General features: G+C 37.3%; 2 protein-coding genes across 2 annotated transcripts in view; both read right to left on the bottom strand.

The window, feature by feature from the left end:
• Positions 1 to 417: 417 nt before the first annotated feature.
• On the bottom strand, positions 418 to 32,967 carry LOC135470133 (TBC1 domain family member 30-like). Its single transcript, XM_064748896.1, has 11 exons — positions 32,517 to 32,967; positions 23,115 to 23,279; positions 7,196 to 7,323; positions 5,104 to 5,229; positions 3,977 to 4,162; positions 3,446 to 3,614; positions 2,580 to 2,751; positions 2,254 to 2,359; positions 1,568 to 1,796; positions 919 to 1,126; positions 418 to 556 (listed from the first exon to the last, which is right to left on the bottom strand). The coding sequence occupies exons 1-10, from the start codon at positions 32,956 to 32,958 to the stop codon at positions 963 to 965; spliced, it is 1,887 nt and encodes a 628-aa protein (XP_064604966.1). The 5' UTR covers positions 32,959 to 32,967; the 3' UTR covers positions 418 to 556; positions 919 to 962.
• Positions 32,968 to 48,364: 15,397 nt separating this feature from the next.
• The window catches only part of LOC135470561 (fibroblast growth factor receptor 3-like), an 18,524-nt gene continuing 5,940 nt past the window's right edge, over positions 48,365 to 60,948 (bottom strand). Inside the window, exons 5-18 of the mRNA XM_064749580.1 lie at positions 60,890 to 60,948; positions 60,323 to 60,464; positions 59,247 to 59,362; positions 58,769 to 58,939; positions 58,408 to 58,574; positions 58,010 to 58,211; positions 56,976 to 57,098; positions 53,698 to 53,861; positions 53,233 to 53,364; positions 52,927 to 52,994; positions 52,711 to 52,751; positions 52,407 to 52,498; positions 51,755 to 51,859; positions 48,365 to 51,200 (exon numbers count right to left, since the gene is read on the bottom strand). The exon at positions 60,890 to 60,948 is cut by the window's right edge and continues 70 nt beyond it. Of these exons, the coding sequence (XP_064605650.1) occupies positions 51,084 to 51,200; positions 51,755 to 51,859; positions 52,407 to 52,498; positions 52,711 to 52,751; positions 52,927 to 52,994; positions 53,233 to 53,364; positions 53,698 to 53,861; positions 56,976 to 57,098; positions 58,010 to 58,211; positions 58,408 to 58,574; positions 58,769 to 58,939; positions 59,247 to 59,362; positions 60,323 to 60,464; positions 60,890 to 60,948 (1,699 nt within the window). The 3' untranslated portion in view covers positions 48,365 to 51,083. The remainder of the gene's footprint in view (positions 51,201 to 51,754; positions 51,860 to 52,406; positions 52,499 to 52,710; positions 52,752 to 52,926; positions 52,995 to 53,232; positions 53,365 to 53,697; positions 53,862 to 56,975; positions 57,099 to 58,009; positions 58,212 to 58,407; positions 58,575 to 58,768; positions 58,940 to 59,246; positions 59,363 to 60,322; positions 60,465 to 60,889) is intronic.

The following is a 60,948-nucleotide window of genomic DNA, read 5'->3' as shown; positions in this document are numbered from 1 at the left end:
TACCTCTGATACCTCAGATCCATCCGTTTCATCAGAATCATCTTCGCCAACAGGTGGTTCATCACCAGCTTCCTTTTCTGAGTCTTCAAACAGTTTTTTCTCAACAACATCAAAGCATTCTGTCATTATTGCACTTTCACAGCTATCTGTGGAGCTAGGTTTATCACTGGACGGAGACATCGGTGATGCAATCCCATCATGCCCTTCTTCACTGGCCACAACGCTCGTGGCGCTGTATTCACTCCCAACAGAGACAACACTTCCAGCACGTTCCCTTAACAGGTGAGGGAAACTTTGGTAATCTAAACTATCTGCATTTGACAAGTCTGATGACTTTCGTGACAATTTTTCATGAGAGCGTCCTCCAGCTTTAAATCCTGGAAATTTGACTTTAGGGTACACCGGGCAATCCTTGGACCATTAGTAATGCAACGATTTCTCGACTGAGCCGACTGCTGGACGATGAACAAATGGTTCATGGCCAAGGGTGACTCTATCTTCGGAACCATTGGAGCAGGTTTTGGCTTCACAGCAGTGTTTTGTCGTTTGGATACAGCTGAAGACGAGGAAGAGAAGGTTAGCTATAAAGCACAGTTCCAGACTTATGGTTCTTACTCTGTGACTCACTTTACCATGGTATGCAACTGGCCACAGTGTAAAAATATATTCAATGTATACACTGGATTCATGTGATTAAATGTAATCATACATGGCTATGATTGCACCTTAAGATGAGGCAAACCTCACTATGGAAAGCCTTTCTAAATTATATCCAAGATGACAATAAAAATCGATCACCCAATGGAAAAAAAAACAAGACACTGAAATATTTCCCCACTCTATAATCCCATATACCGAAAAAACGAATGTTTCCTGTAAAGGTGATGCATCCACTATTTTTACCTGTATAGAACTTACCCGAGAGTATGATATGCGCTTGTTTTTGACGTTGTCTGAGTTTTTTATATTGCTTTTTTGAGAGCACCCATATCTGTTGTCATTCTCTCTATGTAGGCTGGGATTTTAGGAACCAAATCCCCATCAGCACCGTATGCCCCAGGCCCCAGGGAGCTGATGTCTCCACTCATCGCTGCTGCTGCTGTTTGTCCACTTTCTGCATCTCCACCTGATGGACAGACAGAAGGGACAAAAAAATACACAGAAAAACACAAAGGGTGATCTTTTCAATACCTTGGGCTATTACCTTTGGCTAGGCATAGAAAATGTTATAAAACAGATACATACTGTGTCCTCTAAAAATCTGAGAAGTCACCAATTATGCCCAAACTGTCTGGTAGGAGAATAATAATAGGCCCACTGGAGAATACAGGCACATGATGTACATGCATATCATAACCTGAATACCAGATACATGACTCCAATGGCACCAGGTGTTTCAGATCAGAAAAAAAGTCTATTTCAAAATACATTAATCCAAATTACATTTTTTTATCCTTCCTTAGTTCTTATTCCAAATAAAACAGCATAGAACAAGAAACAGGAAGTTTAAGTAATACAGAATTGTAGTTTTACCCTGCACAACCTTACAAAGCTCTAATTTCCTGACCTTTTATTTTCCCTTGTAAAGTTTGCAACTGGAAGATTCCTGTAAAGCAAGTGATTGCTTCTATATCTTCATCATCCCAGTCATCGTCATCACTGAACATCCCCACTGTCATGTGTCGTGGAGGCTTCTTAGCATTGACAGCAGCAGAAAAGGGCGTAATATTGTAGGTATACTTTTCCCTTAACTCCTCCAACTGCGGGAAGGGAAACTGGGCCATAGCATACACAGTCTGAAATTTAAGGCATTTGGCATATATAAAGAGAGAAAACACAAATAAGGGTTTTCTTTTGGTTAGTGTTTGTTTCAAAAATGCTAATCTGTTCAATACATAAGATCAACTTTTCCTTAATAACATGTACTGGTATTGTATATGGAAAACCATATTTGCAAGTGAGCGAGTGCTTGAAGTTTAACGTCGTGCTCAACACCACATTTGTATCTCACATTTCCAATGTATGAATTCATGTAATAGTGTTTTTGGCTTTCTAGGAACTTTCATAACATTACAGACTGTAACACTGATGCTAAATGGATTTATTGGTTTTACAGAAGAGGTAAGCGATTTCTTTGTGACGTTTTTGGGTGTTAGAAATCCCTTGTGAAAAGTGTTAAAACAATCCAACACCCTAGACATAATTATTAACACTACTGGTGTGTAGTGGAGTGTATTATTTGAGATGGCTCACCTTTATCAAGTCATCAGCATCCACCATTTTGCCGTCCATCAGATCTTGACACAAGTAACCCATCACAGTATAGAACTCATCAGCACTACTAACACCCAGGATGTGACTGCAAATGTCAAGGTTTCAATGAATGAACTTAATATTACATGACACAAATCTTCATTAAAAGACAACCTGTAACAGTACTGGAAATCGAACTCACACATCACTGACCAAAAATCTTCCCTGGAAAATGAACAATATCTCACATTTTTTTTAGAACGAATTCATACATCTATAAAATAAACAAGTGAATGTATATAAAAAAGGCTACTACAACGCCTTACCCAGATAATTTTCCCCAGATCACCAGAGCTGTTCTCAACAGGATCTCTGAGCCCTCAAGCAATATGGAGTCCCAGACACGTAGCACAATATGTTTAGGAAGACAGGTTGCAAATAAGGTGAGAAACCACTGCATAGTAAAGACGTTTGTGAGCGGCGGCTCATAGTTCGGGCCTGTAAGTCAACAGAACATGACCAATTGAGCACAAGATATACAGTACATGTACAATTCCCACCTGTTCCAAAATTTACAACGTACAAAGTAAAAATGAGAGGATCAATTCATAATTCGAAAAAAAAGATGGCTACCAAAAAGCTTGATTGTAGAGACACTGATTCTATTATACACAAGACACTAAGCAGGAAAGTTTGTACTTGGGAAGGTTTGCCATCAGCCTGTGGATGGTCATGGGTTCCCCCCAGGCTCCGCTCAGTTTCATCCCACCTTAATGTTGACCACCGTCGTATAAGTGAAATATTCTTGAGTACAGCATAAAACATCAATCAAATAAATAAATGAACTAATCAACTCGGTCCATCAGTGAAAAATCGCACTCGTGTTATTGTGCTGTACATGTACGCAAAACCTGAGCTTAATACATCCAGTACTTTTTCAGATACAACTGTCACATTATTAACATTTTAATACTTTACCATTGATTCCACTACACTAGAGTCCTAAATTTTGTAATTTAGAGTAATTAATTCAACACAGATCACCATGTGATGGAACACCCCACTTGTGCTATAGCTATGAGATACAGTATTCAAAATATTTGCAAACTGGTCATGTAATGGCTCTGATAAACCTTTGCGTTCACTTCAAGTCAGGTAAGTAGATCATGAAAGCAGTTTACACATGTCTTACCTGCACATTTCTCCCCTGAGGCCTGCTGTAGGTGGTTAAGGTGTTTTGAGAGTTTGGGGTACTTCCATCTCAGAAGATCTCGGAATACTGCCATATCTACAGATAATGCCCTTAGATTGTTGTCAAAGTAACTGTCAGGTAGGACATGGTCAATGAGGTAAATCATCACCTGGAATGAAATTAATTAATCATTTTAACAAATGACAGAAGTAAATGATTTCCAAACCAAAATGATGTTACCATTGGCCTTTTGTTTTGATTATTTAACTTGGATGAAATTAAAGCAAAGTCATATCATATGAAACACAATTGAACTGGTTAAGTTCTTTAAACAGGCAAACATATTTATATGAGGCTTGTTATCTACAGTAGCTGACTTCTGACTGTAAGAAAGAGCCCATTTAAACATGACCGTGAAGCTTTGGCAGAGCAGTTAGAGCCAGTGTATGCACTAGAGTCTAACTTGACGGATTTATTTGATAGTATTAACATGTACCCTTAATCTTACACAATTTCATTAGCCATTCTTACCTTTAGAGCATCATCTTCTTTGCGTCCCATGACATCCAAGAGTAAAGCTGCAATAACATTAAACCCCTGGCAGTAGCCTACTTGCTTATTCCATCGGGCGTATGCCAATAGAACCCGTTTTAATACAGCTCTATCCTGCTCATTATCCTGGCCACTAAATCCTGTGCATCCTGTCCGATGGAGATCCTGAAAGATGATGCTTAAACTGATAAATTGCCCAGAAACCTGTCTCCAAGATATCAAGGGATAATCTAATATCAAGGTGGGATACGGATTCATGCTTTCCTCTTGGGGGACTGACTATCATCCCTTAAGATCGTTCTCTGCCTTCTACATGCAGTTTGCCCTCTCCAACTTTATAAAATATGCATGCAACACAGGCCTGCTTACACTCCTGTCACAGATGACAGGCCTTCTATGGCATCTATCTCAGGGCCTAAACTTAGACTTTTGTGCAAGATACATACATAAATGTACATGTACAATGTTTATCTTAAATTCTGCTTTGCCAGTCATGGAAAGGTATGGTGCTTGTCTACTATACACATGTATAGTCACTCAACTACTTCACCTGTCTTATCTGGTATGAAATATATACACAACCTGCTTCTACTGAGCTTAATCACTGAGGCTATTTTATTGCTGAAATCTATTACGACCACTTATTTAAATAACATGTCAACCCCAGAACAGATAAGGTATTTTAACTTAATCTAATTCTGTCTGCTTTGTCTTAGCCTGGCTCATTCTGAAAAAAGTAGTAACTGTTGGAAAGTGGAATTGGTATCTGTGGACATACAGGACTACTGCCATTAAAGGCTCTAAAAGATACCATAAATGATCTAAAAATTTGACCACAGAAGAGCACTTTTTGAGGCAAACAAATGTAATAAGATATTACTTCCTCTCTTTAGTTACATATGACACTGTACTGGCTACAAATTAAAGCAAAGTAAAGATACAACAGCCACCAGAAAACACAACTTACTGCATTGAGAAGTAAATAAAAAGTATTACATAAAACATGCAAACTTATGTTTCAATTAATGTGTTATAATGATTAATTAAGGTCTTCTAGGGCTTGCAATTAGGAAAATTTCCAATCCATACATGAATATTTCTCTTACCTTAACAATCTGCAGTCCTAGTTTGTTATCATCTGGGTTGCTTTTCTCATTGAAGGCAAAGCGCACAGTCTTTTCCCAGTCAACCTTGAGTTCTCGAATGTGCTCATCGGCCAAATTTAACCATGCCTAAGGGATGGAAATGGATAACTCAACTCATCCCACAGCAATACCAAAAACATACATGTGTATGTAAGAAGAACTGAAGCACTCATCAGTCATTCATATTCCATGCAGGTATTAGTTGATGACCATTTCAGCAAAATTTCATGAAGTTCATTCAATACAGGTATGATACAGCTGTTAGACATACAGAACTTTATGCCTAAATTAAGCCAGTTAATATGAAACTTATCGTAAGTTTAGATTTGAAAAGGTAAAAAAGCGCAGTTACTGACAAATTGTGTCATGAGGACTACATGTATCTCTGCAAATCTTTAAGTGTATTCTGAAATAAATACTGTAGACTTTAAATCTTCAAACTTTTTCAATCTCTAAAACACTATATTCAGTGCGATTTATGCACATAATTATTATGAGAATGATATTGTTTTGTGTCACTAAAGATGCAAACAGTAAAAATTATTTACACCCCATAGTTCTTTCAGAATGTTTAAAAATACTGGTCGCACAGGCAGCTGAAAAAGGTTGAAGAATTAGAGTATGTCACAAAGATGCAGCTAGACAGACAGACAGGGCCATTGCCATGCTCCTTAGCCCTATTAAAAGGGGCTGAAGCATAAATATGACAACAGCACAAATCCCTAAAACATGCATGGCACATGTATTATTCTTGTGCAGAGCTTAGACCCAAGGCATATACACGTACATGGATATTGATTATGGGAACAATTGAGCACTAGCTCTTGTGAGAGCCATAGAAAATATGAATGCCAGCCACTATCATCAGACTACTGCTGTACACATACCCAAGGATCATGTTTTCATTATCATGATTATCTGCACTTTATTGAAATTATAAGGTAGAAGACAGAAGAAGCACATGAATTTGGTGCAGAAAAATGAGACAAAATCCTGTCCTGCTAGCAAAAACCCCTATGGCTAGCTCTATGTTATAGACATGTACAATGCCTGGGCATGTAGTTGTGCCGCAAACCCTGTGTAGTAGACTATTACATAACAGCACAACCTTTAATCCTTTCTCTATTAACCATGTTTAATAACATCTCGTAGATATGCATGTCCTTGGAGGATGTACCATGCACTGTGTGTAGTGTAACTTAGCTGCCTTAGAGCTTATAGTATGTATTTCAGCTGCAGGAACATTTCCTAAAACTGAACTAGTGCTAAGTAGAAAAGATTACTAGTGTAAAAAATTTTACACTATCAATATTATCAATAGATAATTAAATAAATAGGACATGGCACACTTAGGTGCCACTAACAATTCATCATATTTCACACCACTGAACCCCAGTAACTGTAATAAATACTGTATAATAGAAGATGGAAGTCATTTAATTGTTAACAATGTTTAGTGGCAGTGATTGGTATGAATATTAAATACAAAGTTGCACCAAATCCACTGTATTTTAGATTAAGCCTACCAAGTTCCTTTCACATATTCAAATAGTTATGATCAATCACATCTTCAGTGGCAGGAAAGCTCACCTTAAAAAAATGAATGAATGTGAATTTGCAAATATCACTACACATAAAATGACACATTTCAACTGAAAAATAATTTGTCACAAAAATACAATATACATGTATTCAATGAATCAGTGGATGTATTCAAAACATTTAACACAAATTCAATCTACATATACTAAGGAATATGAATGTTCAATCAATTTAAGAGTATCTATTTGAAAATGTGCATGGACTGATAGGCAGCCTTTCTGGTGGAGTATTTATCAACAAATTTTACTAGCAATATCCTGGCAATAGCTTGGTGGGGCACACAGATTATAAATATAAGAATATATTTAATGATTAGGTTAAGTTCTCAACTCCTTGGAATGTTTTCTTATTCTGACTGTCATGTAACTTGTAGGTTTTACAAACATAGGTTACAACCAGTATCACCCCCATGATACTATGTACATGCAAACAGGTTTCCAACTACACTCACTTTTTTCCTAAATTCATCCGGAATACCGAGAGGTAACCTGGCAACGGCTTTCATGGCATCCTTCCATTGCTCAAATGCGCTGGCACTAAGTGGTGGATCCAGGCTAAACTTCATGCGAGTGTCAATTCCTGTCAAATACACACAAAATTACACAAGTTAGCCCATTGATTTCCAATAATGGCGTCAAGTGTAGCTTAATCCATAATCATAGTCAATCTATGAAAGGCTTTGAATTCACAAGCATATATATAAAATAAAAATGAACATGTATTTACCAACTGTGAATAACTGTAAGCTTCACACACACCTCAAATGGAGATAGACAGCAAGCAATTTTAAACATTCCCATCAAATTAAACAGCTTCACATACATGTTAGAAACTTGTGTGTACATTGCTATCTTTTCCAAGCTGGTCCCTCAAGAATTCAGAAATTTGCCTGAATCAGCCACGGTTCAAATTGGATAGTACTTCATCCCCATTTGAACCTATATGTACCAAAATATGGAATTCCTGTGCCTATGGACAGATAATATTAAACATCGACCAGATCGATTCAATAGCACAAGAAATAGATCAGTCTTGGGTATTTTGGAAACTAGCTGGCACAAACCTCTCACACACATAATCATACTCTAATACCTCGAAGGTGCGTGTATAATTACAAAAAAAAAAATAAATCCTAAAGAAAATGTTATTGAACACAACTACTTGTACATGTGTACATGTTCAGGTCGAATTTACCACACTCAAGTAGATGTATGAATGTAGAGAAGTACAAGCACTGGCACAAAAGGAAAAATGCACACTGGCACCTTCATTTATATATCCTAATGCCTCAACCTTTCGCATACACAAAAGACCAACTTTCAGCCAGGTTTACACACCTTTTTAAATTGTTTTCAGAGACAAAACTACACTGGTTGGGTTGACCAATTTCAGAACTTTACGAACATTTTAATTTTATTAATCTATGCAGAATTATGTTCTCAGAATATGCTTGAATAAACATCTTGCAAACATGCAAAAAGGTTAGAGAATTACAGAATACATACATTTATACTAGTAATACATAAATATAGATGTAGTATGGCTTGCAAACATGTCTGCCTTAACAATGTTACTTCACAAGAAACACAATGTCTTCCTTTACCTAGACTGAATGTACCTGTCCATTTTAAGAGTTTTACTGAGACATGAAGGCACATCAATATCCAACCACTGCAAACAGTTACTTCTTCATGAGAAGCAATATCACACCATTGATTTTTGCTGAAAGGCTTGGTCTTCTAGGGCCATTATGCATACAGCATCTAATGGGTTGTAACTGTGATGCTGTGCTTAATTCAATAAGTCACTCTCGAGTTCGCTCACACTTAGTCTTTGCAACTGTTTAGATTTATGAGAGGATTTATGATGTTTCTGTTTATTTCATGGATTTACATCAGGTACAAGTGGGCATGCCTGTCAAGCTATTCAGCTGTCTTCACTGTGAAGACTTTGGTGTTTTTTATGAATTTCTGTAGGCTCCATGCCACGTGGACCACGACTGTAAAATGCTAAGTGCACAGCAGATGTAGTGTATTAACATAAACTAGAAACCAACACGATTTGCTGAAAAGTAATAAATATAAGAAATATATTTATGAATGTTAACCTATATTTGGATTTACATCAAACTTCTATTTAATAAATATTTATCTAAATTTATAGTACACGCTGTTCAACCTAAATGTACTTTTACCCTCAAAATACTATATAAGCCGTCCTACAACATGTGTAGGGAGGATGAGTCGTCGCACACTTAACATGGTGCTCTCTTTTATGGTATATACTTGTACACAATGTAGTACATCTGAGAAGTATAACAGATTGATTAAATCAAGTTCTGCTGAACTCACTTATTGGTTTCTTTCATTTAACTTTGTATCACAGCTTTGAAGGCTACATGGTTGATCTTCAAACTCAAGAGACATGTAAGGTCATGTTCATGTTTACAATTTGCCGCCTTTTTTCTCATCAGTCATCAGTGTGTCCCTGAGCTAAGAATTTTTCACTGTCCTTTGATAAGTTCTTTTAGTGCCTTCAGTCATCCTCTCTACTATATGAGTATACACAACTATAAAGCCTGTGCTCCCCCCCCACCACCCTCCACCCCGCCCCAAGTAAACTAACACAAAACTTGTTCAAAAAGCTAAGGCAAGTTATGTTAGTTGTTAGTTAACATTGTTGTCTTTAAAACCACCAGAGTAGGTAACAGCTCAATTGCAACTGGTGACACATGGGGTATATATCACCCATTAACATGCAAATTTTTCTTGACACTAATAAGTCGCATGTTCAATACCAGTATATCACTCATTAATACGCACATATTTTATCAATCCAGAATGGGTCAATTGGTCCTGAAGTCAAGTCTATATCCAGATTGAACAGTGAACAAGAGTAGACAAGTTTCAAAACTCACCTTTCTACCCTCAATTTTATGACATTAAACTTGTACCTGGTTTCTGGCACCTCTAAATGGTATCCAATGTGACACTACTTGTGATCACTGCCCTCAAAATACAGCTATTCTGAAGATGTTACACAGCTCAATTATTCAAAAATCTTGAAGCATGTTTTATGACAAAGCTCTTTTGTGCAAATAGAAATTGCTGAGACCGTCACAAGGTATCTGTGAATTGCTCAAGAATACCACACTTATTTTCTCTGTTATTCAAAGAAGTGAAGTATGAACTATGTTTATACTTCTCATCCAGACATATTTGAATGAGTTAAATAAAATACATGTACAAGTATGACATGATATATGACAAACATGACCCATCAGCAATATGTACAGACCATTGTGGCAATGTTCTGCAGTCTGTTATAAATTGTGCCCACGCAATAACAATGACCAGCAGAAGATTCTGAGCCTGTCAGCATGAGAGGATACCGTATTGTTTCTGTACAGACAGCCACTCAGCCACCTTAGTGTACACATATCCATCACTGGCCAACACTAAGCAGTATTTCTAATCAATACCCATCCTTGGAAACCTTATTCCATATAGTCACTCCCAAGCATGGTTTCAGGTTAAAGGTTAAAGCTTCAAGGCAGTTGTACCGTGCTCTAAATAAAACCCATCAAATAATGTCAGTACACTCCTCTATTTAATTACCTCTGAATATCACTGGAATAAATATACACTAATCAGACACAAAATATGGCATACCTTGATGGAATTTAAATTTAACTGCCCAGTATAGATGGTACAATTCTGTGAATTATTTTATACAATAAAAATAATATATATCACATATACAGACTGTGATATATATATATATATATATATATATATATATATATATATATATATATCACATAATATCACATAATTCAAAATTTTCACCTGAGATGATGAGGTGCATGCATTTTCACTCATAGCACTTCATTTACCACATCCAAAAGAATTACTGTGTAATCTGAAATCAATATGTAGTCCTTCTTGTGTATACAGTTGTTCTCAGAAATAAACCTTTTAAATATGAGCTTTTGTCAGAATCAAAAACATTTATCATGGTCTCTGCCATCAATTCAATGAAAGTATGCAAAGTTTTCTTCCACATTCTAACGTTAAATACTCTGTCCCTAAAGTAATTTCTGTCAACCCCAAGTGCATGTATGAAATGACCAGCACCTGATTTTGTGATATTTCCAGTGTATAATTTCTGTTCATTACAAACAAAATAACTACACTAAAGTAATCTAATCTATGCAAATTATTATTTGGAATTACCTATCTTGTAGGTGCAGATTTTATAATACAAATGTAAATACATGACATTATGTATGAAAGACAAAAGCATGTGTTTTTGGAGATTATGAAATTCACACTTAAAGGCACACAAAATTAACATAAAATAAGATTGTCAAGGCCGAAAGGCCGTTTTACTGTTTTCTTTGTCTTTGACTTAAATTTGATTTATTTGATTGGGTTGGTGTTTTACGCCGTACTCAAGTATATTTCACTTATACGACAGCAGCAAGCATTTTCGCGGGAGGAAACCGGGCGAAAAACAGCAGAAACCCACTACTATCCGCAGGTTGCTGACAGACCTTCCCACACATGGCCAGAGAGGAAGCCAGTATGAGCTGAACTTGACCTCATTGGTGAGAGGCTCCTTGGGCTATAGTGCGATAACCAACTGAGTCATGGAGGCCACCTCTTTGACTTAAACAGCAATATGATAATATATGTATATAAATGTGCATGTACATGTACTAATGTATCATAGTATGTTTTCTGGTGTGCATATGTATATTTACTGTTGTCTTACAATTACACGTCGGTGTGCCACAAAAACTAGTTACATTACACACATTCATGAATAATTCAGTACTTCAGATGATTTAGTCTTAAGATGGAAACTGGCATGAATGTTACGTTGTCAAACATTCTCGTTTATAATGGTATCTTGTACAGTATCAACTTCTTATTACAAATATGTACCCATGGTCAAGGAAGTAGTTCTGTAGATACAGTCTTAATGACATAAAAAAAAAAAACAATGCAGTCATATATCACAAAGAGGAGCATTAATGTTGTCGCTCTCAAGATCCATTTTTAAAGCATTCTATTTCAAGTGTTCCTATAGCATGCATGTCAGGATAAATTTTCAGTGTGCATGAAGGCCCAATGGTATTAAATTTAAAATCTCTAAATGATCAGTTTTTGTAGATATAGTGTTTATGACGATAAAACTTAATGGACAAACGGCCAGTCAGATGGTCAATAGAAGTGTATAAAAAAAGAAAGATCTTTATAATCAAGACAGCTTTCTGTACGTCCACCAAAATAGTGTTTTGTGTCTATGTACAGCGTTAATCTCGCACCCATACACATACTTTACACACTGCAATCTGGAATTTTATTTTGCTTTGATACCCTGTGAATCTATCCACTACATATACACTACACTGATAATAAACTCATTTGGCCTAGCTTGGTCAATTGTAACTGCAAGTGGCGGGGATATCTAGTCTAACTTTGTTTTGTTGGTTTATGGTAATACGGTTTTAGCCATTGCTCTGTGAAGGGTGGGTCACACCTAAAAATAGCAAGAATACACTTCAGCCCACCCACATGTGTACTTGGCTTTAAGGAAAATCCTATCCAATCCTCATGCTGGAACTCAAAATGATGTGGCTGAAATATTGCCAATGTGGTGTTAAGCCATTCATGCTGCAATAAATACACTAGGAATGTTGGACACCAGTCTCTTGGAAGCAATTTTTTAATAATTAGGAGAACGTGGAAATTCATTTATACTTGCCTCAGTCCAATTACTTGCTACAATCTGGCAGCCAATACCTACCCTTATTATTAACCTACAGACTAAAATTGTCAACATAAGTTTTACGATGACAAACAAATCTTCTCTGGTAATCAGAAAATACTGCTGAAGAGAAGCCAATCAGCAGATGTTACTGTCAGATTGGTAGTGTAATTCTAGTCCAGTAAAATGAGGTAGACCATCAATTTCATGGAACATATCTACTGGTTAGCATTTACTAGCCACACTCGTACGTCATCGTATCCATGGCCAGATGTTCTACACGCGAAACAATAAAGACTCAACCCTGTTGACCAAACTGGAGCAACTCAACACAATCAAATGTCCATGGTTTCCACGGAGACGCCCGTCTTCTTAGGACTTCATCGATTTCACTGGCTAACGAAACTAAAGGGCCACGACACGGTTCCAATGATCAATAATAGGTTCCGCAAGGGCCAAGGCTGTTCCAAACCCAAGCCAGACAAGGCTTCATCATAACACTCGCAAATTCGTCAAAAAGTACTGATTTAGCTAATCTGTAAGAGAATGTCTAAAAGTGTCTGTTAGAGATATGTTAAACCCAAATGCTGTCATAAGGGATATCTGCCAAAAGTAGTCCTTTATACCTAGAATTCAGAACTCTTATTTTCATTACGTAGTGAAATGATATGGGCTATGAACTACATTTATCAAGTCATAGGTGTTGATACAATCGAACAGTATGAAAATCATAAATAACTAATATTAGCCTACCTTTGGTCGAAGAACCGGAAACTTTCTTGCCATTTTTAGAATTAGATGACCTGCGTAACCCAAACATCGAAGTGGCTCCATTCGAGGATGGGAACATCATTGACCACTCCACCTCTTCAACAGATCATCCAAGCAGACTCACGTAAACCAAGACATGTAGCATGATAAGACCTTCAAATATTTTGATCGAATCGGGTCTGCTGGATAGTTAGAAATTTCCCACCATCGACTCGGTTGTATATCCTCTATAAAGGAGACTGCACAGTTGTTGTATGGTATATGGAAACCTCAATATGGCTCACTGTGGAATCGGTAAATTCGATCGTTAACGGTCGTCGGTAGTGTAGAATAGCACGACTCGGACAGCCAGGCAGATAAATAAATTAATACAACCGTCAATGCCCTAGCATACAAGAGGCTTTTTAAACGTCCCTAAGCAATCCACTGCGCGCCAACAACAGACCTCACAGCACGTGCGTTCGGTTATGCACTGATCGTATATATACTGCGCGTCTGAACCTAATCGTATTCAGGTTTGCCCTTGGTAAATACTTCACGGCGATGTGCTTGAAGCCCTACATTCATTCACCGGGTCCAGTCCACCCAATAACCCAGCATGAAATCATCGACGGGCCGTTCGGGTTTCCTTCATCCACAATAAATTGAAACACACGGAAAATGGTCAATGAATCATTGGAACCTCAAAGTAAAATGGATCGAAGCCGACGACTGCCATTGGCCGGTGCGGGAAACCTCTGTATAAATAATGGACCAGTACGTCAGTGCTCAGCGTACATCACGACGGATGGGGGAATCCTCAAGCTTGAATGACGTAGGCTTCGCTTGTCAACTGTCACCTGGTGTTAGAGGCCACTGAAATTAGCTTCTATAAATATAATCAGCTAGCTGGATATGGACGTCGCTGTTTTTCCATAATTCAATATTTCGCCAAGCGATAATTATCCTGCTAGGCAAATGGTTTTACTCTCTAATGCATGAGCAGGTGCCCGTCGTGTAGTATTAATTACCACTAACTGGGAGGTGATATACCTCATAGCTCTCACCAAACAAGAATGTTTAATATGATATTAAAAGCCAGTACAATGTCAGTAGAATGTAACAATGTGTTTAATTCACTGTTAATGCTGACATGTGCACGAAGGTACTTTGGTACTAAGTTCTTTGCGTCATCTTTATATCTGAACATCATTCGAGCGGAATCCAATTTCTGCGTCGTTTAAAGGTTACCTTTTTATACACTCAAGGGTACATGTACATCTCAAAATACCAAATGTTTTCAAATGAGCAACGTTAAATTCTTCGTATGACAACGTAGTTTCATTTTCACGTCTGTGTCACATAACACCGAGAATCTCACGCAATTGGGTTCGCCTCGTGACAAACACATCAGGGAAATACAAAATAATTTGATGTATGTCCCTGAAACCGGTAATCCCCACGAATCGGTTGTATCCTTTCATGGCTTTTATCCTTGCACGCCCTTATAAAGGTAACGGCGGCTAGTTACACAAGACAAGACCGATATATATTCATATACGATGGATATGTACTGAAAGTACAAGTCTCCAGAACGAATGCATATCTGCCAAAAGTAAAAAACCAAAGTTAAAAGAATCCATCCATACATAAAGTCCAGCGATTATGGTCTTGCGTAGCTTTGAGCCAAACCGTCAGTCACAACAATCCTGAAAGAAATTGCATTTTCTCCTGGACAAACGGCAGTTTAATTCTACCATTTCATTTACAGGTCAAACTGGCTTCAATGGTCTCTGAACCCTCCTTTTAGTCTTAGCTCAGATTAGTAGTGTGTAATGGCATTATATTCAAATTGGACTCAGTTTCCTCCAGGGAATTTCACAGAACAGTCCAAACGTAGAGCTCACCGGAACATTGAAGAAAAGCCGTCGTGGAAGTTGCGCTCAAACGTTCAACCAACTTATGCACGGAGATATAGAAGCCATTATATGCTACTCTGTCGAGCTGAGCGATACAACAGATTGTGCAGTCTTCCAGCACTTAACCTGAATTTACGGCTTTAAAGAGGTTGTATATTGATTAAGGTCCAGATTAATGGTAGACATATCAGTTCAACATCTCGGGCGGCCCATCTGTTCGCACACCGGGCCCTAGATGGTACAATTATATACGTGAAAAGATAGCGCGTGTTGTAGTACTACATTCACTACTATGGAGGCCGGCCATCGATTTTTCAAACAAACGACGTACATGTATAATAAATAAGTATAAAAGAAAAAACACGTTTTATACCACACTGGAACTGCTATTTCTGTACTTTTAAGACTGCTGTTCAACTTCACTGTCAACAAATTCTAAGCCATTTTTGGGGAGAAATCAGAAATCATATCTGAATGCTTCCAAAGCCCTCAAGCCATACGACATGTATAAAGATCGATATATATTCCATTATATATTTTCCATAAAGGCAAAATTAGACTGCATGTAAAATGTATTTATCTAGCTGAGCGTTTCTCTTATAAATTTTTGGGCAATTTATTGAAACGGATGGAAGATCAGGAGGTGTGTGTGTGTGTGTGTGTGTGGGGGGGGGGGGGGGGGGGGGGGGGGAGAGATACCCTACAGTGACTCCTCCAGTTCCATGACTCATCCCACTGTTCATGGCTTGATATATCGGTTAATGTTTTTTAATTAAGCAGAATAAATTGTTGGCCTCCATAGTGTGCTGTATGAAAAATGTATGTGGCATATACTTGTAGGTTGAATCTGTGTATAAAACAATACCATAACAAGAATATATATGTATATTGTACATGAAATATGACTCTTTTTTTTTCGGTTCAAAGCTTGCAGCGATATTCACGGCATCTGGCTCAAAGAAAATCGGGTCAAAGTACAGTTTTCTAATTTAGTTTGGCCTAAGCCAAGGTATCAAATGTTGGTATCATTTTGCCCGATGCATGTACCACCTGTCTTTGATATACATGGAATACCAGGCGTGTTCTAAGAAAACTACCTCAGTTTAATCTCTGTACATGTAGCTTTTGTACAGGGCTTCTAGCTTCCAAAGGTAAATTTCAAACCAATGCTCTAAAAATATCTACTTGGGTCAAATGTTGGGTCCAAAAGACAATTACAAGACAAAACAAGGTATACAAGGGGAAAGGGTTCACTGAACTAAAATATGTCCGTCCACCAGAGACTTCATCATTTATAAACACTGTCGAAGGCTTTTGTCAGTCCAAATTCATTGATCCAAAATATGAAGAGAAACCTGACCGTTGGTGTTAGACCATCTGCTGGGAAAACGTGCATCAGTCACCATCGGGATAAGTCGTCGCCTAGGAAACCTGCCCACAGCCAAAGATGAGGACAAATGCATCTGTGAATGGTTTCTAACTCGATCGCCGAGTGTTGCTAAATCTTCCCCACCCCGATCTTGGCTTGTATATATAGGGGACTAAAGAAATATGTTTCAAAACCATAAATGTTGTACCCAGGGCAATGTCTGGCAAAAAGAGATGTTTTCCTACTGGTCGATTGCTAACGCACGTTTTCCTGTACCTTCATGAAATAGATATAAATGACCAAAAACCCAAGTGGAATGAATATTCATATCTTATGTCAGCAATTAAAAAACAGCACAGGCCTTATATTTGACAGTATTTCTACGGATATCCGCCCAAGGTTAAGCACGCCATTTTCCTTAAGCTAAGCCGAAGTGGAGATCAATAAATCTTCATCCGAAGACGTCCACTGCTTTAACACCGTGATTCTCGGGCTAAAGTACGACGCACCTTAATGGCCCACACCCATGGTTAAGCAGAAAGGGATAAAACCATTCCAATATAAATATTATTCCTATTCCACATGTGCTTAACAAAATGTGTTTGAGTCGTTCTTTAATATTGAACACTTTATGGTGACGATTCTTATTCAAATCATTGGTGAATTAGCACCCATTATTCGCGGTTTATCAGAAGTTCTATCACACACATGAAACAGACAGCCAGAGATCCCACAGCTCGGCTCTGTCCACGTCAAAATGGGTGGCAATCACTGTAAAATGTCACTACAGAAAATACTGGCGAAATGCAATTATCGCTTTTGTCACGTTAATCCAAATGAGTAAGTATTTGCCCTGTAGGCCTACGGTTATTTATACGTCAAAGAAAACATATTCCAATTAGACTTTCATTCTGTGTAAGATTTCTTTTTAAAACCCAACCTTAATGGATTAATTACTTAATGACTTAAATGTGTTTTCTTGGTGTGGGTTACTCACTATTTACAGTGAATGACCAATTGAAGCATGATCTGGTAATGCTAAGGATGAATTGAGTACTAAAAGATTATTTGGAATGGTATACTAGTATCCATCCATTTGTATTTAACTTTCTTGAAATTCAAAAAATAAGAGACTTAATACGTGAATAATTCATAAAACTTTTTTCACCATTACGATGTTAAATGAAAGAAAACAAAACATGAAGTAATGGCCTGTGGAAACACCACTGTCAACTACATTCAAAACGGCCTTTATTCATTTTTTAGATTGTTTTGACTGAATAAAATGTTGTCAATTGCTTGAATTTAATGGTAGGCATTTTAAATCTTTCAGGTGTCAAATCATTTTTTTTTTTACTCCAAATTCCACATTTAATGTAGAAATAGCTGTTTGTGTATGAGCAGACATTAGACAACCAAATAACACAAGAATTTAATACAATTATGGTGAAAATAGTATACAAACTTCATTTGACATCAGCGACACTAAACAATATAAATAACTTTGGATGTAATTTAATGAAGCTTACATTTTCCTTCATCTGAAAGTAGGATCTGTGAATTTCTGAGAAACTGTTGGACTGGTGTGTAAATTTTCAACCTGCATGTCGAAAAAGTGTCTAAAAGTTCACACCAAACCTTTCCTGCCGTCCGCATAGTACTGAACATGCTGGAATTAAACAGATGGCAAACAACATTGAATCTTTCCAAAACTTTCATGTGTTCAAGAGATTGTGGTGCTTATTCCGTTTGTTTTCAACATTGGGCATTTTTTTCTCCCATATGAGAGCTGAAACTTCACTCTCTGAACACTGGCATCTGTCTACATGTGCATTTTATACAATACTTTGCCTTTGGATTGGTGATTCAACAGTTAACATCAGTCCTATAACAATTTGGGTTACTTTAATAAGAGATGGGGGGAGGAGGGGCACATATCACACTGCAACATTAATTTCACTGATCCTCATTCAGGACCGAACTAGAAAGCAAGTTTGTCAAATGGCCAGACAATGTGTCTGTGATGTCCTCAAGCTACCAACAACAGGGCAAAGAAAGGAAAAGACAGCAAGTTCAAATCATATTTACCCGCTGAATACGACTCCTTTGACTCATATCACATGCTACCCTGGGCTATATAGATGGACACATTATATAGGCACGGCCAAGTATCTTTCACAATCTTTTCTCTTAATTAACCATTAATTTTACCAAAGCAGCAATTCTTCCCCAAGACTTGTCTAAAAAAATATTGCTCACATTTCTGCCCCAATGACATCATAAACAAATTTGAAAAAATATCTTACCCCATTTATTGCCAAAGCAAAACATACCCCTTTAATACAGGTCTTGAACAGTCCTTGAGCAATGATGTTTCAATTTTGAATCCCTTTGTTGCCTTCACTGTTTCCTACACAGTTTCCTTCTGCAGGTTTATCAATTTCATGTGCCAGATGCCAGGTGCACTGGTTCCCATCTTTCTCTTGAGCACTACTGTCAACTTTCCTGTACTCGTAAATCTTGAGTAAACTCTGACATGATACTCGCATGATTTCATATAACAGGGCTGTTACTTGGGAATATATTTTGAGTTTTGCTTTTTTTTTTCCTTTCAAAAATAACAGTACTAGTCATTGAATTGTGTTGTCAACAGTTTATCTTTCAAATAGCTGTACCTTGTCTGAGGTTCAAGCATGAAAGACATGCCAGACAGTTTGATTTCTCAATTCAAAATTTTCAACAGCAAGATTATTGTTTCTGGTGTGCGTTTTGACATTCTTCAAAGTTGGATAACTTGTGAGCTCATTGTACTCCAAACATTGGCATGGATTTTAGTCATACTAGTTGTAAATTTTTCTTGCTGCGGTGATATGCGACCAAGAGGCGGGCAATACATACATGCACTTTGTAAGTAGAGAACGGCTCTACAGGTTATGTCTGTTTCAAACTTTTTCACCAAACTACATGTACATTGCACAGTATATGTATGCACATGTATACATATTCCCAGGGGAATACATAATGTATAACAATGTAGCTAGGCTTTACATAGGCCTGTAGGCTTTTGCTTGTGACACATAACTGTGAGACATAATGACATTGTTTGCTATTGATTTTTCTGTTTGCCACTGTTATTGCTAGTAGAGTTATCCCCCCTGATCCCAGTTAACAGAAAACTCACACCACAATAAAAATTGTATAAAAAAATGAAATAAAACAAACTCTGTTAAAACTTCAAACTGTGTTCATGCACAGTTCTACCAACAATAACATTTAGAGGCCTACAATGTATGTGACAATGGCCAAGATTATGAGTGGAAGAAACCCAACAGGATCTTGAGAAAATCACCTCCTTGTGCCAGACACCTGACAGATCTCGTAACATAAAGCTGCTTCTTCATCTTTACCAACAATTTAAATTGTTGTTTTACAGGCAGAATAAATCTTTTTCCAATGCAGATGGAGGGTATAAAAATTCCTCTCATTTCTGGGAAATATGGACTGTTTGGGCAATTTTTCCTGTTGAAAACATGTTTACATGATTGGAAGACTTGATTGAAAAGAATATCAAGATCACACAAAATAAAAAGGTGGATTTTCAGTTTACTGTTATGCCATGTTTGCACTTTTTTCCAGTGTAGGCTCAATCGCAAAACAGAAAATAAAACTGGTGTTGCCTAAGCTGGATTTGAAAAATCAAGCTCATTGCTAAACAATATTCACAAGCCTTCAATCAGTTAGGGCCACAAATACAATCAAATTTACACAATCTAAATTGCCTGTTTCGATTTCTGTCTTTCTGTTCATTCAGACTTTCAGACTTCATCACCAAGGCCAGGCTGTATGTTGTATAAAAAAGTTATTTATTACACAAATTAGTTCAAATTAATCATGATCCTATTACTTTTTCTTCAAAATATAAAATAATCTGTGGCTCCATAAGCATGTACATTTCACTCCTTGCTGTTGATTTTAAATGTCGACTTTGATGCATTGCTGTTCTCGCACGAAGATATACGGTTTGAAATATTAAGATTTCAGGCCATACAGTAACATTACAAATAAATACCTGTACAAAGATTGATATGATCAGGGTGTTATAAATGTGAAAGAGTGGTAAAAACTTTTTGAGACTATTTTATTTTAGCAGGGTGTGTAGACATCATTTTTTTCCTTTCTGTCCCATGTTAAAAGTGCTGCAACAGGTAGTCCAAATAGAAACAATGCAGAAACAATGCAGGCCAAGGGTAGTGGGCCAACATATGGAAATGACCATTGATGTATTACACTAGACTACTGCAGTGCATCTATTCCATTTACACTGAACCTACATGTCACTGCGGCTTACTTGTGCGTGTAAGTCTCAGCTGTTTAGTAATACACAACAAGTACATGTACATGTATACCTACAAGAGAAGGGAGATTACTCAAGTTACAGGTGAGCAGACAACCTGACCCTCTGACACAGGTATACGGAAAGTACACACCTGCCACTGTGTCCAAGGCCGCAGACAGAGTGCAATAGTTTATCGAGTCAGCCGTGAGCCACATATACATGTACTGTACCCCATGGACAGCTGGTTGGTTCAGATCTTTACAATCAATATGTCCCAAAATGGGAAAATTCTGTGAATATATTAACAAGTATGTACAACAACCATACTTGTTGTCAATCCATTTCTATATGCATGAACACTATCAGAAGACCACAAGAACATTTACATGTAATTCAATAGACATATTTGCATATGGTTAAAAATCACCAGTTTTATGTGTAAATTTTCAAATGAAAGTCTGTTGTATTAACATTTTCGTCTGTCATCTCAAACTGTATCTAAAAACAATGCTTGTTTTCAATGATAATTACATTTACATGTATGTATTAATTCTAATTTAATTGCACAAAGCAATTAACTCCCTTTTTAATTAATTTCATGAATAAAGTAAAAGCTGAGGCATGTAAGAAAATTAACAAAATATAACAGTAAGAAAAAAATCCTGAAAAGAAACATCATACACATTGAGTCAACAATATGCTTATGATGGGCTCTGTCTGCCCTAGCTTGTGCAATGCATGCTTGTGCGAAATTAGGTCACCAGTTCAAGAGAACAGCATAGCGAATGAGAAAACATGCTGCAGCCATCATTTACGGTACATTGGTTTGCAGATGTGACACCAATTGTCTCCCTTTTTCCCCAATTTTTAACACACTAGCATTTGTGCACAGACATGGCATAATGATTAATGACTGATAACTGATACCTGGTGAAATACACAGCTGAACATGTACACAGAGTTAGGCAAATCCCTGGCATGGATTAACAGGAAGTCTGCATGGATGTATAGATGGTTTACAGTGGAGGCCATCTTTGGGGTAAATTTGTGTACTGTCCACTGGGTGTTTATTGTTTGAGGTGAGATAAGCTGGGCAAAGGCCCTTGGCTGTTATGGGCACACAATGGGCAAAGTTACCTCAAAGATGGCTACCACTGCAAACCATCCCTACATGTACGTGCACAGTGGTATTAATATACCAGGGATGCTGCTTGGACAAACAGGTCTGTCATGTCTGTGGCCTTTCACAAGTAACATAACAATACTGACATGAACACCATTGTACCATCATTCAGTAAACCTACAGCTCTTGGGCATCTTCACAAAGGTAACTGTGCTGTACAACTGTCAGGGCATATGAAAGTCAAATAAGGTCAATTATTTAGAATATCAGATCTGTTGGAGACAGGTGGTAAGATGTCTTCAAACAAAGGGGAGCATGTGCTTCATTTTCCCACAACCATCAATCACTCAATGGGCACACTCATTGTCAAACTTTTCACAGACACAATAAATTGTTGGCAAAGCTTTCTACTGATAATGAAATAATGTTACCTTGGGTAGCCTGAAAGTTTAACAAGTGGAGCTTTTCCTCCTTTCTAGGCCATATCCATGCATTACCCTATGTACTATTTTCCATTAACATATGTTTATTATATCCAGAAAGAAAGCTATATACAAACAATCACAGTATATGTAATATTGTAGGCCATAGATAAAATATGTTTTAATACTCCTAATGCACATTTATAGTACTACATATACAACAATATACCCAGCCTCAATACCACACAGATATTTCTGAATGTTATCTCGACATTTCCATCTCCACTGATTTTTACGTCCTTGACTCCAATACCAATTAAATGACATCATGTACATCAGAACATATATAAACTTCTAACCTCCCACAAATTTATGTAATTATGTATGGACACCCTTATCTTGTAACTTCGCTTACATGTATATGTCTCTCTCTGAACATTTTGACAGCTACATGAAAAAGTTTACTCACTAGTGATAAACTACACATTAATGCATACAATTGTATTTAATACCTGCATTTCACACACAAAATCTCAAGAGTGGTACTTAAATACTCAAGAAAAGACTTGAAAAAATTAAATAAAAAAATAAAAAAGAAGTATGAAATTTACATAAAATTTGGGCTTTGTAAAGTTCTTTGAATTTTATGTAGCCTTATGTAGAAAGGATCTCTTACGTCTTTTTAATGAAGCAGCTTGGATAATTGCGGTGACAATATCACAATTCCTCTGAAGTTTGGCAATTCTTCGATCTTTGCGCTTGAGCTGGCGGATCAAACGCGCCGATACCTGAGCTGTGGTGTGTTTCAGTTCCTTAACCATGCTTTGTAGTTCATCCACATCTGCAACATATATAAGAGTAAGAACATATTATACACATATATGTATGTGTATATATATATATATAGGCTAATTACTAAAACAGAACAGACTTTGTGATTCTTCTCTAAATCTGATATAGTTTTTATTTTTTAGTTCTATAAACTGCAACCCAAAAGATTCTTTTTGATCGTGTCACGACAACATGCAATATTGTTAAAAACATGTTTCCATGATAATCATAATCAACTTAGCCTGTGATCGCCTTGTGGAAAGTGAATTTTTACTAGTTTTACACCTCTCTTCGCATTTTCTCAAAAAAAGAACATGACATTGTCTTATGGGCAAGAAAATCAGCTAATTTAAGCTCTAAATGAACAGGTTTGTCGAAGAAGCTGTTTTTGTATTTTTATGCAGACAAGTTAAGTTTAATATAATACATGTATATCTTCATATCTTGATCAAAAGTAACAGAATTAATTTTTATGTACGGCCGACGGCCAGCATTATGGTGGGAGGAAACTGGGCACAGCCCCGGGGAAACCCATGACCATCCGCAGGTTGTTGGCAGAACTTCCCACTTACGGCCAGAGAGGAAGCCAGGATGAGCTGGACTTGAACTCACAGCGACCACATTGGTGAAAGGCTCCTGGGTCATTGCGCTGCACTTAAGCCAATTAAATATTAAGGATTTATCCTTAATTGTATCTACACTGAACTACCCATTAAATGATGAAAGTTAAAAATCTCATTCATATAAAGTTCAATCTTATACATGTACTATTTTTAGTTACTTAAAATTGCCTGAAAATAAGCTTTTGTCTGAACATAAAAGATATTAACATATACATGTATATGGGTAAGAAACATAACATTCATGTCAACAAGGCCTATTAACACAGACATCTAGACAATATTGAAACTGACAATCTCATGCATGGTGCTTATCAGATATTTTCATTCTACATGTATTATAGGTAGTTTTATTTCCACCGATTCCTGGAACAGATATCAGAAAGGCTGTCTCACAAAGCAGGTTATGCACTTAAACCCAGTAGCAAGTACTAAGTGGATGTTCATGGGGATGTAAGCAAGTCAACACCCTGAAAATTGATTGAAATTCGTATGATGAAAAGTGGATCCGCATGTATTAAGAGCCAATTATTGAACTATAATGAAAGAAAAATGCATGGGATGACCTTCAAAAATGGGCAAAGGTAACTGATAATAGACTTCTTACATGCTAATTTAGTGTGCTGTATAAAGTTGGTTTATCTGTCCTTAATAGTTTACAAAAATCAGAGATAAAGAAATGTAATGTACTGATTTTCATGACTACAAAAAAAAAGGTCAAGGGCATTGAAATTTAAAACACCTTTCTCATGGCTATAGGTACAGATGTGGTTAATGTTTAGTAAATATGACTGGTAGAATTCAAGAGATGGTACATTTACAAGTTTATAACAAAAAAACTTTAACCACCTAATAATCTTGAAAAAATATCATGAAACAAGCTGTGGTTATTAAATAACTAGGGTTCTTCCTCATAAATTGGCTGTACATGTATGATGTGTATCCTGGGAAACTTGATTTTAAGGGAAACCATGTTTACAATTAAGGAACTGGGCACATTTTGCTTGATTCTGACTGATTCATCTACCACTATATTCCCACTTAATGAGTTAATTTTGTGAAATTTGATTAATTTCTACACACAAACAACTTAAGAGTTGGCATCAAAAGTATAATTTTAAGGCCTGTATGAGCATCTGTAAGTCCATCTTTCTATGTATGAGCCATACTTTAGGTGAAATATAATATTATCTGATAACAAATTGTGCTTCTCTACACAACCCCTATACCTCCATGTACAAAACTACACTGTTCAGACAACTGACTCAGACATGATATATTGGAGATCAATACACTTACACATGTACATACCTTTCTGTTGATAGTCAAACCAGATTTGACATACCTTACATGTACATGACACACACACATCTACATTTCCACCAGGTGAACTGATAGGACAACATGTCAGTTTTGACTACAATGCTACTCGATCACACAAAATAAAACATTTTTTTTTCACATCTCTAAAAAGTATTTTCCTTGTTATATACAACACTGACATACATGTAAGCTCTGTTATATTTATACAAACCAAAAATCAATTATTATTACATAAACCCATCCACCTTTAAAGCAAACAAGGCAAACAGCTGAAAAACTGAACCATATGTGGACACAAGAAGCTACACAAATTATTGCTTACTTGGTCATGAATATGTCACCTATATGAATAACACGTATTGAGCTAGGGTTTTCTGTATGTAAACAGTTCTACAACATGGATTGAACAGCTATACTCCTGTTCTAAAGCCTTCACATTCTGCAATTTAAAAGATGGTTAAACTGAGTCGACTCACAGTGAAATTGAATGATCTATCAGTAGTTGCTTGGAGCTTTATAACATCTTGGTATTTTTTTTTAAAAGGATATGTAAAATTATGGGGAGTTGTATCCTTTCTTTTACAATAGTATAAGTAATGAACCTGTGGCAACTTCCCTAGTGTTGCATAAAAGTAGAACTCTGAGTAACCAGTCACTGTCAGATGCAAGCATTAAGGTTAAAGTAAATGATACCCTGCATCATGCATTATGTTGATGTTTGAGACAAAGACGCACAAACATGAGAGAACTTCAGATGATAAAATTCAAGGCAATTTGGAGTGCGTTCAGATCCTAAAGCTTTTCCAGTTCAATGCTTTGGAGTCGTCATTTTTTCTGTCATTTCAGTTCTGCTTGATTGTGTGTTTTGGAAGAGGATTGCCGGCCCCGAATGAGATATTTTCACAAAAGGCCTACACATACTTCTAATGTTATTCCAGCTAAATGGCATAAGCTTCTGCACAGTTGTCAATTCTGTTCTACAAGGCATATCTTTCAAAACAGCTGTCTAGTTCCCTCTGATGTGATTTTAGCAGAACTATAATATATATCAACAAAACCTATTTTAAAATGATCAGTTTATCTATTCACATGCTCCACTGGAATTTATACGCATCATATTTTCTATGCAGGTTCGGTGGTTGGGTAAAAAATAAATCAACATATATCATTGATTAAATCTACTACTGATCATTTTAAAACAGTTTTGTTTAGAACACAGTACTAGTGACAAAGGGTAAGTTATGAACAGATGAATATGCGTATGAATAGGCCATCTGGCCTAACAACTGCTCATGGAACATCAAAATGAAGTAGGTTCAACTACATGCCAATGTTTACATATTTAGTACATTTTGGTTACAATTTTCAAGAGATATCATGTTAACAAGCTTTCTTGCTTTTGACAAAGTGTATGTGTAGTGTAAGTTAGATCAACATGGGGTTAACGGTTCAAGAAATATTGTGTTAACAAGCCTTTCAGAAAATTTAACTTTAATGACCCCAGTGACCTTGAAAAAGACGTCAAGGTCCCTGAAAATCAATAGTGTTCTTCCCCAGGACAAAGTGTAAGTGAGGTTTAAGTTTGGTGAACTTAGGATGAGCTGCTGAAGAGATATCATGCTAACAGGAAAATGGACAAATGAGTGACTGGAGAGATGCCAATCAAGAAACACCTGCCAGAAACTGGTTCTGACAACCTTTGGTGCTCAGGAATACTGTTTTCAGGATTACTTAAACACACAAATCCAGAGCATATATTTTCCAAACAAGCTGACAATTGCGTGTACTTATATATCATTTGTTTAACTCGTATATGTATCTCGAGATTTATTTTACATCTTCAGAATTAAGACATTAACATTTCACATTCTGAACAATACTTTGTTGAAATATTAAAGTGTCAAAGATTCTACTACACTTCTCATCCTTTTGGAGGATTTATTCTGAGATAAGTGCAACCTTGTGGGCCAACCAGATCCAAGCAAGAATTCAAACAGCTATTAAATAGTGGTAACCAGTGCCATAAAATAGTGCTTGCAGTGAACCAGTGTGCATCTAACATGCATTACACTGTGAAACATTAGCAATTTCCACTGCGGAATTGTTCATTCAGATGTATTACAGAAAGAACCGATATGGAAATATGATATAGGAAATACAGAACGGCCGATATGGAAATATGATATAAATTCACAAAATCTAAAAAATGTGAACTTCCTAGGAAATTTGTCTATATAAAACTACATGTGCATCTAACCGTCAACATGTGCATCCACTCAAATACTTGTGAAGTACATCAGATCTACATATACATGTACAATGTACCGTATCAACTTTGCTTGTGCTTGTGCCCATCCAGTGATCTCCTTCCTTTGTACACATACACATAGCTACAGCTGCAAGTACCTGTTCATGTACATGTACAATGCAACCCATATTAAACTACGTACATGTAGCTCGTGGTGATGAACATACACTGTGTATGCCTGCCTGCAGCATGACATGTAGTTGTATACCAGGAAACCTGTTACAACATAGATCAATAATGTCACTTGGCAGATAAATACATGTGTGCCTTGCTCACATTCTCCATTTTGAAACTCTTGTAAAATCAGATTAAATTTCAACACATCATATACTGAAAACCATGTTACTCTTTGCATTTCAGTATGTTCACTGCTGTTACAACATGAATCAATAATGCAACTTGGCAGCAACTTGCAACTTGGCAGATAAATACATGTGTGCCTTGCTCACATTCTCCATTTTGAAACCTTTGTAAAATCAGATCAAATTTCAACACATCAAATACTGAAAACCATTTTACTCTTTGCATTTCAGTATGTTCACTGCTGAATTTAACTCTCAACGATTTCCTGTGTTTCCAGCCACATAATGAAAAAAACAGGCATTTTTTCCATTAAAAAAAAGTGGTACAGCCATTGGTCAGCTATGCAAAGGGCTGAAAGCTGAGGGACCAGGGAAAGCTTTGGGATGCTTAACAGCTGGAGATGCCCTGAATTTGTTTTACAGGGCTTTTTTATGAAAAACTAAAAGAGGTAGGATTTTGGTCAAATTGATGTGAGGAAACAGATACATGCAACTTTAACTGTAACTCATCATGCTAAAGACTTATTGGCACAGCAAGCTATAGTAAATTTTGCTTGTTATAAAGCAGTGTGAAAAATGGTACATCCATGGAAAATAACATCTGGACCAAACATGATATTAAAAACTTATTTCATGAAGCTCCACCAGTAGGAGACTATAACAATAGCAATAACATGATTTTCTCCAGGGGTAATTCTTCTTTTACTTGCTTTTCAGTAGCCCTCTATAGTTATTAATGGCCCTTTGGGCTCTTCTGGTGCTCAGGCCACTAATGGCTATGAAGAGCTGCTGATCACTGATAAAAGGCAAATAAAAAATACAATATCCTTTACAAAACCATTTTATTGTCATATTAACATGGCACTTTACATGTAGGAATGAACGTACATAAAGTAAGCTATTGGTATTATTTTCATAGGATTATCTGCTATTACATTAGGCTTCATAATGTTATTTACTTTACTATTTAGTTAATAACAGGGCTTAAAATACCAACAGTTTGAGATAAGCCGTCTTTCAGCTTTCAGTAGGCAATATAATAACATGAATAAATAAAGTAATTACCCACTTGAAAATGTCAAACCAATATACTCATGCCTTTATGCTAGGCAGGAGTTTGAGATACATATAAAACTGTATCAACCATACATTTGTGTATTGAACAATATATGTATGTACTGTAGTACATTAGTATTACAAATGGCAAGCAGTCTGTTTGCCATGCATAATAACTTGACGAAACCATTACAGGTCTACTCCTAAATGTATATGTATTCAAAAACACAAAAATAGGTAAATCAAACACTGGTCAATAAATGAATTCCTCCTTTATTTTCATATCTGTGCAATCAAGGGAATCTACATTAACATCCTGAGCATGACTCTGGCGATAAATCAGCAGTGGTTTGCATAAATTTTAGTTCACGCACACTTCACTTTTAAGGGTCAGTTTGTCATGACTCTAAGATCCTCTGGTACTTCATAATTCCACTTCTCTATAGATTAAGCTTTCAAAATAATTCTCCTTCTTTGTGTGTTGACATGGTTGAGCTGTTCTCTAGCTTTGTAATCATTACTCTAACAGTTTATGGGTCACAGGAACCAGATTGCCCAGAGTAGACCACCAACTCTCGTCTGGTACCTCACAAACCTCATGATGTAAAGGTGCAGGAGTGGAAGCTGCATTTGAATACATGGCCTTGTTGGTCAAGGTCCTGATAGTCGCAATATGTAAGAATTATTTAAGGTCAAATATTCAATAAATACTAGCATTTTTCACTGAAATCCATACGTACAGAGTACATGTACAAACAACTGATGCCGTAAACTACTTGTGAGTCTTCGGGGACATACTAATTACAGACTCAAAACTGAACAAGGCTGAACTATGAAGCATGAGGCCGTTTGCGCAGTCACCCTTTGGTCCAAGATGGCTTGTCTGCTATATCTATCTCAGTAACTTGCCAAAGGTCAGGGGATTACCCTGGTCTCTTGTTTCCTTCAAAAATAAAGGTGACCTCCATGCATGGCATAAATGAAATATTCTTGACCACCAAACACTCTTGTCAACAAACTGAAGGATTAAGCACCTGTAAACTGTGATTATTTGTGCATCGATACATAAATCTAAAAGGTTTTATGATTGTAAATTGTTTTATCTTTCATGTCATCCTGATTTGTACCAGCTCAGCACGGTACATGGTACATAATATTTATCTAGGGCTGGCTTCAGATCATGGAGCTATCTGAATATTTAACCACGCCACAGGCATACTTCAAGTGCAGGACAGTAAAAAACTGCATTGAAAAAAAAAACACAGTAAAATTGCAGCTTGAAATGGTAACTAAGTCCATTTGTGAAATAAAACACACTAGGACATAGGCTCCTGCCACAGAGAACGATTAGCAGTCGAGTGTACTACTAATGTCGATGGTATACTCAGGGTCAGCCATACAGCAGCTGACAGTAATGCATTAGCAAGTATACAGACAGCCAACGTTAATTTTTCAGGCATTTTTTTTTTCATCATTCCCATTTGTTTGTGGTTCGCATGAAATTCAGTTTCCAAAACAAAATTTCGCATCCAAAAATAAAGCTTGTGAACTGAGACACAATCTATTTTTATAATCTGATTACTGAGTGTAGCACACATAATAAAATGCCTTCATTTACAGATGAACACAAGAAAATATATGACTTCTGCCAAAAACCTGCAAAACTTACGTAAAACATGCAGGCCTATAAACGCCAACACCTTGTCTGACATTGGGCTATATTGTATACTGCTGTGCAGTCAAACATTTACCCCACTGTGGGACTCAAACATATATGCTGATATACACATAATACAGTGGGCATTTACCGTAACATGTTCAGTGTGAACCTAGAAAAGCTTTACCTCACCAATTCATAGTGTGGTTGGATTAATACAAAGAGAAATCAAACATGATTGGTCAGGCTATGCTGGAGGGGTTATTAGTTTTTCCACCTTCAGACTTGTGACAACAAACAAGCCAACAGGAATTGTGTTGACTGCTCTAACCATTACATAACTAAACTTTTTAACTGTTCCCCTATGGGAATGCACTGTAGGTGCCTTACAAAGTGAGAGTTAGACAGAATGATATATACAAACAGCATCCAAAAAAACCAAAACAATGAACAAGCCTAAATGTATACAAGACTATAAAAGGGGCACGAGAAACAAAACTGGCTCATCCAGAGATTTACTCGAGTAGTGTAACTCCGATAAACCAAAGACTCATTTTGACTCTGGAGAACTGATGATGGCAAAATTAAGTGCCGAAATATTGAGTCAAAAATAGTCTTTCGTTTTTTGCAGTTACACTACTTGCATATTACTTTAAACTAATCAGTGGAACACAAGGTTTCAGAGAATTTATGTCTCTTGTAAAACTCATGTATGGATCACACTGCCTTTCAAATCAGATCTGAGGTATCACAAAATGAATCTGCACAATTTTGTCAAAATTTGACAAAACTTGGAGCAGTTATTGCATGAACACCAATGTCTTAATATAATCCTTGACTTTTTGTGAAAGCATGAGTTAAACATTATTTTCTTTGGACCACACAATATATCATTCAGATGAACATAATATCTTATTAAGAGCCATAATATCTCATTCAACCAACATTTATTTATTTATCTGATTGGCATATTACACCGTACTCAAGAATATTTCACTTATACAAAGGCAGTCTGCATTATGGTAGAGGGAAACGGGGCAGAGCCTAGGGGAAACTTGGCAGATGTTCCCACCGGAGAGGAAGCCAGCATGAGCTGGACTTGAACTCACAAAAATGCATTTGTGGGAGGCTCCTTGGTTATTGCACTGGGCTGGCGTGCTATAAACCTTCTCAGCCAATTAATATTACCGGTACATTAGGATGAAATATATCGTTTGGATGATGGAAATATGGTCACATAAGCCGTAAGTACATCCTGCTTGCTATCTTAACATAAAACATGGCCCAAAAGTAGCAGTTTTTACAACTAGAGCATATTTTACTTTCCTTTAACAGACAGAAACATAACACATATTCCTCTGCAAAGACAACATCAAAATCGAGTTGTAATGTACATTTTTTTTTATTTTTACTAAGCTTTCACTGGTTATTTATCTCAATGAAACAAGATTTTTTTATCCAAACAAGATGTTATTGTCAACCATACCTAATATTCTATTTGAACCAGACGGTATGTACTTCAAGCCAAATATTATGTCATACAAATAAGCCACGTCATCCAAACGAGATATTATGTTGCCTAAATTAGTTATTTTTCCTTTCCCATTTCATGCACATTGTTGTATAAATGTGTAAGACTTCCCTGAAATGTATCAAACATGTATCCAGTGGTTTATAGTTTGTATTGTGTATTAAGAGTCTTATAGAGATGCTCTTCAGTACGGCCTACTGACACTGCTACCGTTGAAGCCCAGCCAACGTTCTGTCGTCTTGTGACCCCCCCTCTGCAACCTCGCCAGACCTGTTGATACCACCAACTTTGCCAACTATCAGGAAATGGATTACCGTACGAATACGAAGTAACTGGAGCGAATCATGTTCATTCCTGAGACACAGGCAGCCAAGCACAACAAACACCTTACATCCGACTAAGTGCAAATATTAATCAGCTGTTTCATAAAGCCTATGACTAAAGTCATACCTTTCGTTTCGAGGAAAGCGCGATGAAGTTGCCTCGCATGTCTCCTCTCCCAGTCTCCCCGAGTGTTCCCAAAAATCTCAGAGGTACTAGAGCATTCCGTGAACGTGTCGCTATCAAAACTATCCCTCTGGTTCCCTTGCCAGCGGTCATAAATTTCACATAAAAGTCCATCGACAATAGAGTGCTGTCGTTCGTGTTTAGCCCTGGCCAAGCGTTCTCCATATTGAAAGTCGGTGACATAAGCTCCGTCGAACTGAAACACACCGAACTGATTTGACTCGCCCTCATCAGACGATACACTGTCTCTCACAACATTTGACTGTCGTTGAAGGATCAAACTTCCAGGCCTCTTCTCCTTCACTGTTGGATAAAATATCTCGTCGTCTGTGTCCACTTGCACGTTAGTTTTATCTGTTATACTATCAGCGGTGGAGTCAGCCATCTTGCCATGCTGGCTTGTTTTGAGTGTCTGGGGGAAATGTCCCGTTTCAGTCGGGTGACCAAACGTTGTCGCTCAGTTGCCGAACTCTGGTACACACGTGTGACATACACCTCCGCGCGACCGAGACCATATGTTACACTGTTTAACTTGAAGGCCCATTCACGAATATCGTCAATGTTTCATTTGATTATGCTAATCCTTAATGCAAGGAAATACAAAACAGTCTTACTGTCAATAAATTGAAAACAACACATACGCCCTCATAAACTTTTATCATCCATTAAATCATTCCATTTTTACGTTTATCACGCTAATATACACAGTTCTGTTGTTTCTAATAAAACTACAGCCCACTTCAGATAATTATGTATGTCAGGCAATGTCTACTATCATGCAACAACATATGCCCGTGTCCATAACAAAAAGATAAATAACTATGGATCTGTAATTTAAACCTATGTAATTGCCTTTTGCTGAAGGTACTTTGCTGAAGTTTGATATCGACTTCATATGAAGTTTGTTGTAGGTCTTTATTAGTATACGTACATATATGTATGACGTTTCTACGAGTTATATCTTTACTTCTTCTACATGAGATCTCAACTCAAACTCAAACTAATCGAATCGATCCACGGAAGTATATATCGTTGTGATGTTTTGATATATGTCTTGAAAATTTATTTAAGTTCTGGGAAGCACACTTACCTTATACAGAGTGGTTTATAGATATGAATATACATGCTGGTAATGCCATAATTTGATAATGTTTTATTTAAGAAGAGGAAAGAACGCAGTGAAGTAGTATCTTTTTGTCAAATTACGTGAGTTCAGTACACATTCTATCCATACTTGCGGTTCTTTGTATTCTGTACAGTAATTACAAGGTTATACTTCACACTAACCAATGTTAGTATAGTGTTAGTGTAGTGTCGCAGGTAGCTTGAGCTTATGAGGTGATTGCACATAACCGTGCATATACATATTTTTTCGCGAATATATAGCACATTTGATGTCAGTATGGTATTTCATGATCAATACACATATTTCAGATCAGCTGACCCAAGATTCCACACACACAGAAGCTGTTGGCAGCACGTGGTTTTCGCGTCATGTGACTGTAGCTTGCTAAGTGCATGTGTACTCTGAGATTGAATATAAGCGTCAAGTCCGACATTCATATACCATTCGCAGTCCGTAAAAGGCGTTCCAAGTCGATAATCGCAAGATCCATTTCCAAAACAACTTTTAACACTAACTCCCAAAGACAAAGGTATGTAAGAAATTATACAAATAAGAAATAAAGCCGGTAACACACAAGAGAGAAGCGGTCATCAGTTTTCAATGATGCCGGACAGACAATGAATATTCTAGGCATGAATTCCACATCAAAGTTCAAATTCGTAGTCCGTGAATGAGTTCCATGTCAAATAACAATTAATTAACAAGTATCTCAGTCACGCTTTAATTGCAACTGTTCATAAAGGCATCATGCTGATGTAATGAGCATGGCTACCTTTACGGCCCCTAGCCCCTGGTTAAGCGGTATTAGATACAGTTTGAAAATGACCAGCGTTACAGACCCTAACCGATCAGATTGTGATTCAAAAGTAACAGACGATTACGTCTTTCCCGTTAATATGTCAAGATCTCATGATGCAAGAGGCGCCATCTATGATGTTACACATGACAAAACAAGATAGACGGTTACACTGGGCAACCAGCGCCATCTATGTTGTTAAATACCATGTACGTGATAGATATGTACATAGGGATAACAGCGCCGTCTATGTGGTTGATCACGATGCAGATCGCCAGAGATTCTGAACGCTCTGCATGTCCATACCTGCCAACGAGACTGTTATACTCATTGTAAAATTTGAGAAACTTAGAATGAAGGCGTTTGATGGAGTATCCTTGACAAACTAGTTTTTGAACTAGCAACTTGAAGCAGATTAAAGTCATCACAGTTAACGCAAGATCTGACAAATGCTACAAGGCAAGATATGTATACGCCATATATGCAGAACCCTTTGGTATATTGCTATCTAAATAAGGATAATTTACAATATCAAAATTGAAATTATCCCTTTTGTCGTAAAGGCGGCGTGAATTAAGGAGACCTTGTTCGCCTTTGTACAGATATAGGTCCAAATAAGATGTACCATCAGGACTATCTGTTATCTCTTTTAAATCTAATGAAGGCGGATAGATTTCTTTCACCACTTCAGCAATATGGGGATTATTTAACGCCAGTAGATCATCAATATACCGCTTGGTAAATGAAGACCCGAGGCAAGTTGTGCATTTTTTGTCTTTTCCTACAGATTTTCTTAAGCAAAGCATGTAACTTTGCCCGTTTTTTGGCGTGTTGTTTTAAATCAAGGTAACCTATTAGTCACTGCTACCAATAGGCGTTACTGTTGCCAAAAAATGCGAAAAAAAATAATAATAATGAATGAATGAAAATAAATAAATAAAATGCCAGGACCATTTACTTTAAATTCGTTGTCTATATTGACTTAGTTTCTATAGCAGTACTCTGCCACGTAATATTCATGTGTTGTTTATTGGCCTGTGTCATTGTGATCAGGGCTGTTATATATGCATGCCCCATGTACCATTGTGTTGACTTTCATGCTCACAAATTCACAGACTATATATACTTACACGTTTTCGCTAGAAATTTTGCGTTTTGACGTTTTTAATTTGTAACCTGCAGGTAATGTGTACAGGAAAACAAACCTTGCTGTTTTACGACTCCCCAGTCCAGCTTTTTAAGCACATGTAGGCCTACCGATAGGACCAGTACCTCGGCCCATAGGGTCATAGAGCGATTGTTCATTGTAAACTGCATGTTTTCAGCTGTTTCTAGTATTGGTCCCGTATAACCGACCTACACCGCCAGAACGTATTTATGTAATATTATAGCCTATTTTGTTTAAAGCCATATACAAACTATTCTTTAACTTCTTTTCATCTCAGTTTACTCCGAATCGTTACGCAACTGCTTGGTCTAAATGACACATTTATTCATACGTTGAAAAATATATTATGAAAAACATGCCATGCATCACATAATAAGGAGCGTACAGTGGAGGTTAGTATACGCCACTGGTTTAGCGACTGTGCTCTTAGTGACAAGAGCACAGTAAGTGCATTACCTTAAAACTGTATTGCAAAAATTTTACAAAGTTATCTATGCCAAATGTTCAATCTATTAAACTCTTATTTCATGATGGCCTTGATTGATGTAAAAATTGGCACGGTGAACCTTCATGAATTCAGGTATGTGTGAACTTAGAAAATTTTTGTAAAGTGACCAACTTTTATATATCGGAAGTCAGGGTATTTCCAGGCGTGCAGACATATGCATTATGGGTGTATATTAATATAGGCCAATGCTGCGGGGAGATCACGTTAAAGTTCGTGGCTATAACTGGAAGAACATATGATAACTGTTTACATCGCTGAGAACGAAACTTTCACTAAAAAGACACTTGCCTTAACAGGCATACTAGTATATAAAGAGACGTCACCACATGGATTTCTGGATCACTCGGACCAACCGATAACACCTTTCCATTCTAAATTATGCGTCACCCCTATTTGGAAACGGTTATTTATCTTTTTGATTTGGAAGTAGCGTTGTAGTCACGAATGTTTTGCTCATTCATTGACACTGCATGCAGGTTTACTTGTTCGGGAAACTGCATGGGTTCACGGAGAAAACCACGACCTTTCCCCAGGTACAGTACAGATTCCCCGACTTCAAGATGGATTTGAACCAATTAGACTGGACTCTATAGCAGATGAGCTCTGGTGGATTAGCTGGTATGCCATCGAGGGAAACAGCGAGTGAGGGCCCCAGGTAGGAGTCAAATAATTATCTATAGTCCTTGGAGCATAGTAGTTACCCTTTCTACCCTCCTCAACGAAGTTGCAGGGTATACTGAAATCATCCTCCGTAGACACGATTTTGTCCATGCATCTCCTCCCTCACAGTGCCGATTTTGATGAAACTTACCAGACATCTTGCTTATCAACTGAACCTGTACATGCTTAAATTTAATGGCAATCGAGTAATTATTTTCATAGTCACTCCCGTTCAGGTACTTTGTGCAATAATGAATTTTCATGTACACTGTATTCTCTGTTGATTGCTACATTTCTCCATTCAAACTGAATGCACCAGAGGTGCAATCAATGCAAACCACGAATAGCCCATGAAACGGCCTATATGAAGTGAAACTAAGCAACGTAAGATCTTGTAATTTCTTTTAAGGTTTTGTTAGGTTTTTTAAGGTTTTGTGGTCGATAAAAGCGACTGTCTGAGTGTATATCATTAAGGCAACTGACGAAGGCAAAGACTTTCAGCTGTCCACATCTGGATTCTAGTTTTCATATTCCCAGGTTTCTTACTTTTTGTCCAGTGTTAGATACTCCTCATTTACGACAGGGTGCCAGTGTTAATGGAGCCACCAGCCTGGTATGACGGTTGGACAAGTATTCTGCATAAATATAGCAATATCGGTCGTTATCTGAAATATATCTTGCTTGAAATCTGCGTCTTTATTACAAATGACAAGATATCTCCTTTAATTTGAAAAGTGAGCAGTGCTATAAATCTTACAAAATAGATCGATGAGCGGCTCAATACGCGACCACTCCCCTTTCTCTCTCTCTCTCTCCCACTCTCCCCACTGTTGATTTGGAGGGCACGGCCGACATGCCTAAACCAGTGGCGGGATATCCCGGACATAGCCAGCTGTGAGAAGTTTCTAGAACATATTATGTTATAAGTAAAAAGTCCCATTCTTTCCCTTCTAGAACAATCAGATTTATCTCTCTGTCTACACTTCTGTACTTCTCACATTATTGAATGCACAAACCACCTTCCGTTATGACATTTATGACAATGCACTATTTAAGTTCGAGTTCGAGCTCTTTCATCTCTAAAGGTAACAAAAAGGTATGTCATGAGTTGTTAGGCAATTTTCGATGACATTACCCGATCCGATCAGCAGTAACAATGGCATATGTTAAACAAGGTTTCCGACCCATATATTACATTATGTTATTATAACACGAGTACATTCGTATACTCTCGTTGTTAGTCCGAGGGACGCCTTATTGACCCCCAGCCTTCAGCCCTCAGCCCATGGCCAGTTTATATATACAGTGGCAATGCGAAATAAAGTACCCGGTTAACAATATTTTTATTAATTTACTGCCTAGGTTAAGACCTGGATATTTGCTTCAGATCGCTACAATTCCACCATAGCTAACAACGCGTTCTAGAGTCGCCAAAGATAGTCTGCTATCCTACTTCCTGCGATGCATGTCACAAATGGTCTGCTCTATCACCTCCGCCAATAAGGTTTGCAACTCAGCCAATACAGCATTGCTCAGGAGTTTTGCACTGACAGACCGCATTGACTGTAATAACACACAGCCAAATAATAAATGTTATTATTGCCTTGCGATCGCTTATCGGCCATATTGGCTGGGGGTGAGATAGCCCAAAGCTAAGCTGGACGTTCCTACCGTAACGCCCAGCTTCGCTCATACCAACTTCCACGAGGACAATTTCACTAAAAAAAAAAAGAAACACGGCACGAACCCTACCTTGTGTCTGCTATCCACCGATTCCCTAAAACGCCGGAAATGTAATATGTCAAAACCATCATTGGTAAACAGTAATCCAGCCGTTTAAACTTTCGAATAGGACAACTCAAACCAACGTGTACAATGTTTGGATTTCAACTTCGGGCAGGGTGATGGGCCGCGAAAATTGTATCCTACCCAACACTCTGTTTACTGGGCAGGCAATTCTTAAAGATTCTTGCAAAAACACACATTTGTCTAGTTTGTTTACGGTAGGAACGTCCAGCTTAGCTTTGGGCTAGAGTTGTGAGCGGTTGACCGTCAAACGGAGGTGGCGCACTACAGGGGCCGATGGCCAGTGCCAGTAGTGTATGTCGAAATGTACGTTGTAACATGCGCATAAATGCATATCGAACTGTTAGACAATGGTGTAAGACAATAATTTGTGACTGGAAAGAATCACAGGGCTATACAAAACAATTAAACAAAATAGACAAATGTGTGCTTTCAAGGCTTTTAAATTCTTAAAAAATTATGGCAACGTACGTTACATTCCCACTGGTTACATGCATGTCGTCTGGTTTAGAGTCAGTGAATATTGGTGAATGCATGCCAACAAATATATTTTGTGTCTTTCTGTGAAAGCACGCTGTGAACAGACATCTCCATAGGGGCATCACCCCCTTCCACTACGTACCAACCATTTCAGATCATTGGAAACACTATGTTTTAAGCGATGTGATTCAGTGTTGTGAAATCAAAGCCGCGGTAGGTAAGAAGAACAATTCCCTTCTCAATTTGCTTTCTACTTTTTTTTCGCCTTTACGTCGGGGTCTCTCAAACCTAATACTGAACTGATACAAAAGACTACAGCAGGGACACTCACAGTTCGGCATTTTGATATCTACTTGATATTTATTCCAATACGCTCAGCGAATTAATTCTGTAATTAGAGCTGCTTTCCACTGATAGAAATCTTATATCGTAAAGGTAAAAGTCGATCACTCCTACTCTACAGTCCACTATCAGAACCTTCCAATGCATTCTTGACCAATAAGTATCTATCTTCAATCATTTAATTTAACTTAAACATTTGGGGAGGGAGGGGGTGGGGGGTGGCAATGATCTCTTTTGTGTACTACTTGGTTGTATAGCTGTCAACAACCAGCTAGAAAACCTAATAATCAGCGATTCATTGGAACCATCAAGCGTCTAGTTTTAATTTCATCATTTCAATTTTTGAAGTTCAGATTTATTTAATATTGTCTACACCATGATTAACATATGCGTTTGGAAATGTTCGGTATGACCAATCAGAAATATTGAACATTTTCTAGGTCACTGAAGGCGTAATTTGAACAAGAATTCTATTCCTTTTCTATTGTCCATTGAAATCTGCATAACTTTCTGGTCACTGTGGCGAAAAAATATTCTTTGGATAGATTATTATTGCCAAAAAAAAAAAAAAACACCAGGTAAAGTTGTGAAGGTAAATATTCTGAAACTGTGCTGTTTTCCGGGGTGTCAGTGTGGAAACTGTGCAATCTTGCCCACTGTAGCAATGTGTGTTTGCTACAGTGAGACTCACAGTAACTCACGCCGAGTGTGAGGAGATGGAGGTGTCAATCAGCTGCATCATAGACCACGGAGCATTTGAACCTGTGTGCCAGAACCCGGATGTTCTGGACGTGGCAAACTACCAGTATAGGCAGCAGTGCCAGACGGATGACAACAAGAAATCAGTAGATCGGTGAATATAAATTTGCTTGGCTTTCGCTTGGCAAGAATAGAAGATGAGACTGGAGTGATACCTTCATGTGCCGTTACCACCGCACGTGCCCGAATTCCTTCACCACCAGGGGACATACTGGCTTCATGATGTCCTATGAATAACGTTGATGTTATCCATCTGTTATTGTTGCCTTCTAATATTTTTGTTTTACACTCTGTAACTGACATGTTGAATCACGCTATGTGATGCAGTTGCCTGGCATTTAATGAATACGCCTTACCAGTTAACAACTGCACGTGATGGCGAAAGTACCGGAGTGTTGAGTAGTGCGCTGTTTACAGGCGTACGTGAGTATTGTTATCATCTGCGTCCGTACTCAAGCTGAACCATAGCGATTTAAATATATTTACACACTCACCACTTGATTTTTCATTACAGAATTCAGTGGGGATACAACAATAGTTATGGTGCGTTCTTCACTGTGTTGTCGACGCTGGATGACCCAAGACAGATGCAGATACACAAGATTCTTACCATACCCAGTCGATTAGACTGCGATGACATCTTTTTTCTTATATGCCGCACGAAGAGGGGTGACCTGCCTTGCCCCCAACTCTACAGAAAAGCCACTGCTTGTCTTTGCATACACGATTACTCTTCGAACTCTCTTTTCATGCCGTCTTTCACCGCCATGTTGAATAACTTAGTATTCATTTGCTAATACGTGAGTAAATAGTTCATTTTTGTTTTGGATATTTTTGATTAACCCTGATACAGGTAAGTGCTTGAATTTTATACCATTGATACAGATTTAGACTCAGGGAATCTGAAAATACTTATTAAATATCTGATACTCCTCTATCAACAATTATCCCCAAATTTTGGGAGAAATCACTGCACTGATGACGCCCATGTATACACGAGCCTTGTCTCGGTGCCGTAGAATCACATAGAAAGGCGCGTGATCTCGAATGAATGAGACGGGGTCTACATACTTTTAACATGCAACAAAGGTGGGTGAATGACATTGAAGGAATGGCTGGTTACAGAAGCTAGTTTCGATACAAGTCTATGTGTGACTGGTATAGATGTACTGGTTCGCCGATCCAAGCTGAGATATTACAACTTATCAGCATGTATGATGTCACAGTCTTGTTGACAAAGTAGCTGATTATAGAGCCCATATACGAGAGTGGCACCAAACATAATTCCATTCACGCTGAGTTACTGAACCAGTAAGAACTTAGGGTAAAAATGATGTCATGTAAACCAAGTTCTATCAACCACTGTTCAGTTTTATCAAGGTATATATCATATGCAAGAAAGTAAATAAATACTTAACTTCAGGACTCAAGAGAGTCTGCGATAAACTTTTTCAAACTGAAACGGGTACTGCTGGTTGAATTCAAATTATTCTACAGTATGCATTGAAACTATAACTATGGCAAGATGTATACAATTTGAATATATTCAAATTATTTCAGACTATTGTTCTTCTTTTATGTATCCATGAATATCTGTATCTTCAGAGTCTAATATGTATGTAAAATGTATGGCATTGCTTTGAAATATATATACAGATACATTTACCTACCAGTGTAAATTATTTATTCGCATGAAGTTGAACAAACTTACTTCGTTAATACTGAAATGACAGAAATGTGTTCTGCTTCAAGTTTTTCATATTATCGTTTTGTAACTTACAGGATTGTTCATGAGTGACCATATGAAAGAATAATATATTCTCTTTATATATTGAGTAATATACTCTCACCAATTAAATGTATATTGCCATGGCTATTGTTACAACAGATATGTTTCATTAAGCATGCTTAGCAATATTGCAATCATCATATGACAGCCGCCATTTCATAGTGCCAAGGAGAAACCCAAGATGCTCTCAGGCTTCCCCACTTAGCGGTTCTTTCTTGTGTGTGTGAACATGAGGGTTGCATTATAAAGGACCTGGTATAGTAAGGCGGGGAATCGGCCCCAGTGTAAGAAACTGTGGACCTCGAGTGAATCACAGCTACTGATACACTCGTAAGGCTACTTTTTTCAGTTCTGTTTTACTCCTCTATTCTCCAGTCACACTTAAATACCTTTTTTTGGCATTAGACATTGTAAAGTTACGAAAATCACTGCACTACAAATGTAACTTTCTGAAAAATTCTTGAGCACACAGTTATGCACCAGTCAATTAAATAATTATATAACAAATGTAACTTTCAGCCTTATACTTCCTCTATGCATAAGATGTCTATGTTAATGATAGCTAGCGGACCACATGTGCTCTCAACCAGTATTTACGAACGATGTCGCTATAGCTGCTAAATGCTACGTAATACCGTAGCTTATCCATTCTAATTCATGATAACACTTATTTAATGCAACCTTTATTTTTACTCACACAAAAGTATGTTTGCCACAAGATTCGAACTCTTCCCCGATATGCAACCCTTTCTTCGTAGCGATACATTTCTGGTTAACGTTGATCGTCACACTGTAAATTTAAAACACTGCCTCGTTTGAACGAAAAATTGTTGCTTTTGATTGAGAGTGCATTTTTGAAGTGTTATTACTGAGCAACCATCTCTTTTGTGGCATTATAACTTTCATGAGTGCTTCGACCAACTTTTATATTTCTGATTCCGAAATTTACAGAATTGTGGTGGGATTTTTAAATTTGCACTATCGTATTTCTCTTGCGCCGATTCTCCGTCTTACCGTACCAGGCCCTTTATCAAATCTTAGTATCAACTTGTATGGATATCATGTAGGAAAATGCATTTTCAAATACAAGTACCGCATTTTTTTCGATTTCTTTTATCACATACACAATTGATAAATCAAAATTTTTCACATAGCCATGGCATTTGCCATACTGTCACACTACCTGTGGCTTCGGGTCAATACGCTCATCCTGAGCATAACACAAAAATGTTTTTAAAAAGTTATTAACAACTTCACTTCGCGAGTATTACATTATTAATCATCTTGAAACACATTGGGAGATCGTTTCGCATTTTACATCCTAGTAGAATTTCACTTTGATAGTTATGACAGTGGTTAGTAACTGACGAGCTTCCCCACTGCGAAAATGGGCTATGGTTATGGCCTTTAACAGCGAAAAACGACTCTTAAAAGCAGCAACAGCTGTATCTTTGTCGGGCTTCTGAAGTAGAGACATAGTTGAAGGCTATGTCTGTCTTCCTTTGGCTTTGTCCCCGTCTGTGGCCAGATTGAAAACAACAGTCAGCAGCTTACTCCAAAACATACTCTAAAACACATCAAGACAATTGTTAAAGTGTCATTATAACAGGACCCTCCATGTGTTATTTCAGTCCAAATAAAATAGTATCAGTTAGCTAATTTTACTGGTCATAGTTGTTGACATCAGAAACAGAAAGAGAAATACGTTTCTTTAAATGTAAACTCTGAGTACCAGTGAATTCATTTTGTAACGTTTATTTACACACAGTGTGGTTCAGAGGAACAGCCCTTCTCACAACATGGTAACTTGAGTCTTGCCTTAGCAAGATGTAGGGACACTTTTGGTCCATTAACCCACCATATTATATTTTCTGATATCTAAACGGTGCATTCAAAGAGTTGACATACTGTCTGAAACTGGTATTTGCCGCTGCTACAACTTATTAACACGCAGCGTTTCGGAATTTGGGATAATTACCCTGTGCTGTAAACTTCCATCCCTCCACTGGTTTCAGGCTGCGGCCATTCGTAACTTACCACTTACTTGCTGATCGCTCAGTTTGTTACTTCACGGGTGAAAGGTCAAATAACCGCTATGTTTTTTATATGCACCTGTTTATTTTGTTTATTCAAATATTTTGAACCTATTTTTGAATTTTAAAAAAAACGCTGGAGTGTAATTAAATGAATTTAAAGACTAGCCTCACGCAAAGAATACTTTGGTAATTTTGTAAGACCTTTAAGACAAATTTTTGCGGTGGAAAGATTACATAAGACAAGGTCAAAGGTCATTTTGCACCGAACATGCACCTTCAGTATATATTCCATTGCTCATCAGTATATGTTTACGCTATTCTTTTGGGCTTCTATTTATGTAAGTCTCGGTCTCTAAAGACTGAGTTTTTGCGGGACAGAATCTGTAGGGCGGGGCTGAAAGCCTTCAGTGTGGAAGGGATTCAACTGTGGCGATCTTGAAGGTGATTTATTGAATTTGAACTCAACTAGAGTTTGTACTAAAGGAAATCAAATATTAACTGTCAGGGTGTTTTCACTGTAAATATAACAATATATACTGAGCTTTAAGAAATTTGCCATAGGAAGCATTTAGTGCTACAGTCAACATAGAAGGTCCTAAGATGGAGTAAGCCCCCAATTTTGCACTGCGCGGGATCCATTGATACGACCAAGAAATAGACCCCTTACCTGCAAGTTTTGGTATGCTGATGTAAATTCATGTCATGGTGTCTAGAATTTGATACCGTGTTAATGCTTTAATTATCAGGGTGCCAGATTCTAAGATAAATCAGCTTACACACAGCTTGTACAAATCACTCACAGCCTAAAGAAAATCGCATTACGCCAGTTACAATCCCTAATAGGTTCACCTTAAAGTTTGCCGGTAAAGCAATTATAACGGGCGAGCTTTTTCGTGAAGGCTTATACATGCCACAATTGGTATTAGGCAACGCCACAATTTCATTCGCGTGTCTGCTGAAATTAAGGCGGGTTTAGACATGTGGTTATTTTCTTTAAAGAGATTAATGGTGTATCTGTTTTCCTAGACTACTTCTGGCAAGGTAGCTACATGTATAGTCTACAACTTTACACTGATGTCATGGGGTCGTACCGTTTAGGGGCCTTTTTTCATACAATTTACGGCCTCCCAGATTGAATACAATCATTTCTCGGCCACAGATTGTTAAAGGGTATGCAGAGGATTGACTTGCACAAAGATATTAGATCACCTATGACACTTCCTGCGCTACGCTCACTTATAGGTGCCTGGTTGTAGTGTGTAAATCTACCTTTGAATGTAATTTATTTCGGGTTGTCTACCTTCTAGTATTTCTTGGCTTGCTGAGGGTTGGGGAGATTGTCGCAGATAGTCAGAGTGACACGCAATTGAAGGCACTACGTCTTCACGACATTTCTTTGGTGAATTCTCTCACAGTGCATATCCGACATCAAAACTGATCAGTTGGGCCAGGTACCTCTTTGTATATGCCACGTATGAGAGATACACCACTTTGCCCAGTAATAGCAAAGCCAAAAACCTATACATCTCACTCATTTAGAATTGGTGGTGCCACTACATCAGCAACGATGGGTATAACAGATGAAAACGTACAGTTGAATGGGATGCTACCGGCGTTACATAAGAATTCCACAGCTAGCATAAGCTTTCATTTCATTTCTAAGATAGAAATAGTAGTACCATTTATACTTTATCTTCCAGACTTATTTACTGGGCTCATCGCCATACAGTAGGGCGACCTGGAGGTCAGTCATCAGGCCAAATTACCATGATTCGGAGCGGAGGTATGAGATGGAGCCAGATCCTGGTATAGTTGAGAAATATCTACGTCGGCTACCGCCGCTAGACATTATTTTAATTCATTCCGTTGCCAATGACTTGGCTGGGCTATAAGTCATACAGCTCAAGCTGGACATGCAGAAAGACCTGCGTGTTCTTACGGCCAAGCTGCCAAATACTGCATTTGGTTATTCAGTTATGTCACCACACCTGTTTTGGAGAGGCGCTAGCTGAAAAAGCCGCGTTGTAAACCGGGCTATGAAACATATTACGTTAAGGTAAAGAGATTTTAAAATGGTCACCCCGAGATCACACATAAATTATCGGGGCTATTAGGAGAGGATGGAGTTCATTTGTCACCTGTCCCTCCCTTGAGGAGGGTCGCGGTTGGCGGCGCTTCCTGGGCATAGTTACTTGATACAGCATTACCTGTTATTCAGGTGTCGCGAAACAGTATTATCTGTTATTCAGGATCACGGAACGATATTAAACATAAGTAAAAATTTCAAATCTATATAGAATTGTTATTTCTTATGAAATAAGGTCAACGTATTGCTTGACAACGTAAATTCTCGTGAAGTTATTGTACCGCATAGTTATTGTCGCCAGGTGCGAACGTCTGTTTCAACGCATAGATTTAGTACCTCTTCCAACCCACCAATGTCTTCATCTGTTGTCATAAAAAGCCCATCTGCATTGGCCGTCCTACTTAAAAGTGTCTCGCTAGCATATTCTAAACACCTCTTCTTCGTCATGAGGAAAGTTTCATCCTCGTACACAGTTGGGACCGATGGCTTTGTTTTAAGGTATTTTTTAACCCAAATGTTGATCTTTGGGTCGGTCTTAAATGTTTTCAGCTTTGAGCTGGAACTTACGAATTACCATTTTATAATTAGCACATCTCAAGGTATCTTTTGGTCAAAAAAAATTCCTCGTACGCGACCTGAAGGATAAACGTCTGCTAGCTCCCGGACTATATGGGAAATGTCTCACTGACTTGGCCGTATAGTTTTTAGTAACATCGGCATCAGAAACATTCACCCGTAATCCATCATATGTCCTTAAACAAAATTAAGTCTGTTTAAGAAAAGTATCACGTTTTCAAAATTCCGTTTACCAAAATGATATTTCAGAAGGTTTAAAGTCTATGTCATATATACACAAATGGCTTTGGCTCACGCAATCGTGCTTTATTTTGATGGGAATTCACCCAGAAAGAGGTCTTAATCTGCCGAATCTGCTTTAGGCCTTACTTTTTTAATCCGCTAAATCAAAAAGTGAGAATTACAACAATCGATCTTGTATAATAATTGTACTTCAGGCTCCAGTAATTTCTGTTCTGCATGAAAATATGAAAAATCTCACTACCACATCCTAAGGGAACGATTTCCCTTCGAGGGGCATGGTGTTTGCTCTCGTCCCAAACATAAAAACTCGTTCGGAATGCTTAGGTTGCTTAAAATTACAACACGTAAAACAGCAAAAGAACAAAAATATTGGCATTTTTAATATCTAAATATTTGATTATTTAGTTATTTCGTTGAATTTTAAAGCCGTCCTCAAGAATATTTCATTAATACGACGCCCGTCAGATTTTTAGGTGGAGGAAACCTGAAGTAAGTTATCGTATGGAATTTCATGTTTATTACATCAGCTTAGTGTTGTGGTGAAGAGTTGCAATCAAAGGACAACCTATCTCAGTATTCGACCTGAAAAAAGTTTCCCATAGCTAGATTCGATTCACTTAGGCTAAGCGCCGTGTGCGACATTCTTCAACGATGAATGTCTTCCAAACCTAAATAAAAGACCACAGCATAGTGAGTGAAGGCAACAGTGTGATAGCTGGAAAATTCTTGTAAATTTACCTCAGTTCCACAAACCCATTTCCTTTTTCTGTCTTGCATGTTACCCTTGGGTATCACTCTTTAAGGTTGCTTTGGAAAGGAGTCTTGCGATTATGAACTTAAAACCATTATCATGGTCTACAAGTGATATATGAATGTCGAACATGACATTAGATATTAGATATTATATTTATTCGTAAAATATCTCCTAAACATTCAGTTCCAAATAATCAGAGATTAGGTGGGTTGAGTTATTCTGCAAAACATTTTTACCAATGTACTATAGTACTATGCGAGTTGCAGTTATTTTTACTGGTTAGAACGTTGTGTGTTCAAACCATTTCTCCATAACCTTGGTCAGAGAATTACAAATATAATACAGAGAAGTCAAATGACATTTTAAAGTCTCATTTTTCATTTGTATTACATGGCATTATTATACCGTCAAACTAGTGGAACTGGTTTGTAATGTAAATAGAACGAACAACTACGTGATGAAATTAACCTATCTGTAAGCCAAACAGCCAACTTCTTTCGGATGGATTTAATTTAATACTTTCACTTAGCCAACTGAACTGTTGTTTAGTAACAGGTAAATCACTATTTAGAAATAAATCGATATTGATGCTAAATGGATCGAATCAAGATAAATAACTGAACAAATAGCACATGAAGAAATGCAAATTATAAATGAATGAGCTGATTTTATTGAATCTGTATGACGTTAGATATGAAGTATACAGCCAGCGAATGCAACGGTAACAACTGACGTCTGTGTAGACCCCTTGTTACATTTAACACACCAATTGCATAATGATGTCATCAGCTGAACGCAATATGGATTATGGGTATATAGGGTCACATTTTATCACAAAGTGGTAGAAGGTTTGGTATTATACTGCCCATCCTGTATTCAAATAACAATATCTACGGTGGAAAATTGGCTGCCAACAAATTCAAGCATAAATATAGCTGCAAAGCAGCGATAACCGGTGGACCAGCCCATGACGCCACGGACAACGCCATGGAGTCAGATAAACTTTAACTACTGTCATTCTGTTTAAAGCTATTATAGGCACTTTCCATGTAAATGTTACAAATTTACCGTACATGCTGGTCAGTACCTTACTTTTACAAGCCTATAATATGCAGGTACATTCTGGTCCCTCTAACAAGTGTATGTTATATGTACATCCTATAACTTAAACGTTTACGGTATATATGTACATACTATTTACATTACAGCATAAAATAGCAATCTGTAGACGCCCATATCTTGAAAAATATTGGTCGCAGCTCAAATCCGTTGTCATATAACAGAAAGAGGAAGCTTTTTGGTCTACAATTTGGTGCAAATCCCAGCTTTCTAGCTTCAGTATTATTTTTGTTATAGCCTGATGTCACGTTTTTCCAATATGGCGGTATTACGTAATCTAATTAAATATTGCAATTTATGCAAATGGGACACTGGTCGTTCACCTCTATGTATTAAATAACATATAAATCGATGTTTTATTTGGTGTTCATTTAATTTTATAGACGTAAATATATTTGCCATTTTTCCTATTTGTAATTTGATTCCCCCTGAAAATTACAACTTCCGGTCAATTTTGATTGCATATGTTGATTCCTCTTGCAAAAGTACAGTATGAAGCGTGCCATTTAAAATCTAGCCCGACTGGTACTTTAAGCTTTAAAATTGACAAAACGTAAAAAAAAAAATAGGTCACGTGACATAGTTAAACCCTTCATAACTCTACTAATTTAAGCTTAGTCTATGTATACATAATTTCAATACAATGGTTTGCATAGTTTCATAGAAGAAGTCTCTAAAAGGTTTTGTACAAATTCCAATATGACCGCCATACCACGTGACCTTTTTTTTTTTTTTTTAAATTTGCCATCAACTTCATGACCTAGGGATTATACCTATATAATATTGTGTTTGTATTCCTTTAAGTTCTTTTCAAAACCCTGTTAACAAAATTCGTGGAAGAAAAAAAATAATAATAATAATCCGAATAAAATCAAGAGGTGTTCCAGCAAGTCTGCTGGTCCACCTAACTAGGAGATGCATTGACAATGACTCAATGCCTAAGTCCCCATTCATAGTTTAAAGGGGGTTAACTCTGTAAAAACAAAAACGCATGCGGCGGAACCAAAATAGCACACTCACATAACCAATAAGTCCCTATGCCAATGTCGAATGGAGTAGGAGGAGGGAGATAATCTATAGTTTGTTAATAGAGATGATCCAAGACATGTGCTATTACGTGCTATTACGTATTACATGTACGACTGAAATACTACAAATAATACAATGGGCTAATGAAAAAAGAAAAAAATAGTGTGTGCCTCAAATGAAAGACAACAGAGAACTGTGTCCAAGAAGGCTAAATTGTTTTGTTTACTTTCAGAAAAGTGTTTATACGGGGTCCATTTAAAACCATATATTCCACACGGTTTTCACATTATTTTGACCAACTGAAAATCCATTAATTTAAAAACATGTTAGAATAATCCTTATAACGAAAAGTCTTAGGAAGAAAACGTCCCAGCACAGCGAAATGACCTAGGAGCTTCTCACTAACGAGGTCGCTGTGAGTTCAAGTCAAGTTCATGCTGATTTCCTCTCTGGTCTGCCAGCAACCTGTGGATATACGTGGGCTTCCTTTTGGCTCTGTCCGGTCTCTTCACACCATAATGCTGGCTGCCGTTGTATAAATGAAATATTCTTGAGTAAGGCGTAAAAGACAAATCAAATAAATAAAATATGAAGAAAATGGTAATATGTCACATCGCTTAGATTTGGTCCTAAAAGGCTGCCATATTTTATCCTACTTTAACTGCATTTTAGAAGTAACAAAAATCTAAAACAATGTGTGAAAAAAGCTTTGGGGACAATTTTGTCAGTGCGTTAAAAGCTCACTTCATAACATCGTTTATGGTCACAGTCGATAATTATGCCGAATAGTAAGCTTAGAAACAAAAGGCTAAAATAAAAATTATATTTAGTTGAACATACACAATAATCTGAAAGCATGATATGGGAGTACTTTATTATAGTCGAAGTACAAATGTCCGTGAAATAAAAAGTAGATATAGTCGTGATATATGAATCGCTCTTATCCTTAAAACAATTACCCTATACCCGCATGCATCTTGTGGAATTTTTCACAGCAATGTGGATGTCTTGTGGAATTTTTCACAGCACTGTGGATGTCTTGTGGAATTTTTCACAGCACTGTGGATGTCTTGTGGAAGTTTTCACAGCACTGTGGATGTCTTGTGGAATTTTTCATTGCACTGTCGATGTCTCGGAAGGAAACCTTGAGTTTCATTGCCTTATATGTTATAAGTGTTACTGTGGCTTAGTAGTCGTGAAACTGTCGTTCGAAGACAGCTGTTTAGTAATCAGTTACGACATCAGGATGCTCTCTTGGGTTCCCTCAAAGGTTTTCTCGTCCGACATCCCTGTCAACTCTGATTGGTTGGCTTCAAACTTTGGGACCTCACCATTAAATGGAGATAGATTCTACAATAGAGTATGAACAAATCTAGACTTATCATTCCTTTACAAAAAATAGTACGCATTTCTGTGTTTATTGTCACGAACCCAAAACTGAAACCCTAAAGTCCCCCTCCCCTCCCGGCTCTCCTGGGTTTCGTCCCACCATAACGCTGGCCGCTGTCGTATAAGTGAAATATTCTTGACTACGACGTAAAAAAGCAATCAAATAAATAAATAACAAAAATTACTTTGATTTCCTTAATCCAGCCACTCAATACAATTCCCTCAAAACAAGGCATTGCAATGTTATAACCAATTACTGAATTAAGTAAAATGAGTCAAGTACCCAGCCTATGAGCTTGATATTAAGGCCTGAACCTGGGCTGGGCCAAAAAACAATCTCATCGATTTTTCTTGGAACTGGCACATCCCTAGTTTGAAATTAATCCCTTAATTTGCTCTCAAGATATTGCATTTACAGCTCGAATATTCAGACAGAAAATAAGGACAGATAGATAGAAGACTCGAACTGAGATACAATAGAACCAACCTCGACCGAAAAAATGGAAATACCTCACCTTTGCTTTAGTAAACAAGTCGTTAAAAAAACAATAGAGATCGTCAAAGGTTGGCCTTGCATCCGCATCCACGACCCAGCAGATTTTCATTGCTTCATACCAAACCTTAAAACAATGGTATAGATCTACATATTAAATTATTGCCGAGCTAAAAATTCTGGACAACTGTGTTTAAATCATTTCCGTTTATAGATAATGTAGTTGCACACATAACAAGTAATGTTTCTGTTGAAGATGTCTTCGGCATCAAACCGAAATTGTCGCGCAGTGATTCAGACTCTTTGGTGATCAAGACAGGTTAAAACGTTTTCTCATATGAACGAAAGCAAAAGAGGCGGGGTGACAATATTCCGGTATGACGTGTATCAGTACCGCGCTACTAGTGTGAGTGATTTCACAAAGTAAAAACTGTGATAGAAAACACCAATCTGTCTTAACAATAATCAAATGTCCTGGGTCTGATTCAGCAATGCTACTATACGTTATTGAGACTACCGTCTAAATTTCCTTGAGCAAATACGTTAAATTTACGATGAATAGGATCACCTTCCTATTCAGCAGTTAACTCTACTAGTATATGCCCAAACGAGAAGTTCGACATTCGCAAACCGTAAAAAGTCGTTCCAAGTCGATAATCTCCCACCGGATTTACCTTTGAGCATGATGGGGATTTTTCGGGTCTGCATCCTTTATCCAAATGGGCAAGTAGTTCTTCGTTGGATACTCCTGGATATGGACAAGCACCTAGGGCAAGGAAGATACTTTATCACACTGACATCCAAATCAATACTCAGTAAAAAAAATATATGCAGTAGATATTAAATAAAGCTTGCTGGAGTTTATTCGTGTGCATAACGGTTGTAGTTTACACGATAGCCGTAAAAATTACAGTTTCCGACGATAAGCTTTGCTGCGCATTTATATTTATGTGGAAGTAGCTGAAAGAAAATACTCACCTAGAGTAGAAATTTCCCACAACAAAACCCCGAATGACCATCTGCAATGTTGAACATAAAAGACCAGTTATCGATTTCCTCATTATTTAGAAATGTTTTATCAGGATTAAATGTCCTTTATAATAGAACCTTTTTTATATACATCATCATCTCAAACCTAACTTAAACAGTCAATTAAACCACTGATTACTCATCATGAATTTTCACAATACTTACACGTCACTTTTTGGCGTATACAGGTTGTCCTTAATAGATTCATAGGCCATCCATTTCCAGGGTAAAGCCTGAACCAATAAAATAGTTACAGTATCATGTGGGTCTGTTCTTGTAAAACGTAATAGTTGTTGATTTTGAAATATTTGACTAATTTCAACAGAAAATTAAGAACAACTAAAAAAAATTATCGACCAATAACAATTAGCAAACAAATTAACAAAAAATTGGAATCTATGACACTGCTGTTTCTGATTCTTAGCAATATAAATTTGATTTTCGTTTTGTGTCTTGTTGAGTTTGTGCTACCTTCCTACGCCCTGTGGCTTGATGGTATTCTCCTGTGGAATAAGCATCCCTGGCCAAGCCAAAGTCAGATATCTTTGCCACTAAAGATTCGTTGAGCAGTACATTTCTAGCAGCAAGATCCCTGTGGACATACTGCAGAGAACAAAAATAATGATTAAGTGTTACTGTCAACGGCTCTAACGATCGAAGAAAATCAAACCACAATCCATTAGGAAAATATTAATTCTCAGGCAACTGTTCTTATACCAAAGATGAACTAAGATTTCAGGCAATTGATTATCTTGAGATTCATTCCAGAGCTGTTTGACATTGTTCTGATAAATCAACAATGATATTTATTTAAATGATAACCTATGTTGGATACAAACGAATCAACTGTCTTAACTCCACATCATCATTAGAGTCATATAGTGGTGATACATTACTAGATATCAACTATTTATCTCAACAATATAATATCCTTACTCGTAACTTCTCTAGATAAGTCATCCCTCGAATGATATCCAAAACGATGCGAACATAATCGTGAGACTGGAGTTGGTAATGAGCCGTCTTGGGTTTTCGGTTTTCAAGCAAAAGAGCATAAAGTGATCCAGCAGCCATGTTTTCTAGTATTAAACAGGTAACAACTGCAACAAAAGACAAGTGTGTAAGCCATCATCGAGAGCAGTTGACGGTATACACAGTAATTGTCATGTATTCTATGACAAAGAATGTTAACGGACCACAAAAAATTGATCGGACTGACCCCAATTGACTCCAGCCTCCCAAGAATACTTGGTTAAACAAATCCAAAATTTGGTCATGAAGCCTACGGTTCTATTAATATATATATATACCAGAAAGGGTGTGACAGCTTGTGGAGGGGTGGCTGGTGTGTTTGGTTATCTGACCATTGTACGCAAATTGCAGCAAAATATTACAATCAGACTTTTAAAAGCAAAATTGCCTTTCCCCTTCATTATTACAGCACCTGGGGGCCGAGATGGTTAGCACGCCAGCGCGGCGCAATGATCCAGGAGTTTCTCACCAATGCGGTCGTCGTGAGTTCAAGTTCAGCTAATGCTGCCTTCCTCTCCGGTAGTATATGGGATCGCCTGCAAGTAATCTGCGGATGGCCGTGGGTTTCCTCTCACCATAATGCTGGCCGCCGTCATACAAGTGAAATACTCTTCAGTATGGCGTAAAAAAACAAATCAAATAAATAAACAAATAAATTGCTGTACCAGCAATTCTGTTCACATTATTTTGATGTCTTATATAATAAGACACCTTTCCTCACACCACAATGTCTGTTGTTCTTCATTAATATAAAAAAAAGAAAGAAGGAGAGAAAAATACAAAATTTATTTCAATAAAACTGTCAATAAATGGACGAAACATTTAAGTTCACAAAACCAAAATGGGACAGCATCATACTAAGACTTCAATCAAATATGTAAATCCATTTTAGAATCGAAACTTTTTTAGAATTGTCAGATGGAAACTCCACTTGCATTTCCACACACTTTGGTGTTTTCACAGAAATACACATCTGGTACACACTTGTTTGTTCGTCATGTAAACTATATTGCACATTAAGAACATAACGTAGCGCCAAGTCAATGTATAGCACAGAACTGTGCAGCACACCACTGCTCTGTTGTCCACATAATCACAGACCCTTTATAGTTCGTCCTTATCAGCAAATTCCGTTAGAAATGGTTGAGACCGGTCCATATAACAGAGTCAGTTAAATCCTATGTTGTCATTCGAGGCACACATGTCCAGAATATATGTCTGTACTGTGTCATCAATGTTCAAATGGCATTCAGACCTGGGTAAAAAAGAAAATTTGAAGAATGTTAGAAAAGGTATTTTAATTTATTTTATTGGTACTCTTATTTTTTGTTTCACTTGTTCGGCGAAGCTAGTCCATTACTAACCAGGAACTACCACATTTCGCTAGGTATTGATGCACATCTTTCCAAAAGAACAATTTTTTTTTGTTCAGCATTTAAGTCATTTATGACTTTTGTTTTTAGAACTTCTTATGTATGATGTTAGAAAGTTTACCACCTGCTCTATTCGTTAGCACAAAATAGAGTTAATGGGAAAATACAGAGAACATTACGAAGAATAGCATACATCTTAATATACCGTACTCCCAACACAAATTACAATATTATAGCTACTTTCTATTATATGAGGATAAAAAGAAATGTGTGGAAATTTGTGCCACGCGTGTTCAAAAATGCAAAAACTGCACCATAAATCATCAACCATGCAATCATTCCCTTTCCGAGTGATTGCAATCAGTATTATGGGTGGGTAAAACATGGGCATACTAAATCCTTGATCCAAATCATCCAATCAATATCATACATCTATATCACTAAATATTATTGCATGTATCAACACAATGTTACGTTTCTGTATTCTGATCAAAATTTTGACAACAGCTTATAAAATATGTTATGAAACATATTAACTAAATATATTAATATAAAAAACAATATTTCCTGTTTCCAAGTACTGTTTTTTAACGTAACTGAACTACATATATGTTCACATTGTTAATATAAAAAATGCACAAATTCACCCTGTTAAAGCTTATGTACGTAACTGGGTTTCATAAGTGTTCTGAAAGGGTTTGTATTGTAGTTTCGAAATAATAAAGTTTTGTTTAACCCGTTTATGGCAACATGACATTCAAAACCAACATGCAGCAAATTACAGCTTGGTTCAGGCACACAATACGTTAAGGGAAACCCTACACTGTAAGCATGTTGGTCATCGTGCATCACAGACATAGTCCAGGAAATTGACAGGGTGGTTCGTGCTTTTGTCAGTTATACGAAGCAAATTATCTATTCCATTTATATGATTGATATCTGTATATCCATTTCCTCCACTCTAGCAACCTGACACGTAATCTGGGACATCCTAGACGGTTAAAGTCCAAGTTTGGTAATGAGTTATTGGAGCGAGACAACCGAAATAGTCTGTTTTACATGTACGGCACCCTAGACAAGATTTTCTTTTCTTCTGTCAGCCTACATCATATAATCATAGTGAACACGAAATTAATTTGAAAACCCTACAGATGAACAAGTAAAGTGTCACAAGGAATTCCCGTACGGTAGGCGCATACATTTACATGTTTCTCGCGGTGAACTTACCTTTTAATCATCTGAAAACTTCCAGGTTCCCCCAATTCCATACATCCAAACACATGGCATCTGTTCGGTCCGTGATAGTAACGCTGATATATAAATCTCTAACAATCACATCGTTAAGGGGATGGCAGGATGTCTTTCAAAAGCGTGAAGAACCGACGAATTTCTCCGACGAAGTCATTATCATTATTCTGATTAATACACTACATAATCCTTTGTTCGACAGGAAAATAGCTTTCACACATTTAAATTCTAGGGGTACGATAAAATTGGATAACAAAAGTAACGCGGATGTTACTTTTCTTCGGTCAGGGAGACCTAGTTCTGACAGTTTGGTTTCAATCGGTTTTCATTCATCAGGCATAATCCTATAACCCATGTGCTGTGCTTCGAAAAGAGACATTTCTGAGTATGTGATACAACCTCGCTTGTGTTATCAGGCGTAACACACAGGACGTATGTCTAGAACAGGCCGTTATTCAGTTCATAGATCTGTGGAGAAATACCTTTATCATGGACAACCACCATTGTCCATATATATTATATATATGATATATGATGAATATTTATCCGAGGACTGATTACCTTTACTGAAGATGTTTTTCGTGCAAAGGCCAACCATCTGGACAATGTTTGAGTGCTTACACACATGTGAAAGTATTTCAAACTCTCCCATGAAATTTCTCCAAGCAACTTCGTCCTTTTCATCTGTCAAGTATATTTTTAGGCGTTGATAGTTTAAGCAAACAATATCAGAAACGGCAGTTAATTTGCCAGGTACGTATAGTTTGGTATATGGTATATGAAAATTAAGAAATTAAGGCTGTGTAGAGAACAAATAATTGGAATTAACTTGCAAGTTTGTTTTCAAGTGTCCCAACTCTTCCGAAAGTCACAGTTGAAAAGATTACCTTCAGTTTAAGTAAAATAGTATAAAACCTTACACCTGTAAAATCTGTATCTTTACTCTCAGAAATATTCGATTATTGGATTAAGAGGGATTGTTTCAATTTTTATATTGTAAAGGAGGTGAGGCGGTTAGGCACTCATTACCCACAGGTAATACATCATATCGGACCAAAAATAATACTTTCCTGCATTTATTATTTTTCCAAGTTAAAACCTTTAATATATGGGCGTATGTGTGTATGTAATAAAGCGTCAATTATTTATCATTGCAGATACTGCATCCAGATGAAAATGATCCACTGTTCATTTTGGTCAGTTTGATGCTATTTTGGACCTATCAAGTCCTGCAATAGAGACAAAACGTGTGCCCCAGAACACAGGATTGTATTTCAACACTTCTTACTTTTGTGCAATAGGTCTTTTGGGGACAAAAATTACTGCCTTGTTTAAAATAACAACTTTGCTTTTAAATTACACAGTTAAACAGAAGATATTACAAAGATGCTGTAGTTTAACTTATTTGAATGAACTTAACGCCATAATAAAAAAGATTCTATTCATACAACGTATGAACGTTTGGCTAAGGAATTTCAAAACATAAGAGCTATAGCAGTTGCAGAGTACTGCATTTTTAGTGCCGATGAATATAATTAGATTTTACTGATTTGAAAGCCCTGCCATGCTGTGTATTTGACGACGTTTGATCATACCTTTAAGAATCTTAACTGCAACACTGTACATCTTTCCAACCTGCATGAAGTGTCCATCATAGACAGTGCTGAAACAGCCTTCGGCAAGCTGCGTCCCTACAAAGAGGCACGACTCGTCCAGACCCCAGTGAGACCACAATACACCCAGGTCTGAGGTTCGAAGCTGGCCCTTGTCTTTCACCAGCTCGCTAACGTCTTTGGACTGAAACACATATTGCTATAAAATATCGTTCACATACATTAAAGGGCTCAGTACTAGTTTCACTTGTAAATGAAATGATTTCCTTCAGTGATTTCATCTGCTGAAAGTTGTATTTTATCCTTTAAATTACCTATAAAAGAGTACAACATAAATGAAGAACAAAACTGTTGAATTAAAGCTCATGACATATACTTGCCCGTAGGTACTCCTCAATGGTCGAAGACTCGGATGTATAGGTTATTCTTAGGCAAGGCTGTTGCCGCTTCAAAAACAACACTAACATTATAATAATTGTGGTTAGTAATACCACTCCTCCGATGGTCCATCCAACCACAAAGCCAACATTCGGTGCTAAGTCCGTACCTATTAACATAAAAATGCAAAAACATATATTCTTGCAATATCATATCTTCTCAAGTTGGGTGACATGGCATATGGGATAGGCTTCAATCAACAAAACACCTTTTAAACATATTATTCAATGCGTTTTGCCTGAATATATGACATTCGGTTTATATCCGTCACACAAAAAATTAATTATATGAAGACGTTCATACCATCTGAACAGTTTTTGAGGCTCGTACTCCGGTTTCCACAATCTGTTTCGTTGCACCATGTTCCCGAAGACCCATCCGAACAGATACATGTTCCATATCTGTCACAAGTGCCATTATTCTGACACTCGCATTGTTTGTCGCAATTTTTCCCATATTTGCCAGGTCTGCAACCTTCAAGATAAATACAGGGATAACATTAATTTATCTCACAGCCCCATGACGTAAATGCGAATATTTTTTCGAATACGGGATCTTATTCACAAATAGCTGAATGGTACTTTAAAGGGGACGACACTAAATTCAGAACCGATGTGTTGAAACAGACGTTCGTGTTCAGCCAATATGGACGTTCTTAGTCAATAAGCGAAAGGTATTTTATATTTTTTTCATTTGAGAAGGCATGAACACGATATGAATACTTCCTTTAAAGATCGTAGTGAATTTTAGTTTAATGGAGAGAGGAGGACTTCAATCTTACCAATAATGGTAATTACAACTGTATCAGAAAACACCTCTCCATCGCTGGTAACGGCTGTGCACGTGTATTCACCTTTATGGTCATCGTTCACCTTGGAAATAATGATGCTGGACACTCTGAAAATATCAACCCTGCCAATAAGGTACATGTGGGACATGACTGGTAATGTGTGAGCAGGTGTATTCACCTGTATGGTCATCGTTCACCTTGGGAATACTCATGTTGGACACTCTGAAAATATCAACCCTGCCAATAAGGTACATGTGGGATATGACTGGTAATGTGTGAGCAGGTGTATTCACCTGTATGGTCATCGTTCACCTTGGGAATACTCATGTTGGACACTCTGAAAATATCAACCCTGCCAATAAGGTACATGTGGAATATGACTGGTAATGTTTGAGCAGGTGTATTCACCTGTATGGTCATCGTTCACCTTGGGAATACTCATGTTGGACACTCTCAAAATATCAACCCTGCCAATAAGGTACATGTGGGATATGACTGGTAATGTGTGAGCAGGTGTATTCACCTGTATGGTCATCGTTCACCTCAGGAATACTGATGCTTGACACTCTGAAAATATCAACCCTGCCAATAAGGTACATGTGGGACATGACTGGTAATGTGTGCGCAGGCGTATTCACCTGTATGGTCATCGTTCACCTTGGGAATACTCATGCTGGACATTCTGAAAATTTAAACTCTTACATAAAATATTCACTTTATTCACGATTTATTCACAATTTATATACTGTTTCTCGTGAAATGGGCATTGCGATTACAGAATGTCTTCTTTTGAGTCCGACACTCGCATCTTCACTCATTGGGCTGTAAGGCCAAAGTAAGTTGTAAGCTTGCATTGAGTTTTATCGCGATACCTCTTCCTGCAATTTTGCAGTGAAATTTCCCACCAGAATGTATCGCGAAGCATTCGTCTATAAACTGAAACGTGAGATCAGCTGTGTTCCTAATTAATTTTTCATTGAGAAGTGAGTGGAGAGAACTCCAGTACAGAGAAAGTGGCATAGTATTCTCTATTGAAATACGCCTAAACTAGCACCAGAGATGCGTACCCAGAATACAGTCGTTCATTCTGGAAGAACCAAGTGAAATTACTCTCGGATATGTTGAGGACATAAGTCAGACACGAAAGATTGAAGGTGTCTCCCACATATACAAAGTCAGTGTTGGCCACTGCTTCCACGTGTGGATTTTCTGAAGGGAAGAGAAAGCAAAATATATATTAAAGTAAATAAGTGCTAGGTAAAACATTTGAAAAATGTTAGACGTCAAAAGCATCGTTTGGAATATTTTGCAAACAGACGCACAAATATACCTCGAAACAATGTATTGCAGATTTATAAAAACTATTCCTCTTTTTAAGAGAATGTGATTTATTTTAACTGTTCACAGAAGTGCTGAATTAGTAGATACTTAGCACCATGGCATAAGGCTTTTCAAAAATGCAGTTATGTTAATTAAAATTTATTAGTTATAACATTTAACACGCATTTCTGGTATGACAGACAAATATAACACAAATATGGAAACAAATTGCAATACATTTTCATACAAGTTTAAGCACAAAGAGGAAAACATTTTTCTTTATTTTTGACTGTAAATGTCACACACCAACTTACCCTGCTCGCAGAAGAGGCCCTTCCATGATTTTCCACACCGACACGATCCATCCCAGGAA

This window comes from Liolophura sinensis, chromosome 7 (genome assembly GCF_032854445.1).
Source record: "Liolophura sinensis isolate JHLJ2023 chromosome 7, CUHK_Ljap_v2, whole genome shotgun sequence".
Lineage (NCBI taxonomy): Eukaryota > Metazoa > Mollusca > Polyplacophora > Chitonida > Chitonidae > Liolophura > Liolophura sinensis.
The sequence above is the reverse complement of the archived record's forward strand: the minus strand, read 5'-3'. Positions and strand labels throughout refer to the sequence as shown.

Bases quoted from the DNA above. Each gene is read 5' to 3' on its own strand.
- LOC135470133 (XM_064748896.1), bottom strand. From the start codon at position 32,958: ATGGCTGACTCCACCGCTGATAGTATAACAGATAAAACTAACGTGCAA. The intron at 2,752-3,445 runs GTAAGACATGTG...GTTGACTTACAG, and splicing joins CTCAGGGGAGAAATGTGCAG to GCCCGAACTATGAGCCGCCG. The intron at 2,360-2,579 runs GTAAGGCGTTGT...TGACATTTGCAG, and splicing joins ATCTGGGGAAAATTATCTGG to TCACATCCTGGGTGTTAGTA.